Genomic DNA, 72,089 nt, shown 5'->3' on the forward strand with positions numbered 1-72,089 from the left:
CTGTCTGGCTGTGGTCTGTGATGTCTCCCCTGTAAGCCGGATGGAAGAGCGCAGCAGGAGGCGTGCGCCGGGCTGATACGGTGCTATAAATATACCAAGTGCTCAATTCCTGCACTTAGTGGTACATGAGATAGGGAGGAAACACTTGGAAGCCTCACCTATGGCAGCCCGGTGTCACAGAGACGTGTAATGGCCTGAATATACGGGAGAGTGGGTGCAGAGAATGTGCCCCGTATTTATGTCAGCACTTATATCCTGATAAATACAGGCTGTATAGTACACACCGTGCTATTTATCACTCTACAAGGCTTGATAAATCTAGCCCATACGAGATATTACCTCCAAAATTTACCATTATCTCTGAGAGGTTGGCGGGGGGGCAACACAGCTCCATTTATTAGCAGGATATATCATATGCAATACCTAAATATTACACATGGCACTGGCCGGCACCAAAGACAGAGCACAAGTGTGTGTACTAAATATGTCTCTCACACCCTGACTCACTGCCCTGTGGCGCGTCTCCTGTGAAAAGTGCGGAACGCGCGGAGCAGACACAGAAGGACTGGCAGCTTTGCAGCATTACTTTGCACAAATGCACTGTGTGGTTTGGCGGTGTCACACAGAGGGGCGGGACCAGCGATGTCAGCTGACTGCGGTTTCAGCTCTCCCACCTCAAATCCTCTCCAGACATTAGGATGTGGGAGGAGCTACAGCCATCTGTAATGGGGGTGGGACTAATATATCACTTTATGACGGGAGTGAAATGCAGGTAGACTGTGATCAGTGTATTTTGCCCCCATGCCTGTGATTCATAACTTATAATATCTGTTTTGGGGTTTAGTAGTCCTTTAATTAGTCATCCATACCAAAGCATTTACATTGTCATATAATTTTTATTCCACATATATTTATAAGCTCAGTACCACCCGGTGTGTAGAGACCCTCCAGCCAGGTAATGCTGTGACGGTGGGGGTATAAGGCCTGTTCCTTTATATATAGGTATGTAGCTTGTTTCGTGTCCACTGCTCGGTCCTAAGACAGGTTTTGGATAACTTACAACACACAGTATTGCACTAAACCGTAAACACAACCTAACCCAATATGAAATACATCCTACAAGACCCAGAACCGTTTCCAGTCCATGACGTTGTGTCCTTGTGATATATTGCGCACTAGTTTCTGCGTCACAATTGTGGCTTCCGAAAGTGCGCAAGTAGTGTCCTATGTGTATAGGGATTCTGCTGATACAGGATAAATGATTTTTCCATATTTAATTCTGTCCAGATCTGGGACTTGGTTCTTATGCTGTGGATAATAGTATGAGTTGGCTGTTTGTAGGAAGCAGCCTGTGTTTTATAGTGAGTGGTCCTGTCATTTACTGCTCAGGAGGAATAGTTACATGAGGGGCACATGCAACAGCTAAGCTATGAAAATGTACTATACACCACGCGTTTCATGGGTGCGGAACCAAGTCTACCATCTCTCCAAAGAGGAGCCTTGTGTAGGCTGGGAAACATGGTGGAGACATTAGCGGTTTGGGTACTTTATATACACAACTGGGCAATAGAGCTGAGATAGGCAACCTGCTGCTCACCGGCTATTGTGGGAGCTGGCAGAGCATGCTGGGACTTGTGGTCCTACTACTGTCGGGGAGACACGAGTTGCCTAGCTCCGCTGTGGTTTCGTTACTGCATAGAAATAGTCAGATTATTGCACAATGTCGCACTAATCCCCAGATGATTGGAGACGTCCCATCGTGAGCCTACAGAACATTATATTTCTTGGAAACACAACATGCCCAGGACAGTGTGCACTCTGCCTCCTCTAGTGGTTATACCATACAAAGTGCAACGGAAAACCCCATTCATTTCAAGTAATAAAAAAAGGATAAAGTTGTTTAAACATTTCTGCTTTGAATGTGTGTACAGCTCTGTATCTCCATGCCGGTATAGTTTTACATTGAACATTGCATTCTGTTGGATAGGCAACTTCCGCTGTCCCTTCCTCCTTATATAGCAATGTCCAGTTCTGGCGATGACCTGAAGGCGTCTCCATGTTCCTTGTATGATCCCGCTTGGTGAATCGGTCATATCTTGATAGTAAGGACAGAAGATCTGTTTTCAACTTTCAACACTGAGATACCACCACCTTGCACCCTTTTGACTACCCAACAGTGGTAACTGATCTAGTGCCACATGACAGAAAGTGGAGCCGATAAAAAATTGCATTGACAACATTCCATCGGGACAAAGGCTTGATGACCAAGTGTGACCAGTAAATAACTTTCCATAATGGAGAAGAAAGACTTGTCCATGGGGACTGCCATCTATATTCAACCCATAAAACATTTCCATGATGGAGAAGAAAGCCTTGTCCATGGGCTCTGCCATCTTTTCTTCAAAGTGATCAACAATAATAGCGTTCCATGATGGAGAAGAAAGACTTATCTGTTGGGACTGACCTCTTCTCTACCCGACCTAAAATCAAACCAGTACTAACGTTCCACGATGGAGAAGAAAGACTTGTCCATTGGGAAAGACATCTTTTCTTTACACAGTTCTGAAGTCTTGTACCTGAACGCCTCTATCAGAAGACATGCGGTGGGGGTGTGAAGCCTTTGTGTTAAGGCACTGATGTTTGAAGTGTGAAGCCCCAGATAAATTCAAGACAGGAATCATTTGTGCCTCATATAAGCTGGACCACGCAGCCTACAAGAGAAGAGAATGCAAACTACCAGTCCTGGTGAGCAGAGACGTCGGTGAGTAATTAAAAGACAAACAGAGGCTTAAATGCCGCATTACCTGATCAATAAGTACAGTGTATAGTGAGTCCTCTATCAGGTAAAGTGACTTAAAAAACCATTGTGATTGCATCCAGGTAGCAGAACGTTGTACTTCAATCAAGTGGCAAAATATCCCTATTTTCTCTCCTCCAAGCAAACGCCCAGATTCACTGGGATAACATCCCAAGCTAAAATGTGCTGGAAACCCCAGAGACGTGGACTTTCCACGGAAATAATAAATAAATAAATATGTTAATTCATTAAATAAAAGACTTTACATCTTCCACGGCTGAGGTTTCATCTCCAGGCAGAGATTAGGCAGAGGAACGATAGTGGGGAGATCCCAGTGTCCACTCCTCATTCTGTTGGAAGCAAAGCCTGGCATAAAGGTTAATGTGCGTGGGTGGAGCTGCCAAGTAAGCCGGCTGTCACTCGTGGGTAGGGGACAGGGGGTGCCTTTGGCTGCTCGAGGACAAGGAGATATGGGTGGTTGACGACGGCAGAGGTCTAGGCTGCTGACACCTGTAGGCAGAAACACAGTTGTAAGTGGTGGTAATCACAGTCTTACAGTATCATAAGAAAGTACAGCAATAGCTATCAACACATTTCCTAGCTCATGATTATAATTCAGAATCCATGGCTTTATTGTACCTCCCGTTCCACTCATAAACCGGTTAGAACAACCTGGACATAGGTCACTAAGGTGCCTAGGGAGAATCTATTGAGCTGGAAAAACCAGTGTTGACATCAGAAGTCCCATGTTTTCTGGGTTTTATGATTATGTGGCTAGTGGGCTAAATATCCTATCTCAAAGAGTACATCTCACCAAGACCTGGACTTCCTGACCCGCGCGGCAGCCGGGCGCTCCAACAGACTGTCCAGGCGAGTAAGCCGCTCAAGGTGCAAAGCTCGTGGGTCCTGGTCAACCCGATCCTTAGAGAAGTCCATCTCAAACACAGCCGGAGGTGTCAGGTCCAGCTCAAGGAACATGATGTTCTCAGCCTATGAGAGAAGAACCGGTACAGTTATTACATGACAAGTGCAGGTCACGTGTAGACACCAGGGGGTTTATTTACTAATATTCATGTTTTTGCAGTTTTTAAGGGTGTTTGAACTCGAATGGTATCGGGTGCATTTTACTGCAACTTTTTGAATCCTGATACGATCATTCACTAAGCTGACAAGTTTTGCACATTCGTTTTTTCCGATGTCGATGTGATTCGTAATGTCAGGCAGTGTTTTACGGGAGTGATGAGTAAAACACTGCCTGACAAAACACAAGGAATCCCGGCCGGATCTGTGAGATCCGTGCTCGGCTTCATTGTGTACATTAAAAAGGTGTTTTAATTGTTTTTAATTCAGAAAAAAATTGCGTGGGGTTCCCCCTCCTAAGCATAACCAGCCTCGGGCTCTTTGAACCGGTCCTGGTTGAAAAAATATGGGGAAAAAATTGACAGGGGTTCCCCCATATTTGATCAACCAGCACCGGGCTCTGCGCCTGGTCCTGGTGCAAAAAATACGGGGGACAAAAAGCGTAGGGGTCCCCCGTATTTTTTGAACCAGCACCGGGCTCTACTAGTTAGAGAGATAATGCCACAGCCGGGGGACACTTTTATATAGGTCCCTGCGGCCCTGGCATTAAATCACTAACTAGTCACCCCTGGCCGGGGTGCCCTGGAGGAGTGGGGACCCCTTAAATCAAGGGGTCCCCCCCCTCCAGCCACCCAAGGGCCAGGGGTGAAGCCCAAGGCTGTCCCCCCCATCTATGGGCTGCGGATGGGGGGCTGATAGCCAAGTGTAAAATAAAAGAATATTGTTTTTTGCACAAGAACTACAAGTCCCTGCAAGCCTCCCCCGCAAGCTGGTACTTGGAGAACCACAAGTACCAGCATGCGGGGGTTAAACGGGCCCGCTGGTACCTATAGTTCTTCTGCAAAAAAAATACCCAAATAAAAACAGGACACACACACCTTGAAAGTACAACTTTATTACATACATTCCGACACACACATACTTACCTATGTTCAGATGCCGACTCGGCCCACGTCTCGACGTCGATTCCAGGGTACCTAAAAATAAAATTATACTCACCTAAATCCAGTGTGTCGTGTCCTTTTTTAATAATCCACGTACTTGGCAAAAAAACAAACCGCATACCCGATCCACGCACTGAAAGGGGTCCCATGTTTACACATGGGACCCCTTTCCCCGTCTGCCAGGACCCCCCCTGACTCCTGTCAAAGAGGGTCCCTTCAGCCAATCAGGGAGTGCCACGTCGTGGCACCCTCCTGATTGGCTGTGACCTCCTGTAGTGTCAGTGAGGCTGTGCAGTGAAGATACAATGTAGCGCATAGGCAGGCGCTCCATTGTATCCAATGATGGGAACTTTGCGGTCAGCGGTTGAGGTTACTCGCGGTCAACTGCTGACCGCAAAGTTCCCATCATTAGATACAATGGTGCGCCTATGCGCTACATTGTATCTTCACTGCACAGCCTCACTGACACTACAGGAGGTCACAGCCAATCAGGAGGGTGCCACGACGTGGCGCTCCCTGATTGGCTGAAGGGACCCTCTTTGACAGGAGTCAGGGGGGGTCCTGGCAGACGGGGAAAGGGGTCCCATGTGTAAACATGGGACCCCTTTCAGTGCGTGGATCGGGTATGCGGTTTGTTTTTTTGCCAAGTACGTGGATTATTAAAAAAGGACACGACACACTGGATTTAGGTGAGTATAATTTTATTTTCAGGTACCCTGGAATCGACGTCGAGACGTGGGCCGAGTCGGCATCTGAACATAGGTAAGTATGTGTGTGTCGGAATGTATGTAATAAAGTTGTACTTTCAAGGTGTGTGTGTCCTGTTTTTATTTGGGTATTTTTTTTGCAGAAGAACTATAGGTACCAGCGGGCCCGTTTAACCCCCGCATGCTGGTACTTGTGGTTCTCCAAGTACCAGCTTGCGGGGGAGGCTTGCAGGGACTTGTAGTTCTTGTGCAAAAAAACAATATTCTTTTATTTTACACTTGGCTATCAGCCCCCCATCCGCAGCCCATGGATGGGGGGGGACAGCCTCGGGCTTAACCCCTGGCCCTTGGGTGGCTGGAGGGTGGGGACCCCTTGATTTAAGGGGTCCCCACTCCTCCAGGGTACCCCGGCCAGGGATGACTAGTTAGTGATTTAATGCCAGGGCCGCAGGGACCTATATAAAAGTGTCCCCCCGGCTGTGGCATTATCTCTCTGACTAGTAAAGCCCGGTGCTGGTTCAAAGAATACGGGGACCCCTACGCTTTTTGTCCCCCGTATTTTTTGCACCAGGACCAGGCGCAGAGCCCGGTGCTGGTTGATCAAATATGGGGGAACCCCTGTCAATTTTTTACCCATATTTTTTCAACCAGGACCGGCTCAAAGAGCCCGAGGCTGGTTTGGCTTAGGAGGGGGGACCCCACGCAATTTTTTTTTCACGTTTTTACAGTAAACAGACCCTTTCCCATAGATAACCATGCACAGATCTCACTGATCCGTGCATGGTTATCCAAACTCGCCTGGAAAAAGCAGGTCTATTTTTTTGCTGCTTTTTTTAACGAATCGCAAAAAAATAGACCCGCAGTTGAGCACTCAGAGACTAACACCCAAATACGAATGAATAGTGAATACCCGTATTGTATGAAATAACAGCCGCGTTTGACCAATGGTCTATTCATTCGTATTTCTGACCTTTGTCATTCAAACCATTACGAATAGTCCAAACACTGCCGAGATTTGTGCTTAGTGAATTCCCGTGTTGGGACTTAGAAAAAAAAAACACAAATCGGACAAACTCGGATTTTTAGTAAATATTGGCCTAGGACTAATATCGGTAGACATCTGATCAGCAATAACCATTGTCACTGGAGATCCTGGAGGCTGGTGACTACTGGTAGCAACTTTACATCAAAATGTTAGAACAGTCTCAAAAGTAGTTAAAACAATGTAATGTGAAGCATATCAGGAGTGGAACCCAGAATTAACAGGTTTACTTACCCGGTACCGGGGATGATAGCCCATCACCATGGCAACCCGAGCATACTGGCTGATGGGCCTCTTGTATCCGACAGCCGAGGACGGGCGTTTCTTCATCGTGCTGGCGCTTCCGCTGGGGAGGACAACCAGTAACATGTCACTAATAAGCCAGACTCACAGGGAAGATACAAGTAGCGTGGAGTAGGCGGAGGTGTATCAGACCTAAGGTGTTGCCCATAGCGGCCAATGAGATTGTAGTGCCTTTTTATCGTATGTACTTGATTAATAATAGGTGGAAACTTATTGGTTGCTATGAGTAACACTTCCACTACTATCTCTGGTCTTCAAGACTGATGTTGGACTCATACATAGTAAATTATATTTCTGCCAATTTATCCTCTACCCTCAGGGTTTCATCCTGTACTCATATTATATAGTAAATTATATTTCTGCCAATTTATCCTCTACCCTCAGGGTTTCATCCTGCCTTTGATTGTGCCTTCTGGTCGTGTTTGGCATCATCTATAGGAAAAAGGCAACCTCCTGTAACAGCTGGAGGGTCCAGGTAACATACTAAGCGATGGGTAAGACTTTCTTTTTTGCGTTTTCATTTCCAGAATAATCCCTTTACCCTAAGGGGTAGATAGAAACATAGAATTTGACGGCAGATAAGAACCACTTGGCCCATCTAGTCTGTACCAAGTCTTAGAGAAATATAAAGTGGAGAGAGATAAACTACCAACCAATCAGCTCCTAACTGCCATTTTTCAAACACAGTCTGTAACGTGGCAGTTAGGAGCTGATTGGCTGGTACTTTATCTGTCTCCAAGACTTAGTACCTCTCCCCCTGAATCACCCAATGCTGTAAACCCGAATGATATTGGACGCAGTAACCGCGACAGTGAGCGGAAGTTGTCCTAATGTGGCCAGCCTCTCTACCCTGTATAAGCTGTGGTTGTGTCTTATAGGAATTCCCGAGACATGGTCATATAAGTTAGATGAACTGCTGGGAGGATAGGGGAAGAACTTACTTTCCTGGAGGTACGAGAGGCTGAAACTTCCACTGGTCCTCCTCAGTGTCATAGTAAAGCCGGTTCATGATCTTGTTCTTCTCTTCCGGAGGGATAAAGTTTTCAATGATCAAATACCTGAGTGTAAAATAATAAGAGCGAAGGTTTCAATGTCACGTCCTGTAGATCAGTCGCCGTAACAGATCTGCAGCTAGAGTGATGTAAGACATTAATGACATGTATGTACACACAGTATATAGCACGCATCAAACTGTCTTCTAATGCCGGGCGACTAGCTTAATCTTCCACCCGCTGCCACTCTGCGTCCTGTGTGTTTCCCCACGAGTAATGCGGAAGATTCCTGCAATACCCTTTTCTACCACCAGGGAGGCGTGAGCGGGCATGACCCTTGCACAGAAAACAAATGACTGAATAGTGGGAAACCACAAGTGATTGACAGTTACCTCCACTCTGATCATAAATGTAAAGAAGGGGCAGTGCCTCCATCAACTTCAACCAGGCCCAAGGCATGGAGACATCGTAGTGAATGCAGGGGCTAACGCAGGGTTTCTGGAGGGGGTTTCTAAATGTTGGATATTAGAGCGATTGTCGCCAGCCCATGTGCAGTAGCTCCATTCCACTCATTATACTGCATATAGTGGCTGCTGGCCAGGCTGTGGGGAAGGGTGGTTCTGGGTAACTGGAAACACCCCTCTCCCCCCCCCCCCCCCCTTCCCCACCTGCATTTGTCTATGAAATGGGCTACGCGGTGGCAGCAGCGGAATCGATTAGCATTGATAGACAATTGTCTGCATATCTGTGCAATACAGTATTTATGACAGTACAGGTGAGAGCTCAGCCACCGGACCTCGTCCTGAGGAAGAGACTCTCTCACTCACTTGAATTTCAGTTCCCGCGTCTGCTCGTTCTGCGCCTGCTCTAGGTCTTGTCTCACCCGCACGTACTCGTCATGCTGGTCCTGGATCTCCCCCTTCACAGCCAGCAGCTTGGCGTAGAGCTGGAAAAGAGAGACGATTTATAATCTGCTCTGTGCAGGAACGGCGCATAGTGTGGGTGATAGACACGCCCACCTTCTCCCAGCCAATGAGAAGCCTCAGATTCTGCTTATCAGTTTATAGAACGTACTGGATAAATGATAACCAGAAGCTGATTGGTTTCTATGGGCAACTTCTTCCATGATTCTCTCTGGAAGATTTGGTACACCTCTCCCTCTGTAACGAACATTGTCACCTAGCCTCGCCGGGCCTGTCTGCGCACAGATAGTGAAAAGTGATGTTACGTACTACTAGCACTGCAGTCTGCCTATATAACCCCTGTACCTCCACATCTCTGCGCCACATGTGCCCGGCACAAATAATAACATTTTCAAGGGAGGGGGGGAGGAATAGGAGGAGAAGGATTAGGAGGAGGAGGAATAGGAGGAGGAGGAGGAATAGGAATAGGAGGAGGAAGAGGAGGAAGAAGAGGAAGTAGAGGAGGAAGAGGAAGTAGAGGAAGAAGAGGAACAGGAAGTAGAGGAAGAAGAGGAAGAAGAAGAAGAAGAGGAAGAGGAGGAAAAAGAGGAAGAGGAGGAAGAAGAAGAGGAGGAAGAGGAGGAGGACTCTTGTGTATAAAGTCCTGTATGTAATCCTGTATATAATCCCATATATAAATGTCATACACACAAAAATATAAATACACAAAATCACAGATTACAAGCACAAGAAATCTTTGTAACATAACCATGGCCAGAAAGTAATAAGATAACCACTACCATCCAGATAACAGCGTCTGCCATTCTGATGGCAGTATTTCTTTTTTACCCTCCATCCTTATCTTTATTTGGAAGATTGCAGAGTCATTAATGTGTGATTTCGTGCAGTACGTATAGTGAGAGAGTATACGTGTATTCGAGCATGATACAAACCCGTCTCCCCACCTTTTTCAGCTTCTTGGTCTTCATCTCCACCTCCTGCTGCAGAGAGGTGTAGGTTCCCCTCAGCTCCACAGTCTCCTCGTCCCTCAGGAGCACCTGCTGCTGTATCTCCCGCTCCCGGCGCTTCTGCACAGTGGGAGAGACGGAGGACAGGTGGTTTATTATAAGGTTATAATGTGGCCCAACTGCTTTCTACTCCGCCATATACCCAGCACCCATGGGGGCAGTATGTAATGAAATGACCCCTATTAATGTGCCCTACACAGGGTTACTGTCATACCCATATATATTCCCCAGATGTTTGGATCACAGAGAGGCAGATACGGCTGCTCATATAAAGGAGGCACCCAGCAGGACCAGTGCTCAGGCACGTCACGCCTGTGTACCCTGTATGGATGTGCTCAGTATAATACGATGTAGGCATGTCTCCATGTATGTACTGACACAGAGGTCTACGTACTAAACCTCCGAAAGAGAAAAAGTGGACGGAGATTAAGTACCAGCCAATCAGCTCCTAAGATGGAGATTTCTACATTGCAACTGCAAGTTACTGATACATGAAGATTACAGAGTATATGGTTATCTGAGTGTGAATGGTGAATGGACGTGTGCCTATTAATTTGGCTGAATTCATCTTAGCTGTGCTACAAAAACAGCTGCTATCATATACAGGTTGAGTATCCCATATCCAAATATCCGAAATACGGAATATTCCGAAATACGGACTTTTTTGAGTGAGAGTGAGATAGTGAAACCTTTGTTTTTTGATGGCTCAATGTACACAAACTTTGTTTAATACACAAAGTTATTAAAATACTGTATTAAATGACCTTCAGGCTGTGTGTATAAGGTGTATATGAAACATAAATGAATTGTGTGAATGGAGACACACTTTGTTTAATGCACAAAGTTATTAAAAATATTGGCTAAAATTACCTACAGGCTGTGTGTATAAGGTGTATATGAAACATAAATGCATTCTGTGCTTAGATTTAGGTCCCATCGCCATGATATATCATTATGCTAGGCAATTATTCCAAAATACGGAAAAATCCCATATCCAAAATACCTCTGGTCCCAAGCATTTTGGATAAGGGATGCTCAATCTGTAATACAGTATATCCAGCATCATTGCCAATGGTAGACCTTATTTTGCAGTTTCTGATGTCATTTAAAAATTGTGTAATGAATTGGGGTCATTTATACGGTGAAGACCGCAAACCGGAGGCTTGGAATACAGGATATGAGACAGACGCGTTTCGCATTTTGTAATTGATTGGATAGTAGGGAGAATGGCGCTGTAGTAAGAGTCCCTGGCTGCATCCACTTTCCTGGGATGTAAGCGGGAAGAAATATCCTGGAAGTGCTTCCATGTATGTATATTATCAGCACAGCTGGTGTATAGCAATGTGTAAGCAGCTGGCTGCGTGAGCCCCAGACAGGAAATCACATGTTAATTAGTGTCTGGCCCGTAGCCATTAGCACATAGAGATGTCAGCTGTAATATGAATGAACACTTAGTACATTGGGTTATACCACGAGCAGCACACCGAGAGAGCACGTATCGGAAGCCCTTGTGGACACAGTAACCTCCATGGGGATAGGATACCCTCTATCATACTGAGGCTGTTCCCTGGTCTCACCTGCTCAGCAATCTCCTGTCTCTTTATCTCCAACATTTTCTGCTGCTCATTCGTGTGGTCCATGATGTTCTTTCCACCAATCAGAAGCTTGCTCTCCATCGCCTGTGTCTCAACGAGAAGAGAAGAATAGTCAATCGGGGGACACGCCTCCTGCCAGCGCTCAGATATAGTACAAGGATCTGAACAGCCAATCAGAGGACACGGCTCCTGCCAGCACCCAGATAGATATAGTACAAGGATCTGAACAGCCAATCAGAGGACACGCCTCCTGCCAGTGCCCAGATAGCTATAGTACAAGGAACCGAATAGCCAATCAGGGCACACGTCTCCTGCCAACGCCCAGATAGCTATAGTACAAGGAACCGAATAGCCAATCAGGACACACGTCTCCTGCCAGTGCCCAGATAGCTATAGTACAAAGAACCGAATAGCCAATCAGGGCACACGTATCCTGCCAGTGCCCAGATAGATATAGTACAGAGAACTGAATAGCCAATCAGAGGACACGGCTCCTGCCAGCACCCAGATAGATATAGTACAAGGAACCGAATAACCAATCAGGGAACACGCCTCCTGCCAGTGCCCCGATAGATATAGTACAGGGAACCATATAGCCAATCAGGGGACATGTCTCCTGCCAATGCCCAGATAGATATAGTACAAGGAACCGTATAGCCAATCAGGGGACACGTCTCCTGCCAGCGCCCAGATAGATATAGTACTGGGAACCGTATAACCAATCAGAGCACACGTCTCCTGCCAATGCCCAGATAGATATAGTACAGGGAACCGAATAGCCAATCAGTGCACACGTCTCCTGCCAGTGCCCAGATAGATATAGTACAGAGAACCGAATAGCCAATAAGAGGACACGTCTCCTGCCAATGCCCAGATACATAGAGTACAGGGAACCGAATAGCCAATCAGGGGACACTCCGCCTGCCAGTGCCCAGATAGATATAATACAGGGAACCGAATAGCCAATCAGAGGACACGCCTCCTGTCAACGCTCAGATAGATATAGTACAGGAAACCGTATAGCCAATCAGGGGACACGTCTCCTGCCAATGCCCAGATAGATATAGTACAGGGAACCGTATAGCCAATCAGAGCACACGTCTCCTGCCAATGCCCAGATAGATATAGTACAGGGAACCGAATAGCCAATCAGGGGACACGCCTCCTGCCAGTGCCCAGATAGATATAATACAGGGAACCGAATAGCCAATCAGAGGACACGCCTCCTGCCAACGCTCAGATAGATATAGTACAGGGAACGTATAGCCAATCAGGGGACACATCTCCTGCCAATGCCCAGATAGATATAGTACTGGGAACCGTATAGCCAATCAGGGGACACGTCTCCTGCCAACGCCCAGATCGATATAATACAGGGAACCGAATAGCCAATCAGGGACACGCCTCCTGCCAACGCCCAGATAGATATAGTACAGGGAACCGTATAGCCAATCAGGGACACGCCTCCTGCCAACGCCCAGATAGATATAATACAGGGAACCGAATAGCCAATCAGGGACACGCCTCCTGCCAACGCCCGGATAGATATAGTACAGGGAACCGTATAGCCAATCAGGGGACACGTCTCCTGCCAACTCCCAGATAGATATAGTACAGGGAACCATATAGCCAATCAGGGGACACGCCTCCTGCCAGCGCCCAGATAGATATAATACAGGGAACCGAATAGCCAATCAGGAAACACGCCTCCTGCCAACGCCCAGATAGATATAATATAGGGAAACTTCTATGAAGTAAACAGTTGTAAACAAAATAATTTATTAATTTGGGTTATTGGGTAAATGTATCAAACCTCAGAAAAAGTGGAGAAGTGGACAAATCGAGAAGTTGCCCATATCAACCAATGAGCTTCTACCTATCATTTTCTGGAATGTGCTTGTAAAATACTAGCTATAACCTTATTGGTTGCTTATAATAAACATGTGACAAGACTATAGCAGTATAGGGGGTAATTACAAGTTGATCGCAGCAGGATTTTTGATAGCAATTGGGCAAAACCATGTGCACTGCAGGGGAGGCAGATATAACATGTGCAGAGAGAGATAGATTTGGGTGGGGTGAGTTCAATCTGCAATCTAATTTGCAGTGTAAAAATAAAGCAGCCAGTATTTACCCTGCACAGAAACAAAATAACCCACCCAAATCTAACTCTTTCTGCACATGTTATATCTGCCTCCCCTGCAGTGCACATGGTTTTGCCCAATTGCTAAAAAAAAATCCTGCTGCGATCAACTTGGAATTACCCCCATAGTGACATCATGAGGCGGACCTAAAAGAGAACCTGACTCATATCCACTGATCACAGCCCATACAATCCGAGGGAAGGCCACATGTGTACAAGTCACTTACCCTCACTGAGGGGGAGGTGTATCAAACCTTGGAGAGAGATAAAGTGGACGGATATAAAATACCAGCCAATCAGCTCATCACAGTCATTTTTCTAACACAGCCTGTAACATGGCAGTTAGGAGCTGATTGACTGCTACTTTATCTCTCTCTAAGGTTTGATACATCTCCCCCTGGGTCTGTATCCTGTAGTTGTGTCCATTTCACATGGTTTTCATTACATCGGACGTGAGCAGTGGAGTAAATTCAGCTATTTGAGGGAAGACACATCTGCAGCAGGCAGACCGGAAAGGGGACAATTTCAACACCCAAGAAACGAGTGATTCGTTTCTACAGGTCAAACATGACTGTAGTACATCGCGCTTACAAAGTCTTGTGACCGTCCTATATAAACACACCCTGAGTACGGCGTGTCTCAGCGGGACCACAGCCATTATAAATGATACAGTAATAAATAAATACTAATAAAATGTAACAGCCATTTGCTCGACTACTTTGCATGCAAATCTCCAATATACCAATGCAATGATTAAAGAAGAAAGAGAAAATGCAGGTGCACACTACGGGGGTAATACAGACCTGATCGTAGCAGCAAACTTGTTAGCAGTTGGGCAAAACGATAGGCCTAATTCAGACCTGATGGCTAGCAGGCGATTTTTGCACTGCTGCGATCAGATAGTCGCCGCCCATAGGGGAGTGTATTTTTGCTGTGCAAGTGTGTGATCGCATGTGTAGCAGAGCTGTACAAACTGATCTTGTGCAGTCTCTGCGCAGTCCAGAGTTTACTCAGCCGCTGCGATCACTTCAGCCTGTCCGAGACCGGAATTGATGCCAGGCACCGACCCTGCGAACGCTTTGACACGCCTGCGCTTTTCCAACCACTCCCTGAAAACGGTCAGTTACCACCCACAAACGCCTTCTTCCTGTCAATCTCCTTGCGATCGCCCGTGCGATCGCTTTTTTCGCACCATCCCATCGCTGCCCAGCACTCCCCGTCGCTGCGGACCGACGCGCCTGCGCATTGCGCTGCATACGCATGCGCAGTTTAGACCTGATCTGAGGCTGTACGAAAACGCAGCCTTGAGATCAGGTCTGAATGACCCCCCATGTGCACTGCAGGTGGGGCAGATGTAACATGTGCAGAGAGAGTTAGATTTGGGTGGGTTCTACTGTTTCTGTGCAGGGTAAATACTGGCTGCTTTATTTTTACACTGCAATTTAAATATCAGTTTGAACACACCACACCCAAATCTAACTCTCTCTGCACATGTTACATCTGCCTCCCCTGCAGTGCACATGGTTTTGCCCAACTGCTAACAAATTTGCTGCTACGATCAAGGGCCTAATTCAGAACTGATCGCTCACTAGGTTTTTTTTGCAGCGCTGCGATCAGATAGTCGCCGCCCATAGGGGAGTGTATTTTCGCTTTGCAAGTGTGCGATCGCATGTGCTGCCGAGCGGTACAAAAACATTTTGTGCAGTTTCTGAGTAGCCCAGGAATTACTCAGCCGCTGCGATCACTTCAGCCTGTCCGGGACTGGAATTGACGTCAGACACCCGCCCTGCAAACGCTTGGACACGCCTGCGTTTTTCCAACCACTCCCTGAAACCGGTCAGTTGACACCCAGAAACGCCCTCTTCCTGTCAATCTCCTTGCGATCGGCTGTGCGAATGGATTCTTCGTAAAATCCATCGCTCAGCAACGATCCGCTTTGTACCTGTACGACGCGCCTGCGCATTGCGGTGCATACGCATGCGCAGTTGTGACCTGATCTCAGCGCAGCGAAATAACCTAGCCTGCGATCAGGTCTGAATGACCCCCCCAGGTCTGAATTACCACCTAAGTACTAACCACTGCTAATCAGAACAATTATAATAAACTCTGCAATTTAACATGAAGTGGACATTGCATATTGGAATAGGCACTAGGAATGGTAAGTCCTGGATAAATGTATATAATAAATCAGTATTAGGGATGAGTTTGGGTGTGGGACCCCCTGGGTTGGTGTGGCCGGGCTGCCTCAGGACGTCACGTTGTAACAATCTAGTACTTTTTAGCACCTAAATTGTTTTTTTACTAATGTAACTCTTTTTAACATCCTAATTATTACCACTTACCTATATAACACTCAACACATATCTGTTACTTCTTACTAATGTAACACCTTTAAACACTTTAGCTACCTCTCACTAGTATGATGCCTTGGGGGGGTTGTGTTTTGCTTGCCCGGGGGTCCCATGCTCTGCACTTAAACCTTAGGAATGTTAGGGACCCACCTGATGAAGTCACCTGGTCATGGTAGGTGGGCCCATACTATGCTAAGCACATCCATTTTACGCTATGTTAAATTGCAGAGTTTATTATAATTGTTCCGATTAGCAGTGTTTAGTACTTAGAGTGTGCACTTGCATTTTCTCTGTTTTCAATGTAGTACTACAAGTCCCAGCTTGGTAGCACCTCACATTATGTTTAGAATTAGGGTGTGCAGTCCAGACCAACCCATATAATGGTGAAAGAAGGACAAAAAAGTAAAAGGAGAGAGATGAAAAAAAAATGATGAAGAAGCCAAGGGAGATAAGTCAGACTGCACTACTGAGACCCTGCGGACGCAATGCCCCCAGGAGTTTATTGCAGTATGCTACTATTCTCACTGCGCCCGCCTCCACTATGCCGCTGAGCCGCTACTATTCTCACTGCGCCCGCCTCCACTATGCCGCTGAGCCGTCCTGAGGATGTGAAAGTTACCGAAGGTCTCATCTGTATAAGATGTACAGGGAGAGTCTGATCAATAAGCCTCACTCTAACGCCGGCTGTATGCGATGGGACGCGGCCTTTGGTCCTCTGGGGCCACAAGAGCACTTAGTACAATAAAACATGTATGAGGAATTACTGTTGTATTGAACAGAAGCTCACGTGCAACTAGCGCAGTGAGGACCCTGCCACTGCTGGGGCTCATTCACATCATATCATCCTTATGCAGCAGGCCAGAACCCTACTGGCCGGCTTCACTGTGTCCTTGACGTTTGTAAGGCATCTTTTGTACAGTCACTTGCTTCACTCACGCAATGCTAACACGCTGCCATGTAAATGCTGCATGCAGCTGTTGTGTCTTTCATGGCCCCAGCGCCTGTCCTACAGAGAGCCTCAGGCCTGGTCCAGATACACAAAGGCTGCGTGACGGAGAGCACTGCAGCTGGCACGAGAGGTGAAGATGTGTAATTCACCACGCTCCGTCACGCTCCAATCAGCAGGCCCATAAAATAGCCATCCAGGTGGAGGCGGCCTTACTGTGAGTGACTGCGTGAAGGGAGGAGTAATGGGGGGCTAGTGTTCGGGTGATTACTAAGCTGCAGCACTGCGGGAGGAATGCACTGATGTAATGAGCCCACGGTGACGCATAATGCTCGCCAGAGCGTATTTATCTGCTGGATCAGGGTGATGTTCTGCAGATCTCCAGCGAGGTCAGATATTAGCACGAAACAGCAACTATCCGGCTCTGGATGCTGCAGGGTCACAGAAAATGACTTAAGAGCTGATTGGTTGGTACTTTATCTCTCTCTCTCTCTCTGTGTTTTATCTCTCTCCAAACATGGATACATCCTTTAACAGAAATGTGCATGGCGAGAAATGTAAGAGAGGCGCAACATATTTTGCGCCCCCACAGACACACTGATCGCCCCCCCCACTAATCTGTGCTCCGTTCCAGCACCCTCCACTCTCTGCTACATGGCTTGCAAATGATCCCCACAGGTTTGTGGAGCAGCCACATTCCAGATTGTATCTGCTCAGTGTCTCGGCGGGATCTAGCGCTTCCACGGTGTGTGATACTGTGCCAGGAGGAGAACCGCAGGATGACTTATCTCACATCGCAGGAAGTCCCAGAAATTCTCTCACGATGAGACTGATGGAGAGCTCAGGGGAATGAGCGTGATAAGGGCGCAGCGAGTTCTATGGGGGGGTGGGGGAGCAGAGACAGCACCTAATGCACAACTAGATAGGAATCCACACATGTACTGTACAATGGCGCCATTCAGCAAGTCTGCCCTAGAAGGCGTAAGAGCGTAAGACTGATCTTACCAATGGCAGCCAGTATCGCGGGTCAGAGATAACTCATAACCGGCGAGAGAAACCTTGTGTATCACTGCGTAATAATAAATATCTCTGCACTCATAGCAAGAGAAGTGGCACTGTGCAGAGGCGGTATGAACAGATACTGAGATTTATGTGCAGTGTATATGACAAGAGAAGTGGTACTGTGCAGAGGCTGTATGAGCAGATACTGAGATTTATGTCCAGTGTATATGACAAGAGAAGTTATATTGTGTGGAGGCTGTATGAGCAGATACTGAGATTTATGTCCAATGTATATGACAAGAGAAGTGGCACTGTGCAGAGGCTGTATGAGCAGATACTGAGATTTATATCCAGTATACATAACAAAAGAAGCGGCACTGTGCAGAGGCTGTATTAGCAGATACTGAGATTTATATCCAGTATACATAACAAAAGAAGCGGCACTGTGTATAGGCTGTATGAACAAATACTGAGATTTATATCCAGTATACATAACAAGAGAAGTGGCACTGTGTATAGGCTGTATGAACAAATACTGAGATTTATATCCAGTATACATAACAAGAGAAGTGGCACTGTGTATAGGCTGTATGAACAGATACAGAGATTTATATCCAGTATACATAACAAGAGAAGTGGCACTGTGTATAGGCTGTATGAACAGATACTGAGATTTATATCCAGTATACATAACAAGAGAAGTGGCACTGTGTATAGGCTGTATGAACAAATACTGAGATTTATATCCAGTATACATAACAAGAGAAGTGGTACTGTGCAGAGGCTGTATGAACAGATACAGAGATTTATATCCAGTATACATAACAAGAGAAGTGGTACTGTGCAGAGGCTGTATGAACAGATACTGAGATTTATATACAGTATACATAACAAGAGAAGTGGTACTGTGCAGAGGCTGTATGAACAAATACTGAGATTTATATCCAGTATACATAACAAGAGAAGTGGCACTGTGCAGAGGCTGTATGAACAGATACTGAGATTTATATCCAGTATACATAACAAGAGAAGTGGCACTGTGCAGAGGCTGTATGAACAGATACTATACATAACAGAAGCGATACTGTGCAGAAGTTGTAGAAACAGATAGAATTACATCCAGCATGCATAACAGGAGAAGTGCTAATGCGCACAGGCTGTATAAGCACATACTGAGAATGCCCAGTATATATAACTGTGCAAAATCTGTAGGAAGAGATATTGAGCATAATGTCCAGCATACATAACAGGACTGCACACCACACTACATCTGGCTTTTCAAAGCAGGAAGAATACATGGTTGCTGCACACCACGTATGCTATGGGGACGCCTCTCCACCCCCCACACATTACAGTGATGGAACAGTCCTCCAACACTGGCAACATTTGGAGGTACTGAAGTGGTACTGTGGATGTAGGAGCAGTTACTGAGAATAAAGACCGGCATACATACCATGAGAAGTAGTACTGTGCAGTAATCTGTAGGAGCAATTACTGAGAATAAAGTCCATCATACATAACATGAGAAGTAGTGCTGTGCAGTAGGATGTAGGAGCAGTTACTGAGAATAAAGACCGACATACATAACATGAGAAGTAATACTGTGCAGTAGGCTGTAGGAGCAGTTACTGAGAATAAAGCCCAGCATACATAACATGAGAAGTAGTACTGTGCGGTATGCTGTAGGAGCCGTTACTGAGAATAAAGCCCAGCATACATACCAGGAGAAGTAGTACTGTGCAGTATGCTGTAGGAGCAGTTACTGAGAATAAAGACCGGCACACATAACATGAGAAGTAGTACTGTGCAGTAGGCTGTAGGAGCAGTTACTGAGAATAAAGTCCAGCATACATAACATGAGAAGTAGTACTGTGCAGTATGCTGTAGGAGCAGTTACTGAGAATAAAGACCGGCACACATAACAGGAGAAGTAGTACTGTGCAGTAGGCTGTAGGAGCAGTTACTGATAATAAAGTCCAGCATACATAAAATGAGAAGTAGTACTGTGCAGTCGGATGTAGGAGCAGTTACTGAGAATAAAGACCGGCATACATAACAGGAGAAGTAGTACTGTGCAGTATGCTGTAGGAGCAGTTACTGAGAATAAAGCCCAGCGTACATAACATGGGAAGCAGTACTGTGCAGTCGGATGTAGGAGCAGTTACTGAGAATAAAGTCCAGCATACATAACATGAGAAGTAGTACTGTGCAGTCGGATGTAGGAGCAGTTACTGAGAATAAAGCCCAGAATACATAACATGAGAAGTAGTACTGTGCAGTATGCTGTAGGAGCAGTAACTCAGAATAAAGCCCAGCATACATAACATGAGAAGCAGTACTGTGCAGTATGCTGTAGGTGCAGTTACTGGGAATAAAGTCCAGCATACATAAACATGAGAAGTAGTACTGTGCAGTATGCTGTAGGAGTTACTGAGAATAAAGTCCAGCATACTTAACATGAGAAGTAGTACTGTGTAGTAGGATGTAGGAGCAGTTACTGAGAATATAGACCAGCGTACATAACATGAGAAGTAGTACTGTGTAGCAGGCTGTAGGAGCAGTTACTGAGAATAAAGTCCAGCATATATAATATGAGAAGTAGTAGTGTGCAGGACTGTGCAGTTACGTAGATACAGTAACAGGAACAGCCTGTGCTTTGGATAACAGTACACGGACCCCTCCCGCAATACAGTCCCAGGGTGAGTTATGTACATATCACTGTCTCGCACATCAGGGAGAAGTAGTACTGTGCAGTACACGGACCCCTCCCACAATACAATCCCAGGGTGAGTTATGTACATATCACTGTCTCGCACATCAGGGAGAAGTAGTACTGTGCAGTACACGGACCCCTCCCGCAATACATTCCCAGGGTGAGTTATGTACATATCACTGTCTCGCACATCAGGGAGAAGTAGTACTGTGCAGTACACGGACCCCTCCCGCAATACATTCCCAGGGTGAGTTATGTACATATCACTGTCTCGCACATCAGGGAGAAGTAGTACTGTGCAGTACACGGACCCCTCCCGCAATACAATCCCAGGGCGAGTTATGTACATATCACTGTCTCGCACATCAGGGAGAAGTAGTACTGTGCAGTACACGGACCCCTCCCGCAATACATTCCCAGGGTGAGTTATGTACATATCACTGTCTCGCACATCAGGGAGAAGTAGTACTGTGCAGTACACGGACTCCTCCCGCAATACATTCCCAGGGTGAGTTATGTACATATCACTGTCTCGCACATCAGGGAGAAGTAGTACTGTGCAGTACAGGGACCCCTCCCGCAATACATTCCCAGGGTGAGTTATGTACATATCACTGTCTCGCACATCAGGGAGAAGTAGTACTGTGCAGTACACGGACCCCTCCCGCAATACATTCCCAGGGTGAGTTATGTACATATCACTGTCTCGCACATCAGGGAGAAGTAGTACTGTGCAGTACACGGACCCCTCCCGCAATACATTCCCAGGGTGAGTTATGTACATATCACTGTCTCGCACATCAGGGAGAAGTAGCACTGTGCAGTACACGGACCCCTCCCGCAATACATTCCCAGGGTGAATTATGTACATATCACTGCCTCGCACATCAGGGAGAAGTAGTACTGTGCAGTACACGGACCCCTCCCGCAATACAATCCCAGGGTGAGTTATGTACATATCACTGTCTCGCACATCAAGGAGAAGTAGTACTGTGCAGTACAGGGACCCCTCCCGCAATACATTCCCAGGGTGAGTTATGTACATATCACTGTCTCGCACATCAGGGAGAAGTAGTACTGTGCAGTACAGGGACCCCTCCCGCAATACATTCCCAGGGTGAGTTATGTTCATATCACTGTCTCGCACATCAGGGAGAAGTAGTACTGTGCAGTACACGGACCCCTCCCGCAATACATTCCCAGGGTGAGTTATGTACATATCACTGTCTCGCACATCAGGGAGAAGTAGTACTGTGCAGTACACGGACCCCTCCCGCAATACATTCCCAGGGTGAGTTATGTACATATCACTGTCTCGCACATCAGGGAGAAGTAGTACTGTGCAGTACACGGACCCCTCCTGCAATACATTCCCAGGGTGAGTTATGTACATATCACTGTCTCGCACATCAGGGAGAAGTAGTACTGTGCAGTACACGGACCCCTCCCGCAATACATTCCCAGGGTGAGTTATGTACATATCACTGTCTCGCACATCAGGGAGAAGTAGTACTGTGCAGTACACGGACCCCTCCTGCAATACATTCCCAGGATGAGTCATGTACATATCACTGTCTCGCACATCAGGGAGAAGTAGTACTGTGCAGTACACGGACCCCTCCCGCAATACATTCCCAGGGTGAGTTATGTACATATCACTGTCTCGCACATCAGGGAGAAGTAGTACTGTGCAGTACACGGACCCCTCCCGCAATACATTCCCAGGGTGAGTTATGTACATATCACTGTCTCGCACATCAGGGAGAAGTAGTACTGTGCAGTACACGGACCCCTCCCGCAATACATTCCCAGGGTGTTATGTACATATCACTGTCTCGCACATCAGGGAGAAGTAGTACTGTGCAGTACAGGGACCCCTCCCGCAATACATTCCCAGGGTGAGTTATGTACATATCACTGTCTCGCACATCAGGGAGAAGTAGTACTGTGCAGTATATGGACCCCTCCTGCAATACATTCCCAGGGTGAGTTATGTACATATCACTGTCTCGCACATCAGGGAGAAGTAGTACTGTGCAGTACACTGACCCCTCCCGCAATACATTCCCAGGGCGAGTTATGTACATATCACTGTCTCGCACATCAGGGAGAAGTAGTACTGTGCAGTACACGGACTCCTCCCGCAATACATTCCCAGGGTGAGTTATGTACATATCACTGTCTCGCACATCAGGGAGAAGTAGTACTGTGCAGTACACGGACCCCTCCCGCAATACATTCCCAGGGTGAGTTATGTACATATCACTGTCTCGCACATCAGGGAGAAGTGGTACTGTGCAGTACACGGACCCCTCCCGCAATACATTCCAAGGGTGAGTTATGTACATATCACTGTCTCGCACATCAGGGAGAAGTAGTACTGTGCAGTACACGGACCCCTCCCGCAATACATTCCCAGGGTGAGTTATGTACATATCACTGTCTCGCACATCAGGGAGAAGTAGTACTGTGCAGTACACGGACCCCTCCCGCAAAACATTCCCAGGGTGAGTTATGTACATATCACTGTCTCGCACATCAGGGAGAAGTAGTACTGTGCAGTACACGGACCCCTCCTGCAATACATTCCCAGGGTGAGTTATGTACATATCACTGTCTCGCACATCAGGGAGAAGTAGTACTGTGCAGTACAGGGACCCCTCCCGCAATACATTCCCAGGGTGAGTTATGTACATATCACTGTCTCGCACATCAGGGAGAAGTAGTACTGTGCAGTACACGGACCCCTCCCGCAATACATTCCCAGGGTGAGTTATGTACATATCACTGTCTCGCACATCAGGGAGAAGTAGTACTGTGCAGTACATGGACCCCTCCTGCAATACATTCCCAGGTTGAGTTATGTACATATCAGTGTCTCGCACATCAGGGAGAAGTAGTACTGTGCAGTACACGGACCCCTCCCGCAATACATTCCCAGGGTGAGTTATGTACATATCACTGTCTCGCACATCAGGGAGAAGTAGTACTGTGCAGTACACGGACTCCTCCCGCAATACAATCCCAGGGTGAGTTATGTACATATCACTGTCTCGCACATCAGGGAGAAGTAGTACTGTGCAGTACACGGACTCCTCCCGTAATACAATCCCAGGGTGAGTTATGTACATATCACTGTCTCGCACATCAGGGAGAAGTAGTACTGTGCAGTACACGGACCCCTCCCGCAATACATTCCCAGGTTGAGTTATGTACATATCACTGTCTCGCACATCAGGGAGAAGTAGTACTGTGCAGTGCACGGACCCATCCCGCAATACATTCCCAGGGTGAGTTATGTACATATCACTGTCTCGCACATCAGGGAGAAGTAGTACTGTGCAGTACACGGACCCCTCCCGCAATACATTCCCAGGGTGAGTTATGTACATATCTCTGTCTCGCACATCAGGGAGAAGTAGTACTGTGCAGTACACGGACCCCTCCCGCAATACATTCCCAGTGTGAGTTATGTACATATCTCTGTCTCGCACATCAGGGAGAAGTAGTACTGTGCAGTACACGGACCCCTCCCGCAATACATTCCCAGGGTGAGTTATGTACATATCACTGTCTCGCACATCAGGGAGAAGTAGTACTGTGCAATACACGGACCCCTCCCGCAATACATTCCCAGGGTGAGTTATGTACATATCACTGTCTCGCACATCAGGGAGAAGTAGTACTGTGCAGTACACGGACCCCTCCCGCAATACATTCCCAGGGTGAGTTATGTACATATCACTGTCTCGCACATCAGGGAGAAGTAGTACTGTGCAGTACACGGACCCCTCCTGCAATACATTCCCAGGGTGAGTTATGTACATATCACTGTCTCGCACATCTGGGAGAAGTAGTACTGTGCAGTACAGGGACCCCTCCCGCAATACATTCCCAGGGTGAGTTATGTACATATCACTGTCTCGCACATCAGGGAGAAGTAGTACTGTGCAGTACACGGACTCCTCCCGCAATACATTCCCAGGGTGAGTTATGTACATATCACTGTCTCGCACATCAGGGAGAAGTAGTACTGTGCAGTACACGGACCCCTCCCGCAATACATTCCCAGGGTGAGTTATGTACATATCACTGTCTCGCACATCAGGGAGAAGTAGTACTGTGCAGTACACGGACCCCTCCCGCAATACATTCCAAGGGTGAGTTATGTACATATCACTGTCTCGCACATCAGGGAGAAGTAGTACTGTGCAGTACACGGACCCCTCCCGCAATACATTCCCAGGGTGAGTTATGTACATATCACTGTCTCGCACATCAGGGAGAAGTAGTACTGTGCAGTACACGGACCCCTCCCGCAATACATTCCCAGGGTGAGTTATGTACATATCACTGTCTCGCACATCAGGGAGAAGTAGTACTGTGCAGTACACGGACCCCTCCTGCAATACATTCCCAGGGTGAGTTATGTACATATCACTGTCTCGCACATCAGGGAGAAGTAGTACTGTGCAGTACATGGACCCCTCCTGCAATACATTCCCAGGTTGAGTTATGTACATATCAGTGTCTCGCACATCAGGGAGAAGTAGTACTGTGCAGTACACGGACCCCTCCCGCAATACATTCCCAGGGTGAGTTATGTACATATCACTGTCTCGCACATCAGGGAGAAGTAGTACTGTGCAGTACACGGACTCCTCCCGCAATACAATCCCAGGGTGAGTTATGTACATATCACTGTCTCGCACATCAGGGAGAAGTAGTACTGTGCAGTACACGGACTCCTCCCGCAATACAATCCCAGGGTGAGTTATGTACATATCACTGTCTCGCACATCAGGGAGAAGTAGTACTGTGCAGTACACGGACCCCTCCCGCAATACATTCCCAGGTTGAGTTATGTACATATCACTGTCTCGCACATCAGGGAGAAGTAGTACTGTGCAGTGCACGGACCCATCCCGCAATACATTCCCAGGGTGAGTTATGTACATATCACTGTCTCGCACATCAGGGAGAAGTAGTACTGTGCAGTACACGGACCCCTCCCGCAATACATTCCCAGGGTGAGTTATGTACATATCTCTGTCTCACACATCAGGGAGAAGTAGTACTGTGCAGTACACGGACCCCTCTCGCAATACATTCCCAGTGTGAGTTATGTACATATCTCTGTCTCACACATCAGGGAGAAGTAGTACTGTGCAGTACACGGACCCCTCCCGCAATACATTCCCAGGGTGAGTTATGTACATATCACTGTCTCGCACATCAGGGAGAAGTAGTACTGTGCAATACACGGACCCCTCCCGCAATACATTCCCAGGGTGAGTTATGTACATATCATTGTCTCGCACATCAGGCAGAAGTAGTACTGTGCAGTACACGGACCCCTCCCGCAATACATTCCCAGGGTGAGTTATGTACATATCATTGTCTCGCACATCAGGGAGAAGTAGTACTGTGCAGTACACGGACCCCTCCCGCAATACATTCCCAGGGTGAGTTATGTACATATCACTGTCTCGCACATCAGGGAGAAGTAGTACTGTGCAGTACACGGACCCCTCCCGCAATACATTCCCAGGGTGAGTTATGTACATATCTCTGTCTCACGCATCAGGGAGAAGTAGTACTGTGCAGTACACGGACCCCTCCTGCAATACATTCCCAGGGTGAGTTATGTACATATCACTGTCTCGCACATCAGGGAGAAGTAGTACTGTGCAGTACACGGACCCCTCCCACAATACATTCCCAGTGTGAGTTATGTACATATCTCTGTCTCACACATCAGGGAGAAGTAGTACTGTGCAGTACACGGACCCCTCCCGCAATACATTCCCAGGGTGAGTTATGTACATATCACTGTCTCGCACATCAGGGAGAAGTAGTACTGTGCAATACACGGACCCCTCCCGCAATACATTCCCAGGGTGAGTTATGTACATATCATTGTCTCGCACATCAGGGAGAAGTAGTACTGTGCAGTACACGGACCCCTCCCGCAATACAATCCCAGGGTGAGTTATGTACATATCACTGTCTCGCACATCAGGGAGAAGTAGTACTGTGCAGTACACGGACCCCTCCCGCAATACATTCCCAGGGTGAGTTATGTACATATCACTGTCTCGCACATCTGGGAGATTTGGCAAGAGATCATAAAACAATTCCCAACGTCTCAGCGAGATAATGGATTCCATCTGACGGCAGCAGCGATCAGTAACATGTGGCGCGGTCACCTTACAGGACCCATCAGAGCCCGGCCGCAGCCATCTCTTCCCAACTCCCAGGACACTCAGCTCTGATAGATCTGCCGCTAGAAATATCCATTGTCTCACATTCCACCACTGCTCAGTATAACTTCCTGCAGGTAGACGCAGTCCCCCCCGTACATCGCACTCTCTGGCTGCCGTGTATTTACTATAAGCGCTGTAACATGAATAAAGTATTAGGGTTGGGGTTTGCAGACATTGGTCATTACAGAAAAACAGGAACAATGACCCCGTGACTGGAAACCAGGACCATCGTGTTTGTTGCTGAATTGCGCACTTCATCCTCACCTCCCATGTACTGCGCAGAAGCGGTCTCCATCGCGTCATGCAGCAGGATTTATGTGCAGAATGTGCGCTCTTACTATTGCACGCTCTGCCAGACAGCGTATAGCAGAGTATTATAGCGGTGCGGAGAAAGGGGGTTATTCACGTCACATCGCTATTCAATGCCGCCGCAAAAACCCCGCTGGTGACGCTAGTGCTCACGTGTGTTCCGTCCTGCGCATGCGCTGCAGCCAATGCGATCTGATCTGATTCTAGCTGCAGCTGCAGGGGATCGTCCACACTTGCTGCAACCGGGATTAAATTGCAGTAGCAGCCACTGGGCAGGACATTTATCTTGCTGGGCGGTGTTACCCTGCGATGGGCGGCACCCGGCGTGCAATCCACCATCTGCAATCCACCCTGCGTCCTGGGCACAGTAATGTAACTATGCCCTCTTACCCCATACCCATTACACTGCACCTCTTACCACCCTGCGTCCTGGGCGCAGTAATGTAACTATGCCCTCTTACCCCATACCCATTACACTGCACCTCTTACCACCCTGCGTCCTGGGCACAGTAATGTAACTATGCCCTCTTACCCCATACCCATTACACTGCACCTCTTACCACCCTGCGTCCTGGGCGCAGTAATGTAACTATGCCCTCTTACCCCATACCCATTACACTGCACCTCTTACCACCCTGCGTCCTGGGCACAGTAATGTAACTATGCCCTCTTACCCCATACCCATTACACTGCACCTCTTACCACCCTGCGTCCTGGGCACAGTAATGTAACTATGCCCTCTTACCCCATACCCATTACACTGCACCTCTTACCACCCTGCGTCCTGGGCACAGTAATGTAACTATACCCTCTTACCCCATACCCATTACACTGCACCTCTTACCACCCTGCGTCCTGGGCGCAGTAATGTAACTATGCCCTCTTACCCCATACCCTTTACACTGCACCTCTTACCACCCTGCGTCCTGGGCACAGTAATGTAACTATGCCCTCTTACCCCATACCCATTACACTGCACCTCTTACCACCCTGCGTCCTGGGCACAGTAATGTAACTATGCCCTCTTACCCCATACCCATTACACTGCACCTCTTACCACCCTGCGTCCTGGGCACAGTAATGTAACTATACCCTCTTACCCCATACCCATTACACTGCACCTCTTACCACCCTGCGTCCTGGGCGCAGTAATGTAACTATGCCCTCTTACCCCATACCCTTTACACTGCACCTCTTACCACCCTGCGTCCTGGGCACAGTAATGTAACTATACCCTCTTACCCCATACCCATTACACTGCACCTCTTACCACCCTGCGTCCTGGGCACAGTAATGTAACTATACCCTCTTACCCCATACCCATTACACTGCACCTCTTACCACCCTGCGTCCTGGACACAATAATGTAACTATGCCCTCTTACCCCATACCCATTACACTGCACCTCTTACCACCCTGCGTCCTGGGTGCAGTAATGTAACTATGCCCTCTTACCCCATACCCATTACACTGCACCTCTTACCACCCTGTGTCCTGGGCACAGTAATGTAACTATACCCTCTTACCCCATACCCATTACACTGCACCTCTTACCACCCTGCGTCCTGGACACAATAATGTAACTATGCCCTCTTACCCCATACCCATTACACTGCACCTCTTACCACCCTGCGTCCTGGGTGCAGTAATGTAACTATGCCCTCTTACCCCATACCCATTACACTGCACCTCTTACCACCCTGCGTCCTGGGCACAGTAATGTAACTATGCCCTCTTACCCCATACCCATTACACTGCACCTCTTACCACCCTGCGTCCTGGGTGCAGTAATGTAACTATGCCCTCTTACCCCATACCCATTACACTGCACCTCTTACCACCCTGCGTCCTGGGCGCAGTAATGTAACTATGCCCTCTTACCCCATACCCATTACACTGCACCTCTTACCACCCTGCGTCCTGGGCACAGTAATGTAACTATGCCCTCTTACCCCATACCCATTACACTGCACCTCTTACCACCCTGTGTCCTGGACGCAATAATGTAACTATGCCCTCTTACCCAATACCCATTACACTGCACCTCTTACCACCCTGCGTCCTGGGCGCAGTAATGTAACTATGCCCTCTTACCCCATACCCATTACACTGCACCTCTTACCACCCTGCGTCCTGGGCGCAATAATGTAACTATGCCCTCTTACCCCATACCCATTACACTGCACCTCTTACCACCCTGCGTCCTGGGCGCAGTAATGTAACTATACCCTCTTACCCCATACCCATTACACTACACCTCTTACCACCCTGCGTCCTGGGCGCAGTAATGTAACTATACCCTCTTACCCCATACCCATTACACTGCACCTCTTACCACCCTTCGTCCTGAGCACAGTAATGTAACTATACCCTCTTACCCCATACCCTTTACACTGCACCTCTTACCACCCTGCGTCCTGGGCACAGTAATGTAACTATGCCCTCTTACCCCATACCCATTACACTGCACCTCTTACCACCCTGCGTCCTGGGCGCAGTAATGTAACTATACCCTCTTACCCCATACCCATTACACTACACCTCTTACCACCCTGCGTCCTGGGCGCAGTAATGTAACTATGCCCTCTTACCCCATACCCATTACACTGCACCTCTTACCACCCTGCGTCCTGGGCGCAGTAATGTAACTATACCCTCTTACCCCATACCCATTACACTACACCTCTTACCACCCTGCATCCTGGGCGCAGTAATGTAACTATGCCCTCTTACCCCATACCCATTACACTGCACCTCTTACCACCCTGCGTCCTGGGCGCAGTAATGTAACTATGCCCTCTTACCCCATACCCATTACACTGCACCTCTTACCACCCTGCGTCCTGGGCGCAATAATGTAACTATGCCCTCTTACCCCATACCCATTACACTGCACCTCTTACCACCCTGCGTCCTGGGCGCAGTAATGTAACTATACCCTCTTACCCCATACCCATTACACTGCACCTCTTACCACCCTGCGTCCTGGGCACAGTAATGTAACTATGCCCTCTTACCCCATACCCATTACACTGCACCTCTTACCACCCTGTGTCCTGGGCACAATAATGTAACTATGCCCTCTTACCCCATACCCATTACACTGCACCTCTTACCACCCTGCGTCCTGGGCACAGTAATGTAACTATGCCCTCTTACCCCATACCCATTACACTGCACCTCTTACCACCCTGCGTCCTGGGCGCAATAATGTAACTATGCCCTCTTACCCCATACCCATTACATTGCACCTCTTACCACCCTGCGTCCTGGGCGCAGTAATGTAACTATACCCTCTTACCCCATACCCATTACACTGCACCTCTTACCACCCTGCGTCCTGGGCACAGTAATGTAACTATGCCCTCTTACCCCATACCCATTACACTGCACCTCTTACCACCCTGCGTCCTGGGCACAATAATGTAACTATGCCCTCTTACCCCATACCCATGACACTGCACCTCTTACCACCCTGCGTCCTGGGCACAATAATGTAACTATGCCCTCTTACCCCATACCCATGAAACTGCACCTCTTACCACCCTGCGTCCTGGGCACAGTAATGTAACTATGCCCTCTTACCCCATACCCATTACACTGCACCTCTTACCACCCTGCGTCCTGGGCACAATAATGTAACTATACCCTCTTACCCCATACCCATTACACTGCACCTCTTACCACCCTGCGTCCTGGGCGCAATAATGTAACTATGCCCTCTTACCCCATACCCATTACACTGCACCTCTTACCACCCTGCGTCCTGGGCGCAGTAATGTAACTATACCCTCTTACCCCATACCCATTACACTGCACCTCTTACCACCCTGCGTCCTGGGCACAGTAATGTAACTATGCCCTCTTACCCCATACCCATTACACTGCACCTCTTACCACCCCGCGTCCTGGGCACAGTAATGTAACTATACCCTCTTACCCCATACCCATTACACTGCACCTCTTACCACCCCGCGTCCTGGGCACAGTAATGTAACTATACCCTCTTACCCCATACCCATTACACTGCACCTCTTACCACCCTGCGTCCTGGGCGCAATAATGTAACTATGCCCTCTTACCCCATACCCATTACACTGCACCTCTTACCACCCTGCGTCCTGGGTGCAGTAATGTAACTATGTCCTCTTACCCCATACCCATTACACTGCACCTCTTACCACCCTGCGTCCTGGGCACAGTAATGTAACTATACCCTCTCTCTTACCCCATACCCATTACACTGCACCTCTTACCACCCTGCGTCCTGGGCACAGTAATGTAACTATGCCCTCTTACCCCATACCCATTACACTGCACCTCTTACCACCCTGCGTCCTGGGCGCAGTAATGTAACTATGCCCTCTTACCCCATACCCATTACACTGCACCTCTTACCACCCTGCGTCCTGGGCACAGTAATGTAACTATACCCTCTTACCCCATACCCATTACACTGCACCTCTTACCACCCTGCGTCCTGGGCACAGTAATGTAACTATGCCCTCTTACCCCATATCCATTACACTGCACCTCTTACCACCCTGCGTCCTGGGCACAGTAATGTAACTATACCCTCTTACCCCATACCCATTACACTGCACCTCTTACCACCCTGCGTCCTGGGCACAGTAATGTAACTATACCCTCTCTCTTACCCCATACCCATTACACTGCACCTCTTACCACCCTGCATCCTGGGCACAGTAATGTAACTATACCCTCTCTCTTACCCCATACCCATTACACTGCACCTCTTACCACCCTGCGTCCTTGGCGCAGTAACGTAACTATACCCTCTTACCCCATACTCATTACACTACACCTCTTACCACCCTGCGTCCTGGGCACAGTAATGTAACTATGCCCTCTTACCCCATACCCATTACACTGCACCTCTTACCACCCTGCGTCCTGGGCGCAGTAATGTAACTATGCCCTCTTACCCCATACCCATCACACTGCACCTCTTACCACCCTGCGTCCTGGGCGCAGTAATGTAACTATGCCCTCTTACCCCATACCCATCACACTACACCTCTTACCACCCTGCGTCCTGGGCGCAGTAATGTAACTATACCCTCTTACCCCATACCCTTTACACTGCACCTCTTACCACCCTGCGTCCTGGGCACAGTAATGTAACTATACCCTCTTACCCCATACCCATTACACTGCACCTCTTACCACCCTGCGTCCTGGGCACAGTAATGTAACTATGCCCTCTTACCCCATACCCATTACACTGCACCTCTTACCACCCTGCGTCCTGGTTGCAGTAATGTAACTATGCCCTCTTACCCCATACCTATTACACTGCACCTCTTACCACCCTGCGTCCTGGGCGCAGTAATGTAACTATGCCCTCTTACCCCATACCCATTACACTGCACCTCTTACCACCCTGCGTCCTGGGCACAGTAATGTAACTATACCCTCTTACCCCATACCCATTACACTACAACTTTTACCACCCTGCGTCCTGGGCACAGTAATGTAACTATACCCTCTTACCCCATACCCATTACACTACAACTTTTACCACCCTGCGTCCTGGGCACAGTAATGTAACTATACCCTCTTACCCCATACCCATGAGGCTTTGTCCCTAGAGAGTAACAGACTCTGCACTGCGCCCATTGTAATGGTTATCATTATTGCATTATTGATAGCGTCGCCGTTGCCTGCTCTCTGTATCATGTTTGTACCTTGTACAATGAGGCACTGCTACAAGATCTGTGTCCTCTGCTAAACTGACACTTAGCCCCAATTGTCCCTGCCCCCCTCCCCGTCGCCCCCATCGCCCCCCCTCCCTCCGCACACAATGCAGCTCTTATGTGCGTCTGTTCCCAGGGCAGATGGATGATGATACTGCGGGTGAGGGTCACTGATGATATCATAGGAGGCAGAGATAAAAGCCGCAGCCGCCTCCATCTCTTTGTCTCACCCCCCTGAGGGCAGTTACTGAGGCAGAGACAGGTCGCCATAGCAACATCATGTGTTTCCGGCCTGGTGTGGGTGATGCAGCCTGCTCACCGCACAATGCTAGCGTGCTGTAATCATTATAGCACACACATATTCCGCAGCGCTGTACAGAGAATATCTGCTCACACGCATCAGATCATTAGAGCGTTAACAGTGGCTATAATCTAATGTGGGTGGAGAGGATAGAAATGACAATATATAAACAGGGGGAAATATAGAATTATAGCAAATACGTCAAATAAAACATCTAATATGAGCCACAGCAATGTATCCTGAGTAATGGGAATTCTGTCATAGGACTTAGGGGTCTATGTACATAGGGGGACATTTACTAAGCAGTGATAAGAGTGGAGAAGTGAGCCAGTGGAGATGTGGCCCCATCAGCCAATCAGCAGCTCTGTATCATTTTATAGTATGCAAATTATAGATGTTACTTCAGTGCTGATTGGTTGCCATGGGCAACTTCTCCACTGGCTCACTTCTCCGCCCTTATCACTGCTTAGTAAATGTCCCCCTAAGTCTTGGAGAGAGATAAAGTGGACGGAGATAAAGTACCAGCCAACCAGCTCCTAACTGTCATTTTTCAAACACAGCCTGTAACATGGCAGCTAGGAGCTGATTGTCTGGTACTTTATCTCCCTCCAAGGCTTAGTATATAGACCTCTAAATCTGCAAAATGTAGATGACATCAGTGAGGCACGATGCGCTGTTTATCAGTAACAGTGACATTAGTGAGGCATAAGGCCCTTTAATCGTGATATCAGTGAGGCACGAGGCACTGTTTATCAGAAAAGTGGGGACATCCATGAGGCATGAAGCCATATTGCATACACTCCAACTGTACCTTTTTTTATGGTCTGTACCTGCCAAAAAGGGCTTTGTACCGATTTTTGACTCTCCAAATTAACATTGAAGGTATAGGAAAGGGGGCGTGACCACGCCCCCCCTTTACCCGTGGCCACGCACCCCTTTCCTAATTTGTACCGGTCTTCATGTGTAAAATGTTGGAGGGTATGGTATTGATCAGTAATACTGACATCAGTGAGGCACGAGTTGCTGTTTAGCAGTAATAATAATGACATAATTGAAGGATGAGGCGCTGTTTATCAGGAAAAGTGATATGAGTGAGACACGAGGTGCTATTAGCAGTAAAAGTGATGACATCAGTGAGACATGAGGCCATATTTATCAGCAATAGTGATGACATCAGTGTTTCGTGAGGTGCTGTTTATCAATAATAAAGACATTAGTGAGGCATGAGTTTCTGATTATTAGCTATAGTGACGACATCACGGAGGCATGAGGTGCTGTTTATAATGAATAGTTATATGTGAGGCATTGTTTAGCAGTACAAGTGATTACATCAGTGAGGCATGACGCACTGTTTAGTAGTAGTAGTAGTAGTAGTAGTAGTAGTAGCAGCAGCAGCAGTGATGACATCTACGAGGCATGAGGTGCTGTTTATAAGGAACAATAATGGTAGTGAGGCAGGACGCACTGTTTAGCAGTAAAATTGATTACATCAGTGAGACATGAGGCCTGTGTATCAGGAATAGTGACATCAGTGAGACATGAGGCATTGTTTAGAAGTAATTCTGATTACATCAGTGAGGCATAAGGCACTGTTTAGCAGTAGCATTGATGACACTGTGAAGCATGAGCTGCTGTTTATAAGAAATAGTGACATCAATGATGTACTGTTTAGCAGTAACAGTGGTTACATCAGTGAGGCATGAGGCACTGTGTATCAGGAATAGTCACATCAGTGAGGCACGAGATGCTGTTTATCAGTAATAGTGATATGAGTGAGACACGAGGTGCTATTAGCAGTAAAAGTGATGACATCAGTGAGACATGAGGCCATACTTATCAGCAATAGTGATGACATCAGTGTTTCATGAGGTGCTGGTTATCAGTAATAAAGACATTAGTGAGGTATGAGTTTCTGATTATTAGTAATAGTGACAACATCACGGAGGCATGAGGCAATGTTTAGTAGTAATATTGGCGACATTCATGAGGCATGAGGTGCTGTTTATAATGAATAGTGATGTCAGTGAGGCATTGTTTAGCAGTAACAGTGCTTACATCAGTGAAGCACAAGGTACTGTTTAGTAGTAATAGGGACAACATGTATGATTTACAACATGTGTTGTTTTACAGAAAAAGTTACATCAGTGAGGCATGAGGCACTGTGTATCAGGAATAGTGACATCAGTGAGGCATGAGGCACTGTTCAGCAGCAACAGTGATTACATCAGTAAGGCACTGTTTAGCAGTAGCAGTGACGACATCTGTGAGGCATGAGGCACTGTATATACCAGGAACAGTGACATCAGGCGTTTGGTGTGGGTTTGTGCCACCCTCTCACAGTCACATAGGTTCCCCGCTCACGGATCATGATGTGAGACTTATATATGGAAAGAATGCAGGGTTACAGACGCGGCAGAGGGGAGAGGAGCACTGATCCCGACCGTGTATACAGAGGATGGCCCTGTGTATATACTATGCTGTATATATTAGTCTGCACCTGCTGACACGCAGGGAGCAGAGATGTCAGCAGTATAGATTACAGGCTCAATTCTCCTAAGTGTCCTCACTTCCAAAACATTGGAGGAGGCGTCCTGTGAGCACCTCACGATACTGATGCCTCCTTTCCCGTGTGCCCCACGCTGAGATAATCCAGCGACATTAGCTGTTAATTATCCGGGAATGAGTTATGGAGAGTGCTTACTACACCACGGGCCTCAGAGAGGGACGCGGGCGCAGATAATGGCCCATCAGACAGTGAGATCATGTACGGTTACCTCACTCTCTGTCACACCATATCCTCTGTGCTGCTGTGATACCCTGTGCAGTGCTCTGTGGCAACAGATGGGGGGGGCTCTGTCCCAGCACCCTGCGCAGTGGAGATCACGGAGGTCCTGACTGCACCCTCTGTCACAGCTATGTCACTGACCATCACCCCGCATAACCGCCTGATGCTGTTTGGGGGCAGGGAGGGGGCGACAAAACAGCCTCCATTTTTCCAAACAAAACTGTCAGAGGACAGAGATTTGTGGGCCTCTAGGTAGGACTTGCGGTGGCTGGCTTGCGAGACTCCATGGGTTACGCAGCTGGCTAATAGTGCCGGGGAAGATCCACACAGCAGGAGGCATGACGCGCCCTACTGCTGCATTACCATATTAGTGCTACATAGAAGCAGCAGCAATAGTCCCTCCACCCACATCTAAATGAGGGCCATACTGAGAGGGGGGAAGCAGAGATGTGGGATGCAGAGAGGGCAGAAATAGAGGGAGTGGTGGTAGGTTTGGATGAAGAGGTGAGTTTTAAGGGCATGTCTAAAATCTGGAAGCCGGTGTGATTCCAGAGGTTGGGATCAGCACGGAACTGTACTGGAGTACCGCCATTGACAGAAGAGTGTGTGTGGAGATGAGGCTGGAGATTAAGGGAGAAGAAGGGTGGTTGAGGGCTTTATTGATGAGTGAGAAGAGTTGGAATCTAAGGTGGCTTTGGGGAAAGACATTAGCTTTGGTTTTAGAGATGACGAGTTTGTGGAAGCATTGGTTCATCTAAGACTCAGTAGATGTCCAACAGACGGCAGGTGACACTGTGAGAGGAGGGGGGTCGGGGATGGGGGGGAGGTCAGAGTAGAAGGGTAATTTTGGGTACGAGTATTGTAGGCTGAAGGTGCCTATAAGCTAACTCATGGATGGGGCATAGAGAATAGAGAAGGGGATCAAGGACAGAATCTCGAAGGACATGGGCCCTCATTCCGAGTTGATCGCTAGCTGCTTTCGGTCGCAGCGCGGCGATTAGTTGAAAAAGCGGCATTTTTGCGCATGCGTACGGGTCGCAGTACGCATGCGCGAAGTATTTTCACACAAAACTATGCAGTTTTACACAAGGCCGAGCAACGCTTTTCTGTCGCTGTGTTGATCGGAGAATGATTGACAGGAAGTGGGTGTTTCTGGGTGGTAACTGGCCATTTTCAGGGAGTGTGCTAAAAAACGCAGGCGTGACAGGTAAAAGCGTAGACGTGCCTCGGGAAACGGGGGAGTGGCTGGCCAAACGCAGGGCGTGTTTGTGGCGTCAAAGCAGGAACCAAACTGTCTGCAGTGATCGCAAGGTAGGAGTAGGTTTGGAGCTGCTCAGAAACTGCATGAAATTTTTTACGAGCAATTCTGCTAAGATAAGATACAATCCCAGAGGGCGGCGGCCTAGCGTGTACACTGCTGCTAAAAGCAGCTAGCAAACGATCAACTCGGAATGAGGGCCATGGTCAGGAAGAGGAAGTGTGGAGACATGGGGGGTCATTCCGACCCGTTCGCACGCAACGGTTTGTCGCATGCGCGGCGGCCGCAATGCGCATGCGCGACGTTGCCCGGCGACAGGGGTTGCTGGGTTACGTCCGGGACAACGAAGAAAGCGGTCGCAGAGCCGACCGCAAGAAGATTGACAGAAAAAAGGCATTCCTGGGCGTTACCGGACCGTTGGAGCCATTTTCGGGGAGTGGAGAAGAAAACGCAGGCGTGTCCAGGAGAACGGAGAGCGGATGTCTGATGTCAAAGCCGGCTCCAGCATCGCAGAGATCGTCACACAGGGTAAGTATGTCCAGGGCTAGTCTTGTTTTATTTGAAATTTTTGTAGCTTAGCAGGGCGTGGAATAGTTGATCGCAGTAGCAGCAAAAACTTGCAGGCTGCGATCAACTCGGAATGACCCCCATGGACCGAGCAGTTGGACAAGTAGGAGGTGGCCCATGAGTGCGCTGTGTCTCGGAGGCTGAAGATGTGGAAGATTTGCAGTGCAGGGGAGATGATCTACAGTGTGAACGGCCGCAGTCACACCGAGGAGGGTTAGGGTAGAGAAGTGGTGCTTAGATTTGGCTGTGTGGAGGCTATCTGGAACCTTGGTGGGTCATCTTCAGGTTGAATGGAGAGACTGAAAGTCACTGTGGAGTGTGTCTAGGAGGGAGTGGGAGGAGAGGAATTAGGTGAGGTCTTTGTAGACAACCTGTGGAGGAGCTTGCACACACAGGGAAGGAGATAGCTGGGATGGTAATTATAGAGAGAGGAGGGGACAAGGCAGGGTTTATTAGGTATGGAGCAGACCAGAGCATGTACTGTATGACGTATGAGAGGAAGGTACCAGGGGAATGGATAGGATGACCAGGTGGGCAATATGGGAGCAGGAGTCAGGGACCATCATGGTTCGGAGGAGGTTAGGTGGAGGGACAGGTAATGGATGGAAAGAAGGGCACAACGCTACCCCAGAAGTAGGGGAAAGGAAGACACAACTGGTAGTCCTCTGAGGTGGGGGAGTGGGGTATTTAGGCAGTAGGTATCTCAGTGGATGAACTTAATGTTGGAGGTAAAGTGGTGGGAAATTAAAGTGCAGAGATGGAAGAGCGGAGGGCGATGGAGATGGTGGAGAGAGAAGCCGGAGAATTGGGAGGAGATGAGAGCCTTGAAGTGGGACAGTTTGGTGGGTGACAGCGCAGAGTGGCAGGTGTGGTAAAGTGGCCACTGAGTGGACAATGTATAATTGATTGCACCGGTATGACAAGTCACATAGCTAGTTCTGTGTTCTACCTTCCAGTGACTTGGAGAGATCATGTATTCATGGCTGGAAGTATTTCTGTACATCTGTGAGGCAGAGCTGTAACTAGGCCAAGCAGCCCCACGCCTGGAACACCAGTCTCCCGAGCACTCGGCCAGCGCTAGAGACAATCTGTGGCACAGATAACATTTTCTATGAAGGGGCGGCACTGTGCCCACAGAGTGATTGCCAACAAGCTGGATTCCTGGGAAGTGAGAGCTGGCGGTGAAGGGGAAGCAAAGGCTTCTGGGCCTCATTCAGTCAGCTGTATGTGGTTACACTATGGAATCATTGCTCAGTGACCGGCACGTAGCGCACAGAAGCGGTGGAAATGCGTCTGCAGATATCTGTGCTGGGGATACTGGGAAAGTGGCACAATGGCGGGAGCTGTACGCAGGAGCACATACTTTACCACGTGTCTATGGAGCACTGAGCAATGTCCATGGACGGGTGACTGTCAGATACGCTCTACTGCAGGATGCAGCTAACACTCTGAGGGAGACTGACAGCGATGTCATGGAGGTATCAGGGTAGGAGAATAATATGCAGCCATGGCACATAAGACAATGATACGGGGGGGGGGGGGGGGGGGGGGCATCTATCTATGCACCAAGATGGCAGCCTCTCAGGGGATGCTCGGCCTCTACATTCTGGCTGCTGGAGGGGCTTTCTTTGAGATTCAGAGTGCACCCACATGCAGAATATAGGGGGTGAGCTATTCAGATTATGGCGTGCAGAGGGGCCATTTCTGGAGTCATCCCCCGCAGCGATAGCGGGTTCTCGCTGAGACTTTTTACCCCCGGATAATGGCTGTGGAGCTGTCCCAGACTAGTCACCAGAGCTTGTCTTTAGGGGAGGGCAGGCGGACGTGGCGTATCGCTTCTGAAGCAGTAGACAGGTCCTCAAGGGACACAGCACCCTCCCAACATGACCGAGCCACAGGGTCGGACTGGCCCACAGGGGTACCAGGGAAACCACCGGTAGGCCCCACTGCCTGAGGGGCCACTCCTTCCTCCAGGGATCAAATTCCAGACTATGCACTTGTATTATACATGGTAGATATGTTGCATTACACTGCACTAAACTATTGTGTATTTCAAGCCTCTGTGGAGGCTGGCCACACCCCCTTTGTAGGCTGGCCACACACCTAAGTATGGGCCCCTATCACTGCATTCCCCCGGTGGGCCCTTCATACCCCAGTCCGACACTGCCGGGCCACACACAACTGTCCCTCTCACTGTTGGGGGGCACGCCTGTTCCCATTCTGCATACAGTCAGGGGGTCATAGTACATTGGAAGCTGTAGTGGGGTATGTCTAGATACAGCAGGTTCACCACCAGCGTGGGGTCCCTGGAAACCATCAAGTGCCAAAACACAGTGTCCACGTCTGCAGACTCATATCCGACACGCCAATGACACGCTTTGTATGCGGCACACGTCTGCATGTAGCGTGCTGAGGGAAGGGATATATACACAGGCCAGCTGTACCGGGGACCTAGAGATGGGAAAGGTATGCAGCTGTGTGCGGTACATATCCTACATTATATTAACCACACGGTGCACGCAGGACAGCGAGGGGGAGGGGTGGGGGGCGATAGAGCGACCCTTCTCATGCCCCCCCACAGCCGCTCCTGATTACAGCATTGCATGCACATATATTTCCTGAGCATACACATTCTATTCCCCCCCAAATACAGTTTGTATAACAGATGTGCTGCAGGTCGGCCGTACTGGGTAGGGGGCGAGCGGGTGGGGGGAGAATTCCTCAGAATGCAGCAGGGAACTACAGGAGCCGGGTCAGAGACATTCCTAACGCTAATATTGTTATTACACATAAAGACCCATGCAATAGGAAGCGAGTTAGACAGAAACACCGCATGGGGCGGCCGGGCGGCACTGCATGTGGGCGATACATGGCGCAAGGCGCAAACAGGATTTGGGCCTCTGTGCTCAGGCCCTCGGCATTAAACCAAACAGAAAAAAAGTTTAAAAAGAAAAAGATATAAAAGAAAAAAATATCTATTTCACCTACGCTTTATATAAACAATACTGCAATTGTTACTTGTGTGATTTACGGATGTTACCGCCATGTTAGCATGTCACCTGAGTAGCGATTGCGGCAGTAGGACTACCACCATGACGCTTATTACATCAAATACCCCACACGTGGAAGCCATCATTGCAAGACATGCCCGTTTTCCTCAGCTTTCCGCCCTATGATGAATCTGGGGAATTTGTCCCTCGGGTGATTCATTAGGAAGCCAACACCATGGAAATCCTGGTTTTTGTGAGGTAATAATGAGCGGGAAGCACTCAGTGATCGGTGTCATGCATGTCGCAGGGCTGCATTGTACAGCGGTGGTCTCAGAGGACAGGCCAGGGGCTGATGACAGGACACAGATACAGGGCAGGGGCTCCGGAAGCTCAGGGGAAACAGCTGAAGTGTGAGAGGATATTGGGACACAATATCACACACGTGCCCTGTGCCTCGTCCCTCTCCTCACATCCTGGCTACATCCACCATACTAACCCACCCCCATATCACAAACCAGCAGTACTCTTATCTGTGGCCGCAGGGTTACCCTGCACTGTGTATTCTGCAGGGTTACCCTGCACTGTGTATTCTGCGGGGTTAACCTGCACTGTGTATTCTGTGGGGTTACCCTGCACTTTGTACTGCGGGATTGCACTGCACTGTGTACTGAATGGTTGCACTGCACTGTGTATTCTGCATGGTTACCCTGCACTGTGTACTTCTGAGTTACACTGCACTGTGTATTCTGTGGGGTTACACTGCACTGTATATTCTGTGGGGTTACCCTGCACTGTATATTCTGCGGGGTTACACTGCACTGTGTATTCTGCAGGGTTACCCTGCACTGTGTATTCTGCGGGGTTATCCTGCACTGTGTATTCTGCGGGGTTACCCTGCACTTTGTACTGCGGGATTGCACTGCACTGTGTACTGAATGGTTGCACTGCACTGTGTATTCTGCATGGTTACCCTGCACTGTGTACTTCTGAGTTACACTGCACTGTGTATTCTGTGGGGTTACACTGCACTGTGTATTCTGTGGGGTTACACTGCACTGTGTATTCTGTGGGGTTACCCTGCACTGTGTATTCTGTGGGGTTACACTGCACTGTGTATTCTGTGGGGTTACCCTGCACTGTGTACTTCTGAGTTACACTGCACTGTGTATTCTGTGGGGTTACACTGCACTGTGTATTCTGTGGGGTTACACTGCACTGTGTATTCTGCGGAGTTACCCTGCATTGTGTATTCTGCGGGGTTACACTGCACTGTGTATTCTGTGGGGTTACACTGCACTGTATTCTGCAGGGTTACCCTGCACTGTGTATTCTGTGGGGTTACCCTGCACTGTATATTCTGCGGGGTTACACTGCACTGTGTATTCTGCGGGGTTACACTGCACTGTGTATTCTGCGGGGTTACCCTGCACTGTGTATTCTGCGGGGTTGCCCTGCACTGTGGTGGTAGTAGCAGACGAGACACTGTGAAGTGAATACACATCAGACAGCAGATTGTGTGCAGATAGAGAACAGCGATGCTTTATGTTGGGCCGAATAACCTCATTGTCGGGACACATCAGTAATGGCCCCCACTTGTCATAGGCGCCGTGTGACCTCTCTCACCCCCAGGCAGGCGCCGCACACTGCTGACTGCATGTACATTCCCTGGGGCCGGCCGGGTCACTGGGGACAGAAGGAGCCTCACAACAGAGCTGACCTTTGCTGAAGAAACCTGATCTGTAATTCTGCCCTTCCTACGCGTTTCAGCTGTCAGTTCTGCCGCCATTACCAGCACAAGCACGAAAAACAGGATATATATGAAAAAATAAAACGTTTAGAGAAAACACACAGCGGTATATTACATTTACCGTCTCGCAGGACATGTTTTCTGAAAAATAAATACAATTCTAGAGACCTGAGTTATCAAAGCAATAAAAAGTTATTTTCTCCTGCTGATGCCAGACCTACGCATTTCACACATAGGCTCCTCACTAATATTACTGAGAGTTCCATGGGGGCAGATGTAGGTGGCGGCTTGTGTAATAATGGCCCCACCCCCTGCGGCATCACACACAGGGTATAGGGCCTTGATGATGGAATTAGCGGAGAATCGTATCGCCATCCCCACACATCCCCTCACACCCCGTGGGAGGATGGCCTGCTTGTCCAGAAACCACCAGCCGGGAGTGCAGCAGAGCGGGACTTAGGAATGACTGTCAGTCACTCTGCAATCCTCTCTGTGACCGCCATCATAAGAGCATCGTGGGACAGACGCAGTGCGATGCAGACACATGCGCAGTCGTCCGATAATCAGTGAGTGTGCACCCATCTCAGGCCCTGTACTGCAGAACAGGTATTTGTGGAGGGAAACCTATTTAACATGTACAGTGGCAACCAGTGCCCACAGAGACAGTGGGTGAATAACCCTTCCTGCTCCGGACTGGTATCGCCCAGCCGCCCCTGGTAAAGTGTTTCTCATCATAGCTGTAAGTCTATAATCCCAGCACAGGGTCTGCACCCACAAAGGGGGTGTATGAATTGCCACAGTGCCAGGCGTGGGAGAATCCGTTACTACCACACAACCTACATGATGATAATATACATATATCTTATACTGCAATATCCCGTACGTACGTACATAACAATAATACATATAATAAAATGCCCCAGTAGACTCATCACACATAGGGTCCCATTTATTAATAATCACATTGCAATCTGGGAGTGATATTAGCAATCAGAATAACAGTGAAATATGCGGTTATACCACGTGAATGTATCATGCAGCATCCTCAGGGTCAGGAACTAGGAGAGAGATAAAGTAGCAGCCAATCAGGCCCTAACTGCCATGTTACAGGCTGGAATTGAAAATAACATTTAGCGTGCGTACACACAATACAATATCGCATATGACCCGGCTGATATCATCTGATTCGTTGCCATATTGTATAGTGTATACGCTCGCTACAGGATAAGACGCGCGCTCCCATGTGTCATATCCTGCATCACACGCCAGACCTAAATATGTGACATGGAGGTGTACAGGTAGATAGCAGTACAGGTGTATGAGGAGAGTGATGGGGAATATGTGACATGGAGGTGTACAGGTAGATAGCAGTACAGGTGTATGAGGAGAGTGATGGGGAATATGTGACATGGAGGTGTGCAGGTAGATAGCAGTACAGGTGTATGAGGAGAGTGATGGGGAATATGTGACATGGAGGTGTGCAGGTAGATAGCAGTACAGGTGTATGAGGAGAGTGATGGGGAATATGTGACATGGAGGTGTGCAGGTAGATAGCAGTACAGGTGTATGAGGAGAGTGATGGGGAATATGTGACATGGAGGTGTGCAGGTAGATAGCAGTACAGGTGTATGAGGAGAGTGATGGGGAATATGTGACATGGAGGTGTGCAGGTAGATAGCAGTACAGGTGTATGAGGAGAGTGATGGGGAATATGTGACATGGAGGTGTGCAGGTAGATAGCAGTACAGGTGTATGAGGAGAGTGATGGGGAATATGTGACATGGAGGTGTACAGGTAGATAGCAGTACAGGTGTATGAGGAGAGTGATGGGGAATATGTGACATGGAGGTGTGCAGGTAGATAGCAGTACAGGTGTATGAGGAGAGTGATGGGGAATATGTGACATGGAGGTGTGCAGGTAGATAGCAGTACAGGTGTATGAGGAGAGTGATGGGGAATATGTGACATGGAGGTGTACAGGTAGATAGCAGTACAGGTGTATGAGGAGAGTGATGGGGAATATGTGACATGGAGGAGTGCAGGTAGATAGCAGTACAGGTGTATGAGGAGAGTGATGGGGAATATGTGACATGGAGGTGTACAGGTAGATAGCAGTACAGGTGTATGAGGAGAGTGATGGGGAATATGTGACATGGAGGTGTGCAGGTAGATAGCAGTACAGGTGTATGAGGAGAGTGATGGGGAATATGTGACATGGAGGTGTGCAGGTAGATACCAGTACAGGTGTATGAGGAGAGTGATGGGGAATATGTGACATGGAGGTGTGCAGGTAGATAGCAGTACAGGTGTATGAGGAGAGTGATGGGGAATATGTGACATGGAGGTGTGCAGGTAGATAGCAGCACAGGTGTATGAGGAGAGTGATGGGGAATATGTGACATGGAGGTGTGCAGGTAGATAGCAGTACAGGTGTATGAGGAGAGTGATGGGGAATATGTGACATGGAGGTGTGCAGGTAGATAGCAGTACAGGTGTATGAGGAGAGTGATGGGGAATATGTGACATGGAGGTGTGCAGGTAGATAGCAGCACAGGTGTATGAGGAGAGTGATGGGGAATATGTGACATGGAGGTGTGCAGGTAGATAGCAGTACAGGTGTATGAGGAGAGTGATGAGGAATATGTGACATGGAGGTGAGCAGGTAGATAGCAGTACAGGTGTATGAGGAGAGTGATGGGGAATATGTGACATGGAGGTGTACAGGTAGATAGCAGTACAGGTGTATGAGGAGAGTGATGGGGAATATGTGACATGGAGGTGTGCAGGTAGATAGCAGTACAGGTGTATGAGGAGAGTGATGGGGAATATGTGACATGGAGGTGTGCAGGTAGATAGCAGTACAGGTGTATGAGGAGAGTGATGGGGAATATGTGACATGGAGGTGTGCAGGTAGATAGCAGTACAGGTGTATGAGGAGAGTGATGGGGAATATGTGACATGGAGGTGTGCAGGTAGATACCAGTACAGGTGTATGAGGAGAGTGATGGGGAATATGTGACATGGAGGTGTGCAGGTAGATAGCAGTACAGGTGTATGAGGAGAGTGATGAGGAATATGTGACATGGAGGTGTGCAGGTAGATAGCAGTACAGGTGTATGAGGAGAGTGATGGGGAATATGTGACATGGAGGTGTGCAGGTAGATAGCAGTACAGGTGTATGAGGAGAGTGATGGGGAATATGTGACATGGAGGTGTGCAGGTAGATAGCAGTACAGGTGTATGAGGAGAGTGATGGGGAATATGTGACATGGAGGTGTACAGGTAGATAGCAGTACAGGTGTATGAGGAGAGTGATGGGGAATATGTGACATGGAGGTGTGCAGGTAGATAGCAGTACAGGTGTATGAGGAGAGTGATGGGGAATATGTGACATGGAGGTGTGCAGATAGATAGCAGTACAGGTGTATGAGGAGAGTGATGGGGAATATGTGACATGGAGGTGTACAGGTAGATAACAGTACAGGTGTATGAGGAGAGTGATGGGGAATATGTGACATGGAGGTGTACAGGTAGATAGCAGTACAGGTGTATGAGGAGAGTGATGGGGAATATGTGACATGGAGGTGTGCAGGTAGATAGCAGTACAGGTGTATGAGGAGAGTGATGGGGAATATGTGACATGGAGGTGTGCAGGTAGATAGCAGTACAGGTGTATGAGGAGAGTGATGGGGAATATGTGACATGGAGGTGTACAGGTAGATAGCAGTACAGGTGTATGAGGAGAGTGATGGGGAATATGTGACATGGAGGTATACAGGTAGATAGCAGTACAGGTGTATGAGGAGAGTGATGGGGAATATGTGACATGGAGGTGTGCAGGTAGATAGCAGTACAGGTGTATGAGGAGAGTGATGGGGAATATGTGACATGGAGGTGTGCAGGTAGATAGCAGTACAGGTGTATGAGGAGAGTGATGGGGAATACGTGACATGGAGGTGTGCAGGTAGATAGCAGTACAGGTGTATGAGGAGAGTGATGGGGAATATGTGACATGGAGGTGTGCAGGTAGATAGCAGTACAGGTGTATGAGGAGAGTGATGGGGAATATGTGACATGGAGGTGTGCAGGTAGATAGCAGTACAGGTGTATGAGGAGAGTGATGGGGAATATGTGACATGGAGGTGTGCAGGTAGATAGCAGTACAGGTGTATGAGGAGAGTGATGGGGAATATGTGACATGGAGGTGTGCAGGTAGATAGCAGTACAGGTGTATGAGGAGAGTGATGGGGAATATGTGACATGGAGGTGTGCAGGTAGATAGCAGTACAGGTGTATGAGGAGAGTGATGGGGAATATGTGACATGGAGGTGTGCAGGTAGATAGCAGTACAGGTGTATGAGGAGAGTGATGGGGAATATGTGACATGGAGGTGTGCAGGTAGATAGCAGTACAGGTGTATGAGGAGAGTGATGGGGAATATGTGACATGGAGGTGTGCAGGTAGATAGCAGTACAGGTGTATGGGGAGAGTGATGGGGAATATGTGACATGGAGGTGTGCAGGTAGATAGCAGTACAGGTGTATGAGGAGAGTGATGAGGAATATGTGACATGGAGGTGTGCAGGTAGATAGCAGTACAGGTGTATGAGGAGAGTGATGGGGAATATGTGACATGGAGGTGTGCAGGTAGATAGCAGTACAGGTGTATGAGGAGAGTGATGAGGAATATGTGACATGGAGGTGTGCAGGTAGATAGCAGTATAGGTGTATGAGGAGAGTGATGGGAATATGTGACATGGAGGTGTACAGGTAGATAGCAGTACAGGTGTATGAGGAGAGTGATGGGGAATATGTGACATGGAGGTGTGCAGGTAGATAGCAGTACAGGTGTATGAGGAGAGTGATGGGGAATATGTGACATGGAGGTGTGCAGGTAGATAGCAGTACAGGTGTATGAGGAGAGTGATGGGAATATGTGACATGGAGGTGTGCAGGTAGATAGCAGTACAGGTGTATGAGGAGAGTGATGTGGAATATGTGACATGGAGGTGTACAGGTAGATAGCAGTACAGGTGTATGAGGAGAGTGATGGGGAATATGTGACATGGAGGTGTACAGGTAGATAGCAGCACAGGTGTATGAGGAGAGTGATGGGGAATATGTGACATGGAGGTGTGCAGGTAGATAGCAGTACAGGTGTATGAGGAGAGTGATGAGGAATATGTGACATGGAGGTGTACAGGTAGATAGCAGTACAGGTGTATGAGGAGAGTGATGGGGAATATGTGACATGGAGGTGTACAGGTAGATAGCAGTACAGGTGTATGAGGAGAGTGATGGGGAATATGTGACATGGAGGTGTGCAGGTAGATAGCAGTACAGGTGTATGAGGAGAGTGATGGGGAATATGTGACATGGAGGTGTGCAGGTAGATAGCAGTACAGGTGTATGAGGAGAGTGATGAGGAATATGTGACATGGAGGTGTGCAGGTAGATAGCAGTACAGGTGTATGAGGAGAGTGAGGAGGAATATGTGACATGGAGGTGTACAGGTAGATAGCAGTACAGGTGTATGAGGAGAGTGATGGGGAATATGTGACATGGAGGTGTGCAGGTAGATAGCAGTACAGGTGTATGAGGAGAGTGATGGGGAATATGTGACATGGAGGTGTACAGGTAGATAGCAGTACAGGTGTATGAGGAGAGTGATGGGGAATATGTGACATGGAGGTGTGCAGGTAGATAGCAGTACAGGTGTATGAGGAGAGTGATGGGGAATATGTGACATGGAGGTGTGCAGGTAGATAGCAGTACAGGTGTATGAGGAGAGTGATGGGGAATATGTGACATGGAGGTGTGCAGGTAGATAGCAGTACAGGTGTATGAGGAGAGTGATGGGGAATATGTGACATGGAGGTGTGCAGGTAGATAGCAGTACAGGTGTATGAGGAGAGTGATGGGGAATATGTGACATGGAGGTGTGCAGGTAGATAGCAGTACAGGTGTATGAGGAGAGTGATGTGGAATATGTGACATGGAGGTGTACAGGTAGATAGCAGTACAGGTGTATGAGGAGAGTGATGGGGAATATGTGACATGGAGGTGTACAGGTAGATAGCAGTACTGGTGTATGAGGAGAGTGATGGGGAATATGTGACATGGAGGTGTACAGGTAGATAGCAGTACAGGTGTATGAGGAGAGTGATGGGGAATATGTGACATGGAGGTGTGCAGGTAGATAGCAGTACAGGTGTATGAGGAGAGTGATGGGGAATATGTGACATGGAGGTGTACAGGTAGATAGCAGTACAGGTGTATGAGGAGAGTGATGGGGAATATGTGACATGGAGGTGTGCAGGTAGATAGCAGTACAGGTGTATGAGGAGAGTGATGGGGAATATGTGACATGGAGGTGTACAGGTAGATAGCAGTACAGGTGTATGAGGAGAGTGATGAGGAATATGTGACATGGAGGTGTGCAGGTAGATAGCAGTACAGGTGTATGAGGAGAGTGATGGGGAATATGTGACATGGAGGTGTACAGGTAGATAGCAGTACAGGTGTATGAGGAGAGTGATGGGGAATATGTGACATGGAGGTGTACAGGTAGATAGCAGTACAGGTGTATGAGGAGAGTGATGGGGAATATGTGACATGGAGGTGTGCAGGTAGATAGCAGTACAGGTGTATGAGGAGAGTGATGGGGAATATGTGACATGGAGGTGTACAGGTAGATAGCAGTACAGGTGTATGAGGAGAGTGATGGGGAATATGTGACATGGAGGTGTGCAGGTAGATAGCAGTACAGGTGTATGAGGAGAGTGATGGGGAATATGTGACATGGAGGTATGCAGGTAGATAGCAGTACAGGTGTATGAGGAGAGTGATGGGGAATATGTGACATGGAGGTGTGCAGGTAGATAGCAGTACAGGTGTATGAGGAGAGTGATGAGGAATATGTGACATGGAGGTGTGCAGGTAGATAGCAGTACAGGTGTATGAGGAGAGTGATGGGGAATATGTGACATGGAGGTGTGCAGGTAGATAGCAGTACAGGTGTATGAGGAGAGTGATGGGGAATATGTGACATGGAGGTGTGCAGGTAGATAGCAGTACAGGTGTATGAGGAGAGTGATGGGGAATATGTGACATGGAGGTGTGCAGGTAGATAGCAGTACAGGTGTATGAGGAGAGTGATGGGGAATATGTGACATGGAGGTGTACAGGTAGATAACAGTACAGGTGTATGAGGAGAGTGATGGGGAATATGTGACATGGAGGTGTGCAGGTAGATAGCAGTACAGGTGTATGAGGAGAGTGATGGGGAATATGTGACATGGAGGTGTGCAGGTAGATAGCAGTACAGGTGTATGAGGAGAGTGATGGGGAATATGTGACATGGAGGTGTACAGGTAGATAACAGTACAGGTGTATGAGGAGAGTGATGGGGAATATGTGACATGGAGGTGTGCAGGTAGATAGCAGTACAGGTGTATGAGGAGAGTGATGGGGAATATGTGACATGGAGGTGTGCAGGTAGATAGCAGTACAGGTGTATGAGGAGAGTGATGGGGAATATGTGACATGGAGGTGTGCAGGTAGATAGCAGTACAGGTGTATGAGGAGAGTGATGGGGAATATGTGACATGGAGGTGTGCAGGTAGATAGCAGTACAGGTGTATGAGGAGAGTGATGGGGAATATGTGACATGGAGGTGTACAGGTAGATAGCAGTACAGGTGTATGAGGAGAGTGATGGGGAATATGTGACATGGAGGTGTGCAGGTAGATAGCAGTACAGGTGTATGAGGAGAGTGATGGGGAATATGTGACATGGAGGTGTACAGGTAGATAGCAGTACAGGTGTATGAGGAGAGTGATGGGGAATATGTGACATGGAGGTGTACAGGTAGATAGCAGTACAGGTGTATGAGGAGAGTGAAGGGGAATATGTGACATGGAGGTGTACAGGTAGATAGCAGTACAGGTGTATGAGGAGAGTGATGGGGAATATGTGACATGGAGGTGTGCAGGTAGATAGCAGTACAGGTGTATGAGGAGAGTGATGGGGAATATGTGACATGGAGGTGTGCAGGTAGATAGCAGTACAGGTGTATGAGGAGAGTGATGAGGAATATGTGACATGGAGGTGTGCAGGTAGATAGCAGTACAGGTGTATGAGGAGAGTGATGGGGAATATGTGACATGGAGGAGTGCAGGTAGATAGCAGTACAGGTGTATGAGGAGAGTGATGGGGAATATGTGACATGGAGGTGTGCAGGTAGATAGCAGTACAGGTGTATGAGGAGAGTGATGGGGAATACGTGACATGGAGGTGTGCAGGTAGATAGCAGTACAGGTGTATGAGGAGAGTGATGGGGAATATGTGACATGGAGGTGTGCAGGTAGATAGCAGTACAGGTGTATGAGGAGAGTGATGAGGAATATGTGACATGGAGGTGTGCAGGTAGATAGCAGTACAGGTGTATGAGGAGAGTGATGGGGAATATGTGACATGGAGGAGTGCAGGTAGATAGCAGTACAGGTGTATGAGGAGAGTGATGGGGAATATGTGACATGGAGGTGTGCAGGTAGATAGCAGTACAGGTGTATGAGGAGAGTGATGGGGAATACGTGACATGGAGGTGTGCAGGTAGATAGCAGTACAGGTGTATGAGGAGAGTGATGGGGAATATGTGACATGGAGGTGTGCAGGTAGATAGCAGTACAGGTGTATGAGGAGAGTGATGGGGAATATGTGACATGGAGGTGTACAGGTAGATAGCAGTACAGGTGTATGAGGAGAGTGATGGGGAATATGTGACATGGAGGTGTGCAGGTAGATAGCAGTACAGGTGTATGAGGAGAGTGATGGGGAATATGTGACATGGAGGTGTGCAGGTAGATAGCAGTACAGGTGTATGAGGAGAGTGATGGGGAATATGTGACATAGAGGTGTACAGGTAGATAGCAGTACAGGTGTATGAGGAGAGTGATGGGGAATACGTGACATGGAGGTGTGCAGGTAGATAGCAGTACAGGTGTATGAGGAGAGTGATGGGGAATATGTGACATGGAGGTGTGCAGGTAGATAGCAGTACAGGTGTATGAGGAGAGTGATGGGGAATATGTGACATGGAGGTGTGCAGGTAGATAGCAGTACAGGTGTATGAGGAGAGTGATGAGGAATATGTGACATGGAGGTGTGCAGGTAGATAGCAGTACAGGTGTATGAGGAGAGTGATGGGGAATATGTGACATGGAGGTGTACAGGTAGATAGCAGTACAGGTGTATGAGGAGAGTGATGGGGAATATGTGACATGGAGGTGTGCAGGTAGATAGCAGTACAGGTGTATGAGGAGAGTGATGGGGAATATGTGACATGGAGGTGTACAGGTAGATAGCAGTACAGGTGTATGAGGAGAGTGATGGGGAATATGTGACTTGGAGGTGTGCAGGTAGACAGCAGTACAGGTGTATGAGGAGAGTGATGGGGAATATGTGACATGGAGGTGTGCAGGTAGATAGCAGTACAGGTGTATGAGGAGAGTGATGGGGACAGCACAGGTGTATTGGGAGAGAAGAGTGATCAGGACACTGAAGGGTTTAATGCACACCTGTAATAGTGGGTGGAGTCTTGGTTTGACAATGAAGGCTTTATCACACACCTGTGAATGTGGGATCCCAGCCTGACACTGAGAATTTATTCACACATCTGTGACGAGGGTGGGTTCCAGTCTGACACTGAAGGGTTAATTTTACATCTGTGATGCTGGGGATCCAGCCTGACACTGAATGGTTAAATAGACACCATTGACAGTGAGTACCAGCCTGACACTGAATGGTTAATCATACACACCGGTGACATTGGGGATCGGTCTGATACTGAAGGGTTAATTGTATAGCTGTGGTGTGGTCCAAGCCTGACACTAAAGGGTTAAATACACACAAGTGACAATAGATAGCCTGACACTGAGGGTGTAATCAAGGACGTGGGGTACCAGCCTGACACTGAAGGGTTAATCGTACACCTGTGACAGTGGGAACCAGCTGGACACTGAAAGGTTAATCAAACACCGTTGGCAGTGGGGTTTCAGCCTGACACTGAAGAGTTAACCTGTCACAGTGGGGAAAATTGCACTCGTGTTATACAGACTGACACTGAAGGGTTAATTGCACACCGGTGACAGTGGGGTACCAGCCTGACACTGAAGGGTTAATTGTACATTAGTGACAGTGGGGTACCAACCTGACTCTGAAGGGTTAATCGTACACCTGTTAGACTGACACTGAAGGGTTAATTGTTCATCTGTTACAGTGGGGTACCAGCCTGACACTGAAGGGTTAATTGTACATTAGTGACAGTGGGCTACAAACCTGATACTGAAAGGTCCATCACACACCTGTTACAATGGGGTACCAGTCTGACACTGAAGGGTTAATGACCGTAGGAACCACCCTGATACACCAGTGACAGTGGGTACCAGTATGATACTGTGACAGTGGGTACCAGCGTGATGCTGAAGGGTTAATCACCCTCCGGTGACAGTGTGGGCGCACTGTCCGAGCAGTCACCTCCAGCTGCTGATCACCTCTCGGTATAAGCTGGTCACTGGCACGAGGATCCTGGCATAGCTGCGGCTGGACATTCTACTACATCTGTGCCAGGACTCAGGATCACTGACCTTGCTGTCTATCATTTGTATCATTATATCCTAAGACATGAGGATAAATTACCTTAAATTTTACAGCCAGCAGCTCGGTGGCTTTTTGCTCCTTGGTCAGATCATCCATCATTTTCTCCTTTTCCTCGATCAGCTTGAGTTTCTCCTCTGCGAGCAGACTGTGGTCATCCTGGATGGCTGCCTTCTCCTGCTGCAGCCTCTCGGCCTGCTCCTTCAGGTAACACCCTACGTTCTTCTCTATGAGGTTGTCATCGTTCTCCTCCTCAGCCTCTGTGTCCTGAAGGCTCTCGCCGTCTAGCGACTTTTTCCTGCGGCTGTTTCTCCTGCGCTTCTTACTCAGCATTCCGCGTTTCTCCAGCTGGGCTTTCAGCCTGGCGATCTCTTCCTGGAATTCCCTCAACATAGTGTCCTTGGGGTCCTCGTTAATCCTTGGCTTGTTTTTGATGTTCTTAGCCCTGTTGGCAAACCTGAGAGTAGACAAGGTCTCGTCATAGTGATGGGAAGCGGGGCCTAGGGTGGCAACCATGATGGTCTTGGCGTTGCCGCCAAGGGAGTCCTGCAGTAGACGGGTGAGTTTGGAGTCTCTGTAAGGGATGTGGGTGCTCCTGCCATCTACCAGGGCTGAGATCACGTTACCCAGCGCTGACAGAGACAAGTTGATTTTTGAGGCCTCTTTGGGCCTCTCCCCATTCACCGCTGTTTTGCTTTGCCGTTCGCTGCCAGCCAAGTCCACCAAGTTGAGTTTGCCCACTCGAATATGTTCCTCCCCATCCACACCCAGCTCACTGCACTCTATTGTTATGACAAAAATAGTGTGAGACCTAGAACTGTGCTCGTTCATGTTGGTACAGGCCACCGACCGGGCCTGGTTGCCTAAATTCATGACATGTTCAATTTCCTTCACATTCTTGGTCACGAACGAGGAGAGGTCTTTGATGTAGACCCCGCTGTCCGGGTTCTCTTTCAGTTCTAGTTTCTTGTACTGGTCCTTGCACAAAAGGTCTCTGATCTCCTCCTGGTAGATCTCCAGGTAAGACGCCCTCACCAAATATTGCTGGTTCTGGGACCGGGAGATATGGGTAAAAATGTGGTCAAAGCAATTGGGGATCACCCCTCTTTTATCCAACTCTGCCCAGAAGCCTTGCATGGTGAAGGTCTTGCCAGTGCCAGTCTGTCCATAGGCAAACATGGTCCCGTTGAAGCCTTGCAAGACAGAATCTATAAGGGGCCTTACAGTCTCATCGTATAAGTCCGCCTGCTTGGAGTTGGCATCGTACACTGCATCAAATGTGAATGTCTTTGGGAGCTCCCCAGGATTTGCCCTGGGATTCCGGATGGTCACCTGCCCCAGTTTCACGTCCATGGACACTATCCTGTCGTACCCAGCTGCCTCCTCTTTCCTGTTGACAGGGCGGCATCTTACCACCACCTTGAGTGCCTCGCTGCTCTTGCCCTTGCTGCACATCTTGACGATGGCCTCTCCTCCTACGTCTCCCCCTCAGTGATATTGATTATTCCAGGCAGCACACCTAGGAACACACAGAAATATCCTCAGGCGGCCGTAGTCATGGGTAGATCTGGAATATACGAACCCTGGCAGATGCCTCCTCACCTTCTCTCTTCTGACCTGGATTTAGCGGAGGCAGTAATCCCCAGGCAGCAGCTCCCTGTAGATAGCAGGGCATCCATTGCGCATCCTTCCATGAGATGCAGGAATCGGGTACAAAGCCAGTATCCCAGGGCTGGAACACCACCAGCAGCGATGGCTGAATGACCTAGAGGACGACACGGGCGGCGGTGAATCCGGGTGCTGGTGTCACTCACAGATTTGTCTCCTGTAACCTTCTGTGATGGTCCTGAGGGACGGCTGGAAACGCCTAGTCCTCTCCCAGCTATGGATGCTCATTCATTGCAGTGCGGCCGCTGTCTGTGTGTGAGGATGACAGGGAATAACATGGACTGAGGACTAGGGGCGGGCTCTGGGAATGATGCTGGGGAGGGGGAGATGTCTGCTCTGGCAGCACAGAGCAGGATAACACAATAACATACAGCAGCAGAGCTTTCCCTCACATATCAGAGCCAGCCCAGCGGGAGACTGACCTCAGCCCCAGGCGGTGTGTGATGTTCCCCTGCATGGGAATTCTGGGGGCTGTAGTCCTCCGCTGATCAGATCTAGGGGCAGAGAAATGTCTCCATGCCTAATGCAGCCTGCTGGAAACCCCTGGAGCCCGGGATCTGCTGCTTGGCGTTACAGGGCAGATTGCAGAGGAATGGCAGATGCACAGCAGCCCCTATATACAGTATACCATACCTGTGACTCTGCATGCACGGCTGCCTGTGACTCTGCATGGAGAGATGCATGCACGGCTGCCTGTGACTGCATGGAGAGATGCATGCACGGCTGCCTGTGACTCTGCATGGAGAGATGCATGCACGGCTGCCTGTCACATGTGTTATGTTCAGCAACAGTTAGTACATATCAGTCTTGTGTATAAGAATAAAACACAATTGTCCCTCTGAGAAGCTGATGTGACCGGCTGTAAATCAATGGGAGCCTCAGATATTCACAGGTGGAGAGAGAGAGAGAGAGAGGGAGAGAGGGAAGAGGAGGTGGTGGGGGGGAGAGAGCAGTGACTGACTGCCCCCTGGCTGCGGACCCAGGAATGACACAGGTGTTATTGTGCTGTACATTATATGATGGGCAGAGGAGTAACATGTTGTCAATATGCCGGGTTGGTGAGCGCAGTGGGAAAGGGGGCTGAGCATGGGCTGTAGCCGGGTAGCACCCGTGTCAGGCTCCCGGCTGCGACCCGTGCTCATAGGTGGAAAAGGGGTATTAGAGTTTTTCTGAGGATATACTCCAAAAGCTTGGACTCTTCCCTTTCGGTGGACACTGGCAGCTTGTCTCTAATACACCCAGATCCACAGATATCAGCCTTCCAGCAGCTGCTCCCTGCTCCAGCTCCACACGCCTGGTATACAGTTTCATATATTTGTCGGTGGATTGCTCTGGCTCCTGAACTCTGGTCCCCAGTACCTCCTGAAAGGTGTCCCCAGTACCTCCTGACAGGTGTCCCCAGTACCTCCTGAAAGGTGTCCCCAGTACCTCCTGACAGGTGTCCCCAGTACCTCCTGAAAGGTGTCCCCAGTACCTCCTGACAGGTGTCCCCAGTACCTCCTGACAGGTGTCCCCAGTACCTCCTGAAAGGTGTCCCCAGTACCTCCTGAGAGGTGTCCCCAGTACCTCCTGAGAGGTGTCCCCAGTACCTCCTGAAAGGTGTCCCCAGTACCTCCTGACAGGTGTCCCCAGTACCTCCTGACAGGTGTCCCCAGTACCTCCTGAGAGGTGTCCCCAGTACCTCCTGAGAGGTGTCCCCAGTACCTCCTGAGAGGTGTCCCCAGTACCTCCTGAGAGGTGGGACTCTCTAGTTGTTTATCCCATTGGAAGGTAAGAAATCTATTTCCAGGAACTGGAGATATTTGCAGTCAAGCATGCTGTCCTCCCACCGGAAAATGATGAATATTGAGCCCACTCCACTATCCACCCCTCCCTTTCGTATTAAACACCACCCTGGAAATCATGTATCGAGGACCCTTCTTTCAGCACAATGTTCCCTTCTACAGTTTAGTGTTCTCCCTCCTGCCCCATCTGTGCAGTAAATGAATAATTAGCAGAAATTACATGCTGAGCGAAAGATAGAACACCCCCTATCGCCCGCGGGACTTTAAAGCTGCCGCTGATAGCACCCCCCACCCTTACTTCTGGAGGATGGGTAGGGTCCCCAGTGCATTGCTGTGCCCAGGGGCCTACACTGCTGTTAAGACAGCCCTGCAGAGGCACACATGGGTAATGGGGGGCAGAGGCACACATGGGTAATGGAGGGGCAGAGGCACACATGGATAATGGGTGGGGGGGCAGAGGCACACATGGATAATTGGGGGGGTAGAGGCACACATGGGTAAAGGGGTGGTGGTAGAGGCACACATGGGTAATGGGGGGGAAGAGGCACACATGGGTATTGGGGGGGTAGAGGCACACATGGGTAATGGGGCGGCAGAGGCACACATGGGTGATGGGTAGAGGCACACATGGGTTATTGGAGGGGGGGCAGAGGCACACATGGGTAATTGGTGGGGGGGCAGAGGCACACATGGGTAATGGGGGAGCAGAGGCACACATGGATAATGGGTGGGGGGGCAGAGGCACACATGGGTAATGGGTGGGGGGGCAGAGGCACACATGGGTAAAGGCTCAGCCTCCTGTCAAGACCTTGTTAATCCAGCCAGAAGCCTCAAGATGGCTGCCACTTAAGTGACAGGGGGGCACGTGCCTTGGTGCACCCCCCACCTCCTTAAATCCATCTATTGCTGTTTGAATTTAAGCACTAGTAATCTAACCATATTATATACCATTGCTATTGTCATAATTTGAGCCATTTGCCAAGTGGAGGGGGTTTTCCGGGCATCCAGAACCCCCCCCTGCATTTGCCTATGCCTCTCAGCAGCTGATTGGGCCCCCAAAACACACACACACACACACACACACACACACACACACACACACGCACACACACACGCACACACACACACACATCTCTTAGCACTCTTAGTGGTGGAGTAGGTACAGGGGTTCCCTGAGCTAGTATAGGAGAATAAGTTATATCAATCTTAAATTGTCAGGACAGAAGGAGTGGTGGGTGGTCTGGTGGAGATCAGGGTCACAATGGTCCATGTATGTCCTATTGCTGTTATACCAGAGTGCCTGTGATGAGACGCGCGGCTCTTTATATGGTATCCGAATCCCGCGAGAATCCGACAGCGGGATGATGACGTTTTGCATGGTTCAGGTTTTCCGAGTCCGGCGGGAATAACCGAGCCGGGCTCGGAACCGTGTTTGACACGTGGTGTTCGGTAGGGTACGGTTCTCGGTGAACCGAACCCGCTCATCTCTAGTGGAAAGTAAAAGAGCACAGTGACGCTCCCCACTGCAGCCTGTGAAACTGTGCAGGTAGGCCCTCGGCGAGGCTCACCTTCTGTGCTAACCCTCCCCAGAGCACCAGGGAACCGGCAAAGTCAGACCTGTTGTGCAATAGGCCGGCCCCTCTGCCTGGTGTAGGACTGTCTGTTACCCATACGGCCTGCAGGTGAGAGGCAAGGTGAGTAGCAAGACAACACCTGCTCGGCAGTATGCAGCGCACCCCTCTCCCAGCGATGTCTATTTAGCAGCGGGGTAGTGTATATAACAGAGCGTTAGGTTATCTGGTGCTTTAAGATCTGTGTTAGATAGGGGCAGGTAGCCAGCGTGCCACATGGAACAGACTTTGCTGAATGTGAAGGGTCACAGTTGTGTAGTATTGGGAAGAGAAGGGGGCCTGGTGGTTGTGACATGAAATACCCCTGAAGGGCGGGGTCCCACGGGAATGATGGAATTGATGTGGCTGAGGGGCTTATCACAGAAATGGGGATCTGCAAAACTCAAAGACCTCTGTCTGGGTGGATATTAAGGTTATGCGTATAATGCTACAAGTCTGCTTATCCCCCCCCCCCCCCCCATTTATAATAAATTCTGTGACCACTTTGCATGCACAGAAGTGTCAGTGTCCATTCTCGATGAGCGGAATTAGTGACTCCATTTATTTTAGATTTATGCTCATTTCACTGCAAATGAGACAAATTGACCAGATTAATATTAGGTTCTAGAGGGAGAGATAAGTATTGAGGCAGCAGAACATGACAATATATAGGGGGCGTCAGCGGAAAACATGCAAAACAAGCGCAGAACACTAACATAAATTCCTGACACTTAGAAAAATGCAGTCGACTCAAACCAAGAAAACGTCAGCAGCCGACAGCCGGATGAGTCATATAAGCCTTATGTGCTGCTACAGAATCCCAATACAGAGGGAAGATATTCCCCAGAAACAGGGGGGACAGCAGTCAATATACCAACACTCTCGCTTGGCTGTAAGGGCCTTCATACATTCATTGCCCTGTATAAAGGAGGTTTCCATAAAATTACCCTGTTTCTTCCCTGTAATCTTCCATAGCAGCATATATACCACAAACCATATATAAATGGTGGTTGTTGTATGAAAACTTTGCACTAACTCGCAATGCGGTTATGGATTTATTAAAGTTGTGTTATGCACACCAGTGCCAGCAGGAAAGTACTGGTGTCAGAACTGTTATGCACTCCAGTGTCTGCAGGAATGTACTGGTGTTTGAACTGTTATGCAAAACAGATGGACTCACAGACAAACTGGGGGATATGACATAACGTACACAGAAGGTGATAGGGTAACAAAATACACACAAAGTGAACAGAGAAGCCCAGAGGCTAAGGAACTGGGTATCTCCCTTGTATTAGAACTGCTAAGATGGAAAAAGCAAGATGTTGTGTTTTAATACGTAGAGTACCCGAAATGCTGTTGCTAAGGGCAACAGCAAAACCCTAAAGGGTTACCAACGGGTGTGGCAGTAAACTCCTTGGTCAGAGATGGAATGATAGACACAAGGAGAATCTCCACAATCCAAATTCTCACTTGCAGTGCACAGGTTTTAGCTTACTGCCACTAAACTGACCCCTGACACCTAGCACAGTGAGACAGGATTAGACAGGCAAGTCTTAGAATACAGCCGCAAACTTGCTAAGTTCACAGAGTAGTAACAGAACCCCAGCAAGCTAAACGACTGACTCCAGTCTTACTGCTAGGTCTGGATTGGCAGAGTGTAATACCAAATTCCCAGGCCTATTTGCAGTAAGCAACAAACAAATACAAAGCTACACAGTACTGGCTAACGTTCATGAACTGACTAACCAACAAAGATTCAGCAGCATCTGCTTACCCTGAAAAGAGGCCTTATAAAGCAGGTGCTGTCCACGCCCCACTCAGACCTCACAGACTGTGAGCACAAAAACCAGCACCGGATCCCCTGCCGTGCACAGAGCCTATAACCACTGCACAGCAAAAGACCCGAACCGGAGTATCAGCTGCGCTCAGGTTACTCCACTAGCACTTGTCTCCCGGTTGCCATGACGACGTGGCAGCACAGGGCAGGAGACCCTAACAGTACCCCCCCTCTGACGAGGGGTCAAAGAACCCCTACCACCGGGTTTATCGGGGAACTGCGAGAAGAAAGAGCGTATCAGTCTGGGGGCATGAAGATCACAACTGCGCACCCACGACCGCTCCTCCGGGCCATACCCCTTCCAGTGCACCAAAAATGACAGCCGACCCCGAACCACCTTGGAGTCAAGAATCCTTTCAACAACAAACTCCCTCTGGCCACGTATCAGAAGAGGGGAAGGTCTTCCACTGGTAGAAGGATTACTAATCGCCCGTTTTAAAAGGGAACAATTAAATGTTTTATTGATACCCAAAGAACGGGGCAGATCTAACTGAAATGCCACCGGATTGATAACCCTGGTGATCTTATAAGGGCCGATGAACCGGGGCCCTAACTTATGAGATGGCTGTCTCAACTTCAAATTCTTGGTAGACAACCAGACGAAGTCTCCTAATTTGAAGCTGCAGGGTCTTTTCCGCTTATCAAAAACCCTTTTGGTCACTAATGACACAGACACAAGGGCTTTCTTCACTTTCCGCCAAATACCTCTAAGGACCGAAACCACAGAGGAACCACCAGGCGTGGAGTCCACGGGGTCAAAAGAATTGGCCTTAGGATGATGCCCATACACACAAAGGAAGGGAGAGATCCCTGTAGCAGAGTGAGCCGCGTTGTTATAGGCAAACTCCGCCATGGACAGGTGAGCAACCCAGTCAGTCTGACACTTGGAGACATAACACCTGAGGAACTGCTCCAAGGACTGGTTCACCCTTTCAGTCTGCCCATTAGACTGCGGATGGTAGCCTGACGACAAGCTGACAGAAATCTGGAGATCGGAACAAAATGTCCTCCAGAATTTGGCCACAAACTGGGATCCGCGGTCAGAGACCACATCAAGTGGCAACCCGTGGAGACGCACAACATGCAGCATAAATAATTCAGACAGGCGTCTGGCTGATGGCAGCCCAACCAGTGGAACGAAGTGCGCCATCTTCGAAAACCTGTCAACGACAACCCAGATGGCTGTCATCCCCGAGGATTTGGGCAAGTCCACCACAAAATCCATTGAAATGTGGGTCCATGGCTTAGATGGGATAGAGAGTGGATGTAATGGGCCAACAGGAACCCCTCTAGGAGTCTTATTTCGGGCACAGATGTCACATGCCCGAACCCACTGATCCACATCCTTAGCCACCGAGGGCCACCACACCGCCCTAGATAGCAACTCCCGAGTTCTGGCAATACCCGGGTGACCTGCCGACTTCTTGGCATGGAATTCCAGGAACACTCGCTGTCTTAACCTAGGAGGCACAAACAAAAGACCTACCGGAAGGTCTGGAGGAGCCTGCTCCTGTGCTCTAAGGACTAATGATAAGAGGTCCTGGGTAATGCCCACTTTAATACATGATGGGGAAACAATGGGCAACGGCTCCTCGGTGGTCTCCTGGATTGGAGCAAAACTCCGCGAGAGCGCATCAGCCTTGATGTTTTTTGACCCAGGGCGATATGTTATCAAAAAATTAAAGCGAGCAAAAAACAAAGCCCATCGTGCCTGCCTGGCATTGAGACGCTTCGCTGACTCTAAATATGCCAGATTCTTATGGTCAGTGAGAATTGAGACCACAAACTTAGCCCCCTCAAGCCAGTGTCTCCACTCCTCGAGTGCATCCTTAATAGCCAACAATTCCCGGTTACCCACGTCATAATTCATCTCGGCAGGCGAAAATTTACGGGAAAAGTAAGCACAGGGATGAAGGCGATTATCAGACACTCCCATCTGAGAAAGCACTGCCCCAATACCCATCTCAGAGGCATCCACCTCCACCACAAAAGGACGCTCTGGATCTGGGTGTCGCAGCACCTTGGCCGAAACAAATGCCCTTTTGAGACGGGCAAAAGCCGCTTTAGCCTCACAAGACCAGTGAGCAACATCCGCCCCTTTCTTAGTGAGTGCCACCAAGGGCGCCACTATAGACGAAAATCCAGCGATAAATCGTCTATAAAAATTCGCAAAGCCCAGGAAACGCTGAAGCGCCTTCAAACTAGTGGGCTGCACCCAATCCAGGACTGCCTGTACCTTGGAACCCTCCATTTGGAAACCTTCTGGGGAGATAATATATCCTAGAAATGCGATTTGCTGAACTTCAAATTCGCACTTCTCCAGCTTTGCCCCAAGCCGGTGGTCTCTGAGTTTCTGGAGGACTAAGCGTACATGCTTCCGATGTTCCTCCAGGGAATGGGAGAAGATTAGGATGTCATCTAAGTATACAACTAAGAATCTATCCAAATATTCCCTGAGCACATCATTCATGAAATCCTGGAAGACTGCCGGGGCATTACAGAGCCCAAAAGGCATCACCAAATATTCATAATGCCCTGAGTGGGTATTAAAGGCAGTCTTCCATTCATCCCCCTCTCTTATTCGGATTAGATTGTACGCACCGCGTAGGTCAATCTTAGAAAAAATGGTGGCAGTACGAAGCTGGTCAAACAAGACCGAAATGAGAGGCAGTGGGTATGAGTTTTTAATCGTGATACGGTTCAATTCCCTGAAGTCGATGCAGGGTCGCAACGAACCGTCCTTTTTACCCACGAAGAAGAACCCCGACCCAACTGGAGACTGTGAAGGTCTGATAAATCCCTAAGCCAAGTTCTCCTGAATGTACTCTGCCATAGCCTGAGTCTCAGGACGTGACAGGGAGTACAACCTGCTCTTGGGAAGCTTAGCATTTGGCAACAAATCAATGGCACAGTCATAGGGGCGATGGGGAGGCAGTACCTCTGCAACTTTTTTGGAGAACACGTCCGCAAAATCTGCATAACACCCTGGCAATCCTGGCAAACTTAGCTGCGAGAGCCTGACTGGAAGGCTCAAGCAACTCCTGAAACAATCAGTACCCCAACTAAGAATCTCCCCAGAGACCCAGTCAAATTGAGGATTGTGGGCCCTTAACCAGGGTAACCCCAACACCAATGGGGCAAAAGTACAGACAGTCACATAAAAGGACAATTTTTCAGAGTGTGTGGCTCCAATAAACAAAGAAATCTGGCTAGTGCAAGAGGTAATTTTACCTTGGGATAATGGTTCCCCGTTTAACCCACAAATCTCAATTTCCGATGCCAAGGGTACTAAGGGAACAGAGTGTTTCAGGGCGAATTGGCGGTCCATAAAAACCCCGTCGGCCCCACTGTCCACAAAGGCCTCAGTCTTGACAGTTTGACCGAGGATCTTCAAGGTCACCGGAATGATAAAAGTCTTCTTGGGAAATTCTGACTTCTGGCCTGACAGGATATTTCCCATCACCCTCAGGCCCTGAAGTTTTCCGGCTTTTCTGGGCATGATACTACCACATGACCTTTATTCCCACAGTACAAACACAACCCCTGCTGTCTCCTCCGCGTCTTCTCACGCGAGGAGAGGCGGGTAGCCCCAATCTGCATAGGCTCCTCAGAAAATTCCTCAGAGTCTGAGGTTCCCTTGGGAAGGAAGGAAATCTCAGTCTCCCTTTCAAGCCTACGCTCTCTCAGCCGTCTATCCACCCGGATGGATAACTGCATGAGCTGATCCAAGCTATCAGGCAAGGGATATTGTACCAGTTGGTCCTTTATCTGGTTAGAAAGACCTCTTCGGTACTGGTGTCTCAGGGCTGGGTCATTCCACTGGGTATCATGGGCCAACCTCCGAAACTCCGTACAGTAAACCTCAACTGGCCTGCGCCCTTGCTTAAGGATCGAAATCTGAGCCTCGGCTGAGGCCGTCTTGTCAGGGTCATCATACAACATGCCCAGTGCCGTAAAAAAAGCATCAACACTTTTAAGCGACGGACAGTCAGGCTGCAACCCATATGCCCAGACCTGTGGGTCTCCTTGTAGCAAGGAAATCACTATGCCCACCCGCTGAATCTCCGACCCAGAAGACTGAGGCCTAAGCCGGAAGTATAGCTTGCAGCTCTCCTTGAAACAAAAGAACTGCGAGCGATCTCCAGAAAAACGATCCGGGAGATTTACTTTCGGCTCCTTAACCCCTGCAGGTGCTGCTGCTGCGGGAGCTCCGCCAGCAGCCTGGGAGGTGTGCATTTTAATGGACAAATCATTAAATTGTCGAGTCAGGACCTGCACCTGATCGACCACCTGTTGCAACGTATTTTGAGGGGTATGCTCCATATTCCCACAAAATTTCAACAGGAGTATTTGGCTGCTGAATATGTTATGCACACCAGTGCCAGCAGGAAAGTACTGGTGTCAGAACTGTTATGCACTCCAGTGTCTGCAGGAATGTACTGGTGTTTGAACTGTTATGCAAAACAGATGGACTCACAGACAAACTGGGGGATATGACATAACGTACACAGAAGGTGATAGGGTAACAAAATACACACAAAGTGAACAGAGAAGCCCAGAGGCTAAGGAACTGGGTATCTCCCTTGTATTAGAACTGCTAAGATGGAAAAAGCAAGATGTTGTGTTTTAATACGTAGAGTACCCGAAATGCTGTTGCTAAGGGCAACAGCAAAACCCTAAAGGGTTACCAACGGGTGTGGCAGTAAACTCCTTGGTCAGAGATGGAATGATAGACACAAGGAGAATCTCCACAATCCAAATTCTCACTTGCAGTGCACAGGTTTTAGCTTACTGCCACTAAACTGACCCCTGACACCTAGCACAGTGAGACAGGATTAGACAGGCAAGTCTTAGAATACAGCCGCAAACTTGCTAAGTTCACAGAGTAGTAACAGAACCCCAGCAAGCTAAACGACTGACTCCAGTCTTACTGCTAGGTCTGGATTGGCAGAGTGTAATACCAAATTCCCAGGCCTATTTGCAGTAAGCAACAAACAAATACAAAGCTACACAGTACTGGCTAACGTTCATGAACTGACTAACCAACAAAGATTCAGCAGCATCTGCTTACCCTGAAAAGAGGCCTTATAAAGCAGGTGCTGTCCACGCCCCACTCAGACCTCACAGACTGTGAGCACAAAAACCAGCACCGGATCCCCTGCCGTGCACAGAGCCTATAACCACTGCACAGCAAAAGACCCGAACCGGAGTATCAGCTGCGCTCAGGTTACTCCACTAGCACTTGTCTCCCGGTTGCCATGACGACGTGGCAGCACAGGGCAGGAGACCCTAACAAGTTGGGGCAGAGCTTCCCAGTAGTGGCAGACAAGAGGAAACAAAGTGGCTCTGCTTCCAATAACGGACCACATGTGTGAACTACGCAGGCACGGCCGTCGTTCTGAACATGCGTCAGTGGGAGCCGACGGGGAGAAATCCAGAGGATCCCTCTTTAGTACAAAATACTGCTACAGTAGCCCAGTAGCTCCGCATGCTGGAGCTTAGTGAATCTGACAGTGTAGCATCCCCCATAGAAAGCTATGACAGCTGCTTTTGTGGTCAGAAATGGAGGGAATGCGGGAGATTTCGGCTGCGGTTACTCCTTGTTACATGCTGTGGGTGCTTAGATCCTGCAGGGATCGCCCCAAAAACATCTGTTTCCAGATTTCCCACCAAATTATTACATATGCCCCATAACATAAGGAGGTTTTCTTCATATGCTGCTCGGGGAAATGAGAAAGTGGAAACACAAGACTAGACCGGATCTCGTGCACTATCCTTTACTAATAAGCATTAAATACACTGTGATTTCCGCTTTCGTATACATGGCGATGTGGTAACCAGTAAAATCACCAGTTTATATTGATGGCAATTGGGCTCTTTGCAAAATAGGCCCCTGTGACCACCTCTGTGCAGTATATAGCGCTCATCAGGCAAAACACTGGGGATACACAAGTGGCAGTGGCTCTATCAATTTTTAGGCCCAGCAACCAAAGAGTTAATCTAGACCAAAAAAAAAAAAAAAAAATATTCCCCCAGCACTCTACAAATAGGCCAGGAGAGATTTACATCCTATATGATAGTAAATGCAGAGATCTTAGTTACATACATTTGCAAACTTATGGATATGCCACAAACCACGGCGAGGCATCTCTGCTATTGGTGGTCCGACACTATATAATACGGGTGTGGTATGGAGGGTCGACACTAACTTGGTCGACAGTGTCTAGGTCGACCACTATTGGTCGACAGGGTTTCTAGGTCGACAGGGTTTCTAAGTCGACATGGTATAAGTCGACAGTTCAAAAGGTCGACATGAGTTTAAAAAAAAAATTGTGTTGTTTTCTCCGTACAGTGACCGGGAACCCCAATTAGTGCACCGTGTCCCCTCGCATGGCTCGCTTTGCTCGTTACTATTCCCAATTGTAGTCCGCGTGGATCGTTAAGTATGAAAAGGTTCAAAAAACAGAAAAATAACTGAAAAACTCATGTTGACCTTTTGACCTGTCGACCTAGAGACCCTGTTGACCTAGAAACCCTGTCGACCAATAGTGGTCAACCTAGTTACTGTTGACCTAGAGACCGGATGCCATATAATACAATCCTCTTTGGGTCATAGGCCTATGTACTGTATTTCTAAACACATGGGACGGCTCCCTCTTGTGGCAGCTTGTTTAATAGCAGCTGTTGCCCACACCCAACAGAGGTTTCTCTTTCTGAGGGCGACAATGGTTATAGTGAAGGGGTCTAAAACACTGAATAAGTGACATACATTTACTTGCATTGAAGTGGGAGGGGTGTTGCAATAGCTGAGGCACCCCATTGCTTGCGCCATCCCTGGTTTCCAATTCCAAAATTCAGTCTACTTTCAATGATTTGCAAGTTGTTCATAAACCTGTCCCCTAGTTATCCAAGTAACGCAGGCCTGCAACATCGTCTGCAATTCCCTGGCTGATTCCAAAGATATTGGGGGGCATATTTATGAATCCTTGAGGTCGGCCCGTGGTTAGTAGGGATTCCTTATCGCCACAATGCGCAATAAGGAATCCTGACTCATCTGAATGTATCATTACTGAGTCGCCGGAACAGTGGCTCCGACAGGATCTCTTCCCAGCGATTAGTAGAAGTAACCCCACCCAAGGCCAGGCATTCATATAGTGTCGGGGTGAGTGCTGGGCTCGCCCCAGTGTCACAAGAAATGGGGATGGCGCACATCAGGGGGTGTGGCCTATTATCACAAGGTGACGCCCCCCAATGTTGGGAGTTATGATTAGATCTTCTGTCACGTTGGCATCTGACCGTCCCAGGAACTTTCTACGCAGATGCTTACAGGGCTCTCCTTTCGTGAAAGCTTCTAAAGACTCTTCCTGCTGTGAGTGGTGTGAGGAGGGGGCACAACGGCCCTTTTGGGATCAATTGAACTCCCCCAGATAACATACTCGTATTCAGGTTTGATATCAGCGTCGTCTGGCCATTGCTCTCTATAGAGTTTTTGTGTAAAAAAATAATACTTTTGAGGTAATGTATAAAATGATACAGAATTCTATATATAAAGGGGCTTTATAATGGCCGCCCGTTATATGATGCGTGCTTTGCAGTTATCGCACCACTGACTCATATAAATGCAAATCGCAGTTTTCCTGTCATTACCACAGTAGGTGCCGTAATTCTGAGGTAATACGTCTGTGGCCGGTGCGTGGTTACAGTGCACTGACCGGGGCACGTATTTGGCCGGTGCGTGGTTACAGTGCACTGACCGGGGCACGTCTATGGCCGGTGCGTGGTTACAGTGCACTGACCGGGGCACGTCTTTGGCCGGTGCGTGGTTACAGTGCACTGACCGGGGCACGTCTTTGGCCGGTGCGTGGTTACAGTGCACTGACCGGGGCACGTCTTTGGCCGGTGCGTGGTTACAGTGCACTGACCGGGGCACGTCTATGGCCGGTGCGTGGTTACAGTGCACTGACCGGGGCACGTCTATGGCCGGTGCGTGGTTACAGTCACTGACCGGCACGTCTATGGCCGGTGCGTGGTTACAGTCACTGACCGGCACGTCTATGTGCACTGACCGGGGCACGTCTATGGCCGGTGCGTGGTTACAGTGCACTGACCGGGGCACGTCTATGGCCGGTGCGTGGTTACAGTGCACTGACCGGGGCACGTCTATGGCCGGTGCGTGGTTACAGTGCACTGACCGGGGCACGTCTATGGCCGGTGCGTGGTTACAGTGCACTGACCGGGGCACGTCTATGGCCGGTGCGTGGTTACAGTGCACTGACCGGGGCACGTCTACGGCCGGTGCGTGGTTACAGTGCACTGACCGGGGCACGTCTATGGCCGGTGCGTGGTTACAGTGCACTGACCGGGGCACGTCTATGGCCGGTGCGTGGTTACAGTGCACTGACCGGGGCACGTCTATGGCCGGTGCGTGGTTACAGTGCACTGACCGGGGCACGTCTACGGCCGGTGCGTGGTTACAGTGCACTGACCGGGGCACGTCTATGGCCGGTGCGTGGTTACAGTGCACTGACCGGGGCACGTCTATGGCCGGTGCGTGGTTACAGTGCACTGACCGGGGCACGTCTATGGCCGGTGCGTGGTTACAGTGCACTGACCGGGGCACGTCTATGGCCGGTGCGTGGTTACAGTGCACTGACCGGGGCACGTCTACGGCCGGTGCGTGGTTACAGTGCACTGACCGGGGCACGTCTATGGCCGGTGCGTGGTTACAGTGCACTGACCGGGGCACGTCTATGGCCGGTGCGTGGTTACAGTGCACTGACCGGGGCACGTCTACGGCCGCTGCGTGGTTACAGTGCACTGACCGGGGCACGTCTATGGCCGGTGAGTGGTTACAGTGCACTGACCGGGGCACGTCTATGGCCGGTGCGTGGCTACAGTGCACTGACCGGGGCAAATAGTGTCCTCAACAGGATTATTAACCCAGCTGTCGGATCCCGGCATTCAGGATCCCGACGCCTGAATACCAACAGTCATGGAAATACCGGCGGTCAGAATCCCGACCCACGCCCCTTATTCCCACTCGGGTGGTGGCCGAGTATTTCATACCGGATCCTACACGGGCATAAACAGTATCTGCATGGGGGGCTACCATGGGACGTCTTGGAAATAAGCCTGGATAGCAGACAAAGGGCCTAATTCAGATCTGTTCGCTCGCTAGCGGTTTTCATTGTGCAGCGATCAGGGCACTACTGCGCATGCACCGCAATGCGCAGGTGCGTTGTACGGGCACAAAGCGGATCATTGCTGAGCGATGGATTTTACAAAGAATCCATTCGCACAGCCGATCGCAAGTAGACTGACAGGAAGAGGGCGTTTGCGGGTGGCAACTGACCGTTTTCTGGGAGTGGTTGGAAAAACGCAGGCGTGTCCAAGCGTTTGCAGGGCGGGTGTCTGACGTCAATTCCGGCCGCGGACAGGCTGAAGTGATCGCAGCGGCTGAGTAATTCCTGGGCTACTCAGAAACTGCACAAAATGTGTTTGCTGCCGCGCGGCTGCACAGGTGATCGCACACTTGCAAAGTGAAAATACACTCCCCGGTGGGCGGGGACTAGGCTTTTGCACGACTGCTAGAAACACCTAGCGAGCGATCAACTCGGAATGACCCCCTAAGCCTTGGATAAGAGTGATAAAATGGAGAGAGATAAAGTTCCAGCCAATCAGCTCTTGTCATTTTACATGTCATGTTACAGGCTGTGTATGAAAAATGACACTTAGGAGCTGATTGGCTGCTACTTTATCTCCGTCCACTTTCACTCTCTCTCCAAGGCTTAGTACATTACTCCTAACTAACATACGAAATGTGGCTATTCAATAACGAGACTGATGCTATAATTCTAATCAGTACATTATAAGTCCATTCCCCTTCCATGTGTTCCCCTTCTGCACCCACACAGCGCTGCATTCTTACTCTCCATTGGTCAGAGCCGCGCTGTAGCTCATTATCTGTCGGCTGTCTCACAGCTCCGCCGTTTTCTGCTGTACCTCAGTAACCGATGCAGAACGGGTTCCCTTGAGTATAGATTTGACTTAAGGGAGAAGAAAGAAATCACCCGGTGCCAGATCTGGTGAGTGTGGAGGGTGATCTAGCACTGCAATCTGTTTCTCGGCCAAATGCTGCATCACAGAGAGCGCTGTGTGCACTGGTGCATTATCCTGATTGAGGATGGAACCAATTTCCACAACTCTGGTCTCTTTCTTCTGATTCTTTCCCGCAAAGTTTCTAGAACAGTTTTGTAGTAATGCTGATTCACTGGGGTGTGGATAGTTAGATCGACAGTGTCTAGGTCGACAATGTTTAGGTCGACAGGGTTTGAAGGTCGACAGGGTTTCTAGATCGAAATGTTCTAGGTCAACAGGTCAAAAGGTCGACATGAGTTTTTCAGTTTTTTTTGGTGTCGTTTTCTCCGTACAGTGACCGGGAAGCCCAATTAGTGCACCGTGTCCCCTCGCATGGCTTGCCATGCTTCAGGCAAGGTGCCTCGCTCCGCTACCTCTGCGCTTGGCACAGGTTACCGTTCTAATCATAGTCCACGCGGATCGTTAAGTATGAAAAAGTTATAAAAATTTTTGAAAAACGCATGGCGACATTTTGACCTGTCAACCTAGAACATGTCGACCTAGAACCCATGTCGATCTTGAAAACATATTGACATATAGTTGTCGACCTAAACATTGTCGACCTAGACACTGTCAATCTTCAGACCGGATCCCGATTCACTGTTGCGCCTTCTGGTGCCCACTCTGCCAAAATAACACCCTTGTTTTAAAAGAAAACAATTAGCATGGCATTGAATCTGGATTTGCTTTGATGTGCTCTCTTCATTCTTGGAGATGATGGTGTTTCCATTGCATGGACTGGCGTTGTGTCTCAGGACAGTACTGGAAGATCCATGTTTCATCCCCGGCAATACCTTTATCTAAGAAAGGTGAATCCGCTTGAGTTTGTTCCAAAATGTCTGTACAAATTTGCTTTGGATTTTCCTTCTGCTCGGCAGTGAGAAGCTTTGGAACCATCAGAGCACAGACTTACAGATGGTGTAATGGTTACTGCCTCACAGCACTGAGATCATGGGTTCCTTTCCCACCATGTATATTCTCCCAGTTATTAACCTGTGTGTGTGTGTGAGTATGTATGTCTGTGCACGCGTGTGTACATGTGTTAATGGCAGGCTAGATGGGCCAAGTGGTTCTCATTGTCACAATTCGTTGGAAACCGGCACGTACTTACTGGGTTCGGTGGCGTTGGTGTCTGGGACTGTAGCGGATCTGTGGGTGGGTGGTTCCTGCTTTCCGTGTGCTCCGTTCCTCCATTCCTTGTTCCTCCTTACCCAGTGCTCCATTCCTTGTTCCTGCTTACCCTGTGCACCATTCCTGGTTCCTGCTTACCCAGTGCTCCATTCCTGGTTCCTGCTTACCCAGTGCTCCATTCCTGGTTCCTGCTTACCCTGTGCTCCATTCCTGGTTCCTGCTTACCATGTGCTCCATTCCTGGTTCCTGCCTACCCTGTGCTCCATTCCTGGTTCATGCTTACCCAGTGCTCCATTCCTTGTTCCTCCTTATCCTGTGCTCCATTCCTGGTTCTTGCCTACCCTGTGCTCCATTCATGGTTCCTGCTTACCCAGTATTCCATTCCTGGTTCCTGCTTATCCAGTGCTCCATTCCTGGTTCCTGCTTACCCAGTGCTTTGTTCATGGTTCCTGCCTACCCTGTGCTCCATTCCTGGTTCCTGCTTACCCTGTGCTCCATTCCTGGTTCCTGCTTACCAAGTGCATGCTCCATTCGTGACCCCTGCCTACCCTGTGCTCCATTCCTAGTTCCTGCTTTCCTGCTTCCTGCCTACCGTGTGCTACATTCCTAGTTCCTGCCTACCCTGTGCTCCATTCCTGGGTCCTGCTTACCCAGTCCTCCATTTCTGGTTCCTGCCTACCCCGTGCTCCATTCCTGGTTCTTGCTTACCCAGTGCTCCGTTCCCGGTTCCTGCCTACCCTGTGCTTCGTTCCTGGTTTCTGTTTTCCATGTGCTCCATTCCT

The 72,089-nt window shown here is 48.9% G+C and overlaps 1 protein-coding gene across 1 annotated transcript; it reads right to left on the bottom strand.

The window, feature by feature from the left end:
- Positions 1-831: 831 nt before the first annotated feature.
- On the bottom strand, positions 832-55,367 carry KIF3C (kinesin family member 3C). Its single transcript, XM_063914966.1, has 8 exons — positions 53,183-55,367; positions 11,373-11,474; positions 9,733-9,855; positions 8,693-8,811; positions 7,815-7,931; positions 6,805-6,916; positions 3,612-3,787; positions 832-3,307 (listed from the first exon to the last, which is right to left on the bottom strand). The coding sequence occupies exons 1-8, from the start codon at positions 54,593-54,595 to the stop codon at positions 3,214-3,216; spliced, it is 2,256 nt and encodes a 751-aa protein (XP_063771036.1). The 5' UTR covers positions 54,596-55,367; the 3' UTR covers positions 832-3,213.
- Between the last annotated feature and the right edge of the window lie 16,722 nt (positions 55,368-72,089).

Source organism: Pseudophryne corroboree, chromosome 4, assembly GCF_028390025.1.
Source record: "Pseudophryne corroboree isolate aPseCor3 chromosome 4, aPseCor3.hap2, whole genome shotgun sequence".
Taxonomy (NCBI): domain Eukaryota; kingdom Metazoa; phylum Chordata; class Amphibia; order Anura; family Myobatrachidae; genus Pseudophryne; species Pseudophryne corroboree.

Excerpts from the sequence above, each read along its gene's own strand:
- KIF3C (XM_063914966.1), bottom strand. The coding sequence starts at position 54,595 with ATGTGCAGCAAGGGCAAGAGCAGCGAGGCACTCAAGGTGGTGGTAAGA. Across the intron at positions 11,475-53,182 it reads TGCTGGCTGTAAAATTTAAG|GCGATGGAGAGCAAGCTTCT; the intron begins GTAATTTATCCT and ends GTTGAGACACAG. Across the intron at positions 9,856-11,372 it reads GACAGGAGATTGCTGAGCAG|AAGCGCCGGGAGCGGGAGAT; the intron begins GTGAGACCAGGG and ends CCCACTGTGCAG.